Source organism: Athene noctua, chromosome 10 (assembly GCF_965140245.1).
Source record: "Athene noctua chromosome 10, bAthNoc1.hap1.1, whole genome shotgun sequence".
NCBI lineage: Eukaryota > Metazoa > Chordata > Aves > Strigiformes > Strigidae > Athene > Athene noctua.
Genome location: NC_134046.1, coordinates 23,204,021 through 23,276,109, shown reverse-complemented (window position 1 = coordinate 23,276,109; position 72,089 = coordinate 23,204,021). Strand labels below are relative to the sequence as shown.

Here is a 72,089-nt window from a genome sequence, read left to right as displayed (position 1 = left end):
ATAATCTTTGAGACCCCTGGATACCCTATAAGGCTTTTTTTGGTTGGTTAGTTGGTTGGTTTTTGTTGGGGTTTTTTGGACACTGCAGGTAACACACAGATCACAGAAGGCGCAGTAAGTTCTCCACGCAGACACAGTGCCTGTCTCGAGGAACGAGGATTCCACGTTTCCCAGTTCCATCTTCATCACGGATTTAGAGTGAGTCAGTTCAGAGTTCAGACAGTCAGCTCCTACTACACGTGTAATGAAGGGGGCTAAATAAATGGAAAACGCTGTTTTGTTACAGGCCTAACACCACAGCATTAGTTGTATTTACAGAAGGCTGCAATATAAACCCCTCTAAAACAGCATCCTGCAGCACTATCCACCCTCCTGGTTTTCCAATTGCCCTTGTACAGGCAAGGAAAGGGCTTCAGAGGAACTGCTATTGGGGCTCCTTCCTCTCCTCCCGCACCCACTGAGGGCAAGGCAGGCTCACTGCAGCGTTCGTGGCTTGTCGGTGCAGACCTTCCAGAAACCTCTTCATGCCATTGATCTAACTCATCTCCTTATTCCTTCATCACAATTGCTACTTGCTTCATTTGGTTGTCCTGAAGAAAAACATAATCTCAGCCTGAAACAACTGCCACAGTTTCCTTTTTATCTGTTTCAACCTTTTAAACTACCCATTTCACTCCAATAACCAACATTTGGGAAAATATTGGAAAAACAGTTCAATTACCTGGTACACAGCAGATAATTCTTTGCCATTTGCAAGAACAAGAAGTGACTAAGCTCAAACGCTGCTGTAGCAAACTCAGAGTGACTCTATGCCAGCACAGCAGTGCAAAGAGACAGTGCAGACCCACCAGCCTCAAAGTCCTCTGCATCATAAGCAATTTCTGCTCACATTCTGCATGTGCACATCCTACCAGTGCAGTGCACAGTCACACAGACACTAACACAGAAAAGTGGTAGGAGTGTAGAGGATTAATTATCCCTGACTGAACACCCTAATGTCAACATCCCTTCTCAAAACTCAGCCCCACACTTAAAACATGAAAACAGGTGTGTGTTCTTCAGAATCTCATCAAAGCACTTGCTGGCATCACCACCTTTCTCTAATTAGCTGTTTGCATTCACTTGGCAAATTTTTGTTTAAAAAAAAAAAAAAAAGGTAAGTTTGTTGAATTAAAAAACAGTAATAAATTATTCATTAATCTACTCAGGCAATTCCATACCTTGCCATTCTAATTAACAGTAGGAATTAGAAAATAATGAGCTGGATTTGTACAGTACTCCCATCTCAGCTAACTAATAAGTAACTTTTAAACAAAGTTTACAGGTGCTCTTTGTCTTAATATTAAAACACTAAAGAACTGAAATTGTTATACCTGAGGCCAAAATACTGCTAGTATTGTTGTCTATTTCCCACCCAGCTGCGTTACATGTCTGGTTTTCACCAGCTCATAAGATCATCAGAGAAGTAATGGAGGACAGCATTGAAGACCCATGGAGGTTTTTAAAAGCCATGTTTTGTTCATATTTCTGTTTTCTGTTCTCACCCTACAGACGTGACCTCTCTAAAAATGACCATTTGCTCTTGCCCTTCCAGCACAACCAGTTCCTTTACAGCCACCAGTCTTCCCAGGAATATCATTTCATTGCCTCAAATGCCTGAGTTTTTAATTTCTTTGGTCACATTTTTAGATAAATAAGGTGCTTGTTCCAGATGTTTCACTCTACTACACATAATACCTGTTTATGTGTAGTTTTGTGGAGTGAACAATCTGAGCAGCACAGAGACACCCTGCAGAAGTAAGTGTAGATATGTAACTGAAGCTGCTGTTTAGCTCATATTGGCATTTGGGTCAGGGTTTCTCAATCAATTATTTCAGAACATCAAGTAACTGAAAAAATATTGATATACACAGGCAGTCTTCTCACACAGTAGTGGTATGTGCAATAGAAGCCACAACATTTTTTTAAAAGGCATATTTGTTCTTTTCTAGAACAGTTTTGGAATCAAGTGTTGTAACACAAAGGCATTTTTTCATCTTTGAAGTAGAACCTCATCTTTATAGGTTCTGCAATGCAAATTGCTTGCTGAACGCCACCTATCCATGAATTAGTGATCAATTAGCCAAAACCTCTCCTTCTTGTCACCAGCCTGTCTTTATCCATGCACATTCAGAAACTATGATAATGGAAGATTTTGTCCTCTTAATAGCAATAATGCAAGATTGTAGCAGATGCTGTTTTACATTTTAATTAAAACCTGGTCTTCAGAGGTGCTCCAGAGTTACCTGACTATTCAGAGGAATACCAGATCCCTCAAACACCACTGCACCAGCCAGCCACATTTCACTTTGTGGCACATGGCAGCAGAAAACCACTGCTGCACAGCTCCAGTGCCAGTGGTCCCCACTGTAAACAGAGCAGATACCCTCTTCTCTTCCTTTGCTACTGACTTCCTTTGGCAGGAGGTGGAGTAGGAGCTCTAACTATTGAACTTACCTGATGTTGATCAATAGCAGCATGTACAAAATTGTATTTATTGTCTCTACTTCAGGGGTAAGGAGAGGAAAAACCTGAAAGCTTCTCAGGGGTCCTGTTTTGCTCTCAGGTGAAGGTGCTCCCTATGCAAAGCTCCCATCCATCTGTGCAGCAGAGCTCCTGCCTTACCCCATTTCAGTTCTTGTTGTTGTCCCTTTAGCAGGTCCCAGGAGCGCTGCCTGAGAACCCTCTGTCACGGCCGCTGCTGCAGCCACCTGGACCCCTCGCTGGAAGGGTCCCAGCCAGGTACCGCCGGCCCTGCCTGCGCTGGGGATGTCACCTCCTACATACGTGCCTCATGAAAGTGCTATAAACTGCCAGCATTACAGTGGTGTATTTGCATTACTATAAAGTTATGTCACTGACTCCATAATAAAATTATTTCAGCGGGTTGTAAGTTAGGTATAAAAACTCTCTTTGGACTGAAACTTGGCATGTGCAAGCATGCAAACACACACACACAGAGCCTGATTTCTGGGAAGGGGAGAAGTGGGGAGAGAATTTGCATTACTTCTGAATCCTGTGCAGGAGCAGAGGATTTTCTGTGGGGTATTTTCATGAGGAGAAGCTGCAGAGCTCCTGCAAGGGCAGTAAGGAAGGCAGAGACTACTCGACGTGGGATGGAGACAAAACTGCCCTGCCTACCATTTCCAGTCCCCTCCTTCCTACCTGCCAGCTCGGGAAATGAAAGGGGAAAAGCAACTTGTCCGATGTTAAAATCCCTGAGGAGAGGGATACAAGCTCAGTCTAGAACTATGAGGGTATAGGGACACTCAGACTCCCCTGCACATACTGCAGTCCCCCAGTGCAGCTGTAAAGGAGGATTTTTTGGAATACCACAGACCTAACCAATCCTTGAAACAAACTTTGCTTCAGATTACTTTGGATGCACCTAAATGTTACTGCAAACTGCAGAGGAGAAATGCCTTTAAATAACCAGGACTTTACTCAGATAGGGCTACAAAGAGTGGAAACCCCACTGCTTACAGGGTCCCTCCTGCAGGGGCCCTGCAATTTCGGCCTTGGTATTGGAAGAAGAAACCACGCAACTGGAAGCCACATTCAACAGTACTTGTACAGGATGTTTAGTGGGAACTTGGGAGGAGCTTTTAAGAAGTATAAAGGAAAAGGGAGCCTCTTGCTGTCTCCTGAAACTTCACCCAGCTCCTCATATCAGAGCTAGAGCCCTTCTACCAGAAGAGAGTAAGGCACAGATTGACTGTATCTGCAGCATCCCTCAGATCATTTGCAGATGAAGGTGTTTAGTACACTTGACCTTTGGTAATGCAACAATAAGCATATTTTCTTAACACTTACTTCACAGCCTACAAGTCTATTAAAAAAATAGATCAAACTCAAAGCAATCATTTGCTGTGACATTTTGTTCCCTGAATAACACAATGCTCCACCTTTATGTCAGTTTTCCTGTGGTTTGCTGGGTCGAAAATCCACGTCTAGCCCATGGGAGGTGAGTCATTTCCCCATGTGTTTCCAGTCCTGCTGCAGCTGCAGCCCTCCTAGAATCTAGATGATGAACATATATAAAGAATAAACATACAGAAAGAATGATAATAATATATTACCATATTATCTGGTAATAAAAAAAGGGACCGTGGTTGACAATAAGGGTATTCTTATTTAATCTCATGCAACAATATTTAATGACATTAGTGGCTTGAACATTACTATCCATCATCCCAACTAGAAATTATCTGATTTTCTGGTTACGCATATCATTTGAACTCAGGAACACATCACAGCCACATCTTCTCACAGTATAGGCAGCACCAGGATCTCAGTGATTGTTTCACAGGGCAGACTCTGAGCACAGCAGTTTGCTCCAGCTCTGAGCATAGGTTGATCCCAACCTAAAAACTTCTGAAGGATAAATTATGAAGAGTATCATTGCAGCAGGAACTCTGATGGTTATCATGAGATAATCATCACACATCTGTATTTATAAGAGACAGGGCATAGTCTGGTGCTTTCTATTCCCAAGTGACATGATCTCATAACCACACACCCCTGGAGGTGTACCGTGGCTGCTCTTAACAGAGAGCTTTATGGTGGGGGAAGTATGCATTTCTATGCTGGAAGAACATGAAATTGGCAGCTCATAGCTGTAGTTTACACAAAGCTGTTTGTTTCTTGTAAACAGATTTATTTTCCTTCAGTGGTAGGGACCCAGGAGACCCACCATACAGCAACATAACAGAGAGCATCTTCTCACAGAGCAGTAGTGGGGGAAGGATGGACCTTCCGGCACAGGCAGAGTGCTCCCATGATGATTTTTTAAATTAAGAGGTGTGCGAATATGTAAGGCTAGATAAGGTCAGAAAATCTTTTGCTGTATGAATAAACTCCCTACTATTTGTGTTGCTGAGGTTCCAGGCATCCTGCTCTGGGGCTGGACTCCTGCTGGGACGATAATTCTTCCCAAATGGAGGTGGTGCCACGTTACTCATTCCCTGGGTCTGTCTATAACTGTCTGGTCATTCCTCACAAGCGATGGCTCTAGCCTGACCCTCTGCCTTCTCATCAGTAGCAAGCAAGACTAAAATAGTCCTTACCCTCCACCCAGAGAAATCTATTGATAGAGACCCACAGTAACTATGGAAAATACCCATATCCAGAACGTCTGCCTGATACGACTCCAACGGATGCACCCTCCCCGTGTCAGCCCCCAAAGCAGAGCAGGAAGGAGGACAGTGCGTCAGCTGAGGATCAACACCAAAACTCAAAACCCTCCAGGAAATCCAGTGATCCCAGATGGACGTGAAGTGTCTCTCCCCCCAGCCTGTCCCACTGCTGCTCATCAGTGAGGAAGGACAGTCCACACTCGTGCTCATGCTGCAGCCAAGGAGGCAGCTGGAGCTTGCACGGATGTACTTCAGCTCCCTCTGATCTAATCAGTTTGGTGTCTGGGAACAGCATAACCACAACCACAGCCATGGTGCTCAATATGGGCTGCAAAACCTGCTGGAAACACACAGCAAAATTCAGGTAGTTTTCTACACTAACCTCCATTTTTCTTTACGCTGTTCCTGGTACCTGTGCAGGGTGAAACCAGGCTGAGGCTGCCCTTTGAGCAGAGATGAACCTTTGGGGCTGGCTGCCTAATGGCAAGGAGGTGCCAAACTCTTCAGAGTTACTGGTGTCCTCTGTGTGCCCTGCAGTTAGTAACTACAAAAGATTTGTCTCCACTCTTATTTCTTCTCCCTGGTCTCTCAGCCACTACATCAGCTCCTTTTTCTGTCTCTCATCTCCTGTGGAAGTCGCAGGACCTTGTATCTCCTTCCCAGGGAAAGCACCATGGGCTCCTTTCCCAGTCTTCACACCCTGTTTATGCCTTCCACATGCTGGGAGATGCATTGGAGGATAGAGGTGGAGAAAACAGAAGAGAGCAGATCAAACTATTTATACAGAAAGAAATTAGAAGGGTACTTAGTTATTGTGCTTTTTTTATTCCTATTTTTCCTCCTCTTCCTTCTCCAGCAACTGAGAGTGTGCTGTAGAGGCTGCTGACCCCTTTTCCTTTCTCCCATGCAAAGCTCCTACAAGCTCCTGAGAGAAGAAAGGTGATCTCTGACCTGGGCTCCAGCATGCCCCATCGTCCTCCTCTCACAGCAAAACTGCTCACAGTGGGACTTTTCCTCAAAGCAATGCTGCAGCCCCCGCGGTGCGAGGGCTTCCTGGAACATCTACTGCTGCTCCCAGGCCCAGCCAAACATGACCATTAACAGTGTCACTGGGAAAGGTGGCGGCTGCAGGAGCTGCCCCACAAAGCGCCTGTTGCACATGCTGCTGCGTACCTGCTGCCCTCTTCTGCTTATATTTCCACCTCAGGAGATGGCAGCCTGCCTGGTTTGTCCAGCATCTGCAGCCATATCCAGCGTTTCCTCTGCCTCATGGACTTGGCTACACATGTCAGGAGTGTTTGAGGAACAGGGCTGGGGAACATGGGGAGAGGAAGCCCCTCTGACACGAGGGAGGAATTTATGGTGATGTGTAAGCAAAAGGGAAATTTGCCTTTTAGGAAAAAAAGCTCTGCAGTGAATGTGCTAATTTTTTATCACAAGGTCCAAGTATTTCTTGTAATCAGTTATTTACTATGAACAAGAGGAGAAAGAGATAGAAACACACAAAAACATATTGGGAAATACTATGTGCCCACCTTACTCTGCTCGTGACCTGGATGGCTCAGAGGAGCCTGCCTGGATCATGGCAGGAGCCTTTGCCCCCCCCAGCAGCAAGGGCTCCAGCATCCCTGCAGCTAACACCCCCCACTGAGGATGCACCGATGCATGAATGCTGTTCAGCGGAGTGCAGTCCTGAGGGAAGAAAACCCCTCACCACCAGGGAAGGGCAGAGAGACTCAGATCAAAAACGCAGAAAACAAACTTGTGTGCTGAAGCTGAACATGAAGTTTGTTAACAGCACTCTGCTCTTCACAGCGTAAAGCTTTAAATGCTACTTACATATATTTATAAAGCGGGGTAATGTTATCACTGGGTTGTTTGATTTGATTCAGGGAAACAAACGAATCTGGTTCACACATTTTTAAAAGATTGCCTAGGATGCCCAGCACCTGGATGGCCGCTTTTACTAGTCAGTAAAAACCAGAAAACAAACATAGTATGCCCAGCAGCTCAGCATGCTGTGTCATGCTAAAAGAGGGCCTGCTCCAGACTGCAGTGGCACACACACCAGTACTGATTTTTGTCTGGAAAAGCCACTGTGAACTCATCATGCAACTTTTGAAGCTGAAATAGTATGCCAACCTGTGTAAACCAAATCTTCACAGTAGGCAAATTTTTCCTCCTACTATTTCCAAACAAAAATCAAATCAAAACTATTTCTAGTAAGAAATCAGACCATTTCTACTAATGAATGACAGCATAAGAACATGAGCAATGTTTCAGCTGAAAATCTTTCTAGAGCACAGAATTAGGCTTTTCCTGGAGCAGAGCAAGAACCTTTGTGCTTGAAAAACTCACTTTCCAGTAAACTCATGGACTATGGGGAGAAGCAGCCTATTTTCTGTTTTTAATCCTCAGCCAGTTTCTCATTTAGCCTTCCATACCTTTTAAGTACCAAGTACACTGTTAAATTAAGTAAGAACCTGGTTCGAAGCACTGAAATGAATCATTCTGTCAGCAAGATAACACGAGACTGGAGTGTCAGTTTTTTGTATGACTTACTCTATTATTGACCACAGTTGGCTCCTCTCTAGAGCGACTTGTTCCCCTCCTCTGCCTCCGCTCTTCCCACCCTGCCTGCTCCCACACCTGGCACGAGCATCCTTTGGAGCAGCAGCAGCACGACGGGGCTGCAGGAACCCTCACCCTGCTCCTTTCCTGGGCTGGACGTGCAACGGTTGCAGCAGCACTGCTACACATCTGCATGGAAGAGTGGGCTTTAAAAGGAAAACTCAGTACAAAAGCAGATGCAAAGGGGAAAGACACCACACAGAGAAGGTAAATTGCAGAGGAACATGACACTGCTAATGCCACACCACTTGCCCCCCAAATAGGGGCTCTAGCTGGGCTCCTGCTGGCCCCAAGGGTTCTGCAGGGACAGTGACCACAGGCCTTGTGCCACAGAGGAGCTACAGCACAGGACAAGAGGGACCTACGGCCCAGCCAGCCCAGCCATGCCCAGAAGGGACAGCCATCCCTGTCCGGTACTTGGAGCAAAAGCGTTCCCAGAGCTGGTATTACAGGGGGAAGCATAAAGCACAGGCTCAGGCAAAAAGGAACTGTTGCATGGACACAGAGGTTGTCTGTGTAAGGTATTCTAAGAAAAAATAACATATAATGTTCTTGAATCATAAATAAGCCAGGAAAACAGTGGTATAATTCTTTGCCAGTGCCTTTGAAATTAACCCACTTTCCAAAAATTTGCTCAAATTTTAATATTTAATAAAAACGTGTACATAATATTGCACATACAGTATTATAAACATATCTATGTAGTATATGCATGCAATACTGGGCCTCGCACTGCCCACCTCCCTGCCACGGCTGCTGCCTCTGCCAAGCCATGACCTGCTGCTTCGCATACCCCAGGAGACTGCAGGACCCCCCAGGGGCAGGGGCTGCTCTCCTGTCTGCCCCCCGCTTCGTACCCCCTGCAAGGATACCCCTGCACTCGGGTCATCCAGCGGCACAAAGCCTGGGGACTCTGGGTGCATTTAGGAACCAACTGTATCGTTGCTGAACGTTTTGGTGCAATTCAGTGAACCATCTCTCACTGGGACATGCTTCCAAATAAGGAGAAATGGGAACTCTTGGGCTCTCCAGAGAACTGGAATGGGCTTTCCATAGAAATGGGATGACCTGGACCAGCGGGACTACCAAAGAGCAGACGGAGAGTGTCCAGGCAGGTTGCCAGCAGGCCAAGGCTGGGGCAATGGAAAATCCACGGTGGGAAGGAAACAACAGAGCATCTGGTATTTTGAAATGCAGCAACAGTTTTCCTGTGTTCTCTGGCTATGAGTCACTAGTGACAGACTGAGAAATTCCTGTGTAAGCTGATGCCCATCTCGCCCCGGTGTGCTGTGTCCTTGGGGCCAAGCCCTGGGGTGCAGCTCAGGGAGGAAAGAGGCCCTGTAGCCAGCTAGGTCCCTCAGGTCAGCTGGGGTCCCCCAGGGCAGAGCAGAGCCCTGCCGCGGGATCCCAGCCCCCAAATGCAGCATCAGAAGGTTGTTCAGGAGATGGGTCCCTACTCAAGTGGATGCTGCAGAGGTGCCCTTGCCAGGGGATATTCAGCAAAGCAGCCCCCAGGGGCAAACATCACCCAGGTGATGGGTGGCCTGGTGCCCCAGGCAGATGCGTGCACTGAGCCAGCCCAGCTTTAGGCCAGGCCAGAAGGACCAGGGAAGCACAAAATGGATTTTGCCAGAAAGGAGGTCCAAAGCAGGTATTTCAGCAGCAATCACAATGCTGCCAGCCAGGCCCCTATCCCGGGAGGTCCCTCCCCTGTGAGCACTGGGAGCAGGGCAGGGGGTGGAAGGGGAATGGTTTTCAGGCAATGGCGGGGAGCAGCTGCCTGCAGAGGGGGGCTGCAGACCCTCCTGTGCCACCATGACCAGGCACCAAGAAAAGAAAGCAAACAGCAGTGGAGCAAGATATTTTCTTTCCATTAAAAGACAAACAGGATGGCAAGCTCTTGCTTGTGTACAAAAATGTCACTACAGAGACAGAGGAGTAAACTAATGGTAACATCTGCTCTGAGGAGCCCTTTGCAGAGTGACTGTGTATGCAGGGACAACAGCCAGCCTACAATTCAGGGAAGCACCAGGGTAGAAGGTCACGTTCAGCATCTTCACAGTCCTCCTGAGCAGCACCCACGAGTGAGGAGGTGTGAGAAGTGATGCGGGAGCTATCATCTGTCCCTCAGCGGCCTCTAGTAGCCCAAACGGAGAAAAAGCACAAAAACACCACTGGAAGCCTTTCATCTCCATTCCAAGGAAGGGAGCAGGGAAAATACTCACAGAGGCTTTGTGTGGCCTCTCCTCATGTGTGAAGGACAGAGGATCCAGCCTGGGATCAATACTTTGCCTGGTGACTAGTTGCAGAGCTGGACATGGGCTCCCACCACTGGCAGAGCCTCCAGCTCAGGGCTAAATTCATGCAACCAAGCAACAACCGCAGCTGCCACCAGCTCCTGCAGTGAAGCTAGACAGGTTTTGTCACCATGAACCTGAGTGTTGCATCCAACAAACATCACCCTTGGTCTCACAGACACTTCAGAAAAATCTTCACCAGAGCTGATGCCTATTTTGGCTGTTCTGCTGTATCCCTTCTCCCCACAGTGCAGAGCTGCCGGCAGATGAGCCCTCCAGGACTGGGAGGTACGGGCAGTGGGACTGCCTGCTGCAGCCTGCTGCTACCAGGCACCGAGACACCACTGGCCAGCGCCTGCAGGTTACCCAACATGTCACCCACAAATTCCACCTTGCGATGCCTGGTGAGAGATAGACAGAGGTACTGAAAAAGTAGGAGGAGGCAGAATCTCAATATTTACTCAAATCTTTGAACCATACACCATAGTTCTTAAAGTTCCTGTTATCATGCATTAGTGAAATATCTGAGAACTTGCATGTGGCTGTAGAAGACCAAATGAACAGTGACAGGCATGAGAAGGCCCTGATAAAATTGATCTCCAGGCCCACAGAACAAAACCATTTTTCCCCAAGAGGTGGAACAGGCATTTCAGAAACCCTGAGACTACATTTCTTTGAAATGCTGACTCCTGCTCCCCATTAAATTCCTAGACTAAAAAAAATTACTCTCTGACTACATAACAGTGGTGATAAACAAGACAGGATAAATTTGTATCAAAAGACACATGAGCAGGTATCGGCTGTCCAACCAATCCACATAGTGAAAACAACTGCCCATAAACAAATCTCACTACATTATAATGTGTTCTTCTACAAGGAGGAAGGTTTTTCCCCATTAATAATAAATTATATTTAGGGGTAAATCCAAACACTGAGAAATGCGCAGCCTTTCATGGGCCAGTGGGCTCTTCGTCCCGAGAATGGTGGCTTTTTCCCTCCAGTGCTTCAGCGAGGGCTTGGTCTCTGTGTGCGAGAGCTCTCCCGGTACAAAAGCCCCCAGGAGCTTTATGTTGGTTCATCTGCTCCTCGAGGGACGTTACTCCAGGGGAGCCCTTTCTGCCGGCAGCTCCACGCGTGGTTCGTTCGTCCCAGCGTGGTGCCGCCGCAGGCAGGCGGTAACTCTTTGCACCGTGCCCCTGAGGGGAAGGCAGAGGGCAGTGCCGTGGAGTAAACCCGTCCTTGACTTTCCCTCGCTGCCACTCCGCTCCGAGGAGATACCTCGAGTGGTGTCCCGGGAGCTGATCTGTTGTGCGCTGCTTTGCAGGTGTGACCGTAGGCAAAGGCGACGCAGCTTCCCGGCCGGGTCCCGGGACCGAGCCTGTGGGAGATGGCGTGGGTAAGTCCTGGATTTTTTTTCCTCCCTGTGAGAGCCACCAGCTCAAAGCCCAGAGGTCACCCAGCCGGGCGCCTCTGCGGGTGTGCGGAGGGAGACCTGCCCGTGGGCGCCCTCTCCTTGCGTGGTCCCCTCGCCGCTTCGGCCATTGGGTTCTGGCCATGGAGATCAGAGGAGATGACGGGAGCTTCTCTGGGTGTTTGGTTGCAGATGTGCCCGCAGGGAGGGCTTTCCCAGCCCCTCGGCTGCATCCGGAACCAGAGTCCGGCTGGCGTTGCAGGGGTGAGTAGTCTGTCTGTGCTGCCCTCACGGGCTGTGCGCTGCTGTTCACCAGCACGCCAGGTAATTGCTGCCCCGCGGTCAGCCGGCGTCGCCCATCGGGACGGCTGTGTGTCAGCCGGAGCGGCTCAGAGCGGGAGCCCTCCCGCGAGGCGAAGTCCAGAGCAATGCCCTGACTGCCAGACCGGGCAGGGGCTTCAAGGGAACCTCCCCGTCCCCCTGCATCCTCTGTGCCTCAGCCCCGCACAGGATTTACCTGTTGTCTCTCCTTTTTGGCAGTGATCTTCAGGCTCGCATGAGACAACCACAGCAGAGCAGACTCAGGTACTGCAGCATTCCTGCTGGGGTCCCTAAGTGGGAGACACGTCCTGAAACCTGGCAGCGGCTGTGGGTGGTGCCCGTGCTGGGGCAAAGGCCGAAGGGGAGAGCAAGGCTCGAGTGTCTCTTGAGAAGGCCTGACCCCGTCCCCTCGGGGGGTGGGAGCTGGCCCGGGGGCAGGGAGAGTTGGGGGTGGACGGCTGTGCCTGCTGCAGGGATGGTTTTTGTCCGTGTCCCTCAAAGCAGCGACTGGCCAAGCAGCTGCGTTCCCTCCCGTGCTCTCCTCCTGGCCGCTGGAGTTTTGTTTGGAGGGACAACCTGTGCCAAAGGGCGGGAGGGTGCTGCAAGGTTAGTAGTGGTGTGCCGGAAGGACTAACGTCCCAAATTGCTCCTCTAGATGTGGTCGGAGAGAGAGTGGCAATTGTTTCCCCTCTCCAGAGCAGCACGAGGGTTTTCTGTCCCCAGGACGTGTGGATGTACTCTGTGCTCAGCAAAGCAGCACTAGTGTTTCTCTGGCAGTTGCACTGCTGCTGTGCGGTATTGGGGTGCACCAGTGCTGGAGGAGAAAAGAGTTGGTGATTCCACACGCCCCACCCCACCCCCAGTTTCCTGGATGGCTGCTCATGAGCCGCGCTGGGGAAGAGAGTTCCCCTGTGCCACCTGCAGACAAGGGTCTCAACAGCTTCTTCTCTCCGCAGGCGTGCCCCAGCAGTCTCTGGACAGCGGCTGAAAAAGAGCGTCTGCTTCTTGGCCTGGAACAGCTGGACCAGCCACACCAGCACCAATGAGCTGCCAGAAAGCCCAGTGTACTCCTTGTCCTCAGTGTCCCTACCACCCACACCCCCCCCCGCCTGCTGCCGGCTGTGATGCCACACAACTCACCCAGCACTTCACCATCCCCACCACCCCTCTTGCCCTCTAGGCCATTCTCCCCCTCACTGTACAAGCCACCCAGCTCCTCAACGTCCCCAGAGTCCTCACGCCCTCCCAGTCCGATCACGGTTGTGGCAATGGTGCACAACCCACCCAGCAACCTCCATATCCTGTGGCCCCAACAGCCCCCGAGCCCGCTGGTCCAGCCCTCTTGACAGTGACTGAAGGTGGCCCCACTAGGGCAGGGCTTGGGCTGTGGTGACAGGTCATCAGGATTAGAGAAGCTTTACACTCTTGTTCACATTACCTTGCTGGATTCTCTGAACAAGCATTTAGCTTTTGGTGAATGACCCGTTCCACCTGACAGAAGAACCAATGCTGCCTTTCTTTGGGAGGCTGAACTCCCACTGACTTTCATAGCTGCATGGCCAGCACAAGACCTGGAAGACCATTTAATGGAGCCATTTAGTACTGAAAATGGCCCGATACATGTATGAAAAGAAGCTTCTTTAAATGGTGGAGCTGATTAGAGCATCAAATTAGAAAACAGCAAATCTTTCTCCCTCCTTCCCCCTCTCTCTCCCTCCCCTCCATGAATATTGTATGTTATCATCAGACGGAGCTGCTTAATAAAAACATTTCCTTGGACTGAAATACTGTATCTAAAGGATTTCTGTAAACAGTTATAAAACTGTAGGCTACATCGTCCCTTGGAAGAGTGCAACAGTTTGATGCAACACTACAACCTGCAAACATAACTCTGGAGGCAACCACAGCAATCTGAAAGCCTTAGTGATGAGGCCTAAACCAATATCTATGTCTGTCTCACACCTGGAGCGGACTGCACCAAACCGTTTCATACCTGAACAGAAAAGCAACGTATGGAGAAGCGCAGCCTGAGGCGGGGCTCTCACAGCAGGTAGCCCCTCGTGCTCAGCACTAACACAATCATCCTGCATGAGCACTGTGCTTGGATGGAGACCCGAAATGATATCTAGCAAAATGAAAACAGGCAATAGAGTTCCCTGGAGTCCCCCAGCAGGCTGAAGGAGGAGGTCAGGACACAGCCCAAACAGTCCACCTGGAGGGGCTGCCCAGACTGGAGTTCCTCTGAGCCCACCGCACTCAGAGCCGCTGTGGGCTTGAGCGAGCCCGGAGCTCAAGCTTTCTTCTGAAACTGCGTTGGCAACACAATAAAATAAAGCAAATACTGTTCAACTACCAGGAGCACATCAAACCAAGGTAGCTTGTAGCCTTGCTGCTCTGGTGACTGTCCTGCTTAATCCCAGCTCTACCCTGCTGTGCTCTAAATTTAAACTGCTCTTCTGTCAGATGTGTTAGGGTCACAACACTGAAACCCTCAGAAAGTGAGTTAGTGTGAGCAGACAGCGGTAGCTCTGTGTTGCTCCACGGAGCAAACACAGAACCCTCTGATGCTCCACAGAGCAAACACAGAACCCTCTGATGCTCCACAGAGCAAACACAGAACCCTCTGATGCTCCACAGAGCAAACACAGAACCCTCTGATGCTCCACAGAGCAAACACAGAACCCTGTGCCTGAAAGATGGCCTTCAGATATTTTGAGAGTACAGACCTGCAGTCCTGAGGGGGGAAAAAGAAGTCCATGGACAAACTGTCTCTCATTTTATCAAAATACTTCAGATGGGGAAGAGGAAGCCACATTCTATATAGCTAAAGCTTTGCCCTAGGAGGATAGGAGCTTTCTCTTTGTTCTTCTGACATTTGTTTTACACTGGAAAAGAGGGATCAAATTCGTCAGATATCTTCAGTAACTGAGCTATGACACAGCTACTACACCTCTAATTAACAAGCTGTGTTGGTTTAAGCCCTGCCGGGGCCGGAGAGCACATTGCCGTGGCCCCTCCCCCACCCTCAGCTGGTCAGGCTGGCAGCGAGGCACAAACCCCGGGTTAAAATAAGAAATTTAATACAACAGTGTGATAAACAATCTGAACAACAACAGTAGCAATGATAGCAACAATTAACAGCAATAACAGTGAACAAGGCAAAAGATATACAGAGAAATACCGCAATGGTTACAGACAGCCCTGTGCTCCCCGTCACCAAAGCCACAAAGGAAAAAAGTTCCCATGCGTGGACCTGACGTCAGCATGGTATGAATAACCCGGCTGGAGATCCCTTCCCCCTCTCTCTCTGCAGGGGAAACTTAACCCTATCCTAGCTAAATCAGGACACAATAGCTTTTAGAAAACTCACCTTGGTTGTTTTCCTGTATCACAGAATATCAACTGTTGGCAGCACGTCCCAGCCCCAGCTCCAACACTTCACCTGGCTGCTATCCAGAATGAGAAACAGAACAAGCACGTTATGGATACAAATGTGCAATTTCTGCTCTCAGGTCAAGAACACAGAATAAGGCTGGTGCAGCGCAAACATAAGAGACACACTGCCATTCTGGTTTTTGAAGCTTGCAGGGTGTTGTTTAGTTACAGATTGCTCTCCATATATTTTTACAGATGACCCTGGGTCTTTTTGTTCTTACTAGTTCCTTTGATTTATTCTTCCAAAAAAACAGGGCAATACAGGTTGAAGCCCTGGGGATCACACTTGCAGGAGTTGCTGGGGGTACAGACAAATCTGTGTTACTTTCTCACCACCAACTTGCCACAACGCACAGCTCCAGGTTAGCTTACCTGATCAAAAGAGGTTGTGTGTTTTAGGAAACTACATTATTGCCAATAAATAGAGCTTTTTTCTTTTTTTTTTTTTTCTTAATAAGCTTTTAGTACTGCTAAAAGGAGAATTAATATTTTAAAAGTTAAAACCTTCCCTGACTGTCCCAGAGACTGGAAAATCTCCCCCTACATGTACAAAACCAAAAGTGGAGAATTGTAAGTATCAAGAAACAAATGAAATGCCAAGATGGCAAGTATTTTCTGTAGAAAATACTTCCCCTTTCTTGTTTACTAAAAGCTTAATGATTTCCTAACAAACACCAAACCAACCCAAAACACCCCCCCCCCCCCCCCCCCTTCTCTCACAGAAGCGTGGCCTGTTGAGTTCAGAGACCCTTCAGAGCATCCCCCAGCCTATGATCTCTCCCTGCTTTGCAGGGACTGCAACCCCCAACAGACTCGGGGCTGCTGTGCAAGTCACAAAACCCAAGAAAAAGTGCCTGCAACACTGCCTGGCATGAAAACGCTGGTAGCGTAGTGATAATTACTGAAGACACTAGTCTAGGTATCATTGTGCTCTCAGCCTTACAGTCACTGCACCTTGGCTTCTCCTTCAACGCACCCTCACTTTCTGAAAACGGCCCAAGTCCTACCCTCAACTCTGGTGTTTCAGAGACAGAAATACAGTGAATGCCAGGTGGTATAAACGGGGAAACAGAGGTCAGGTTTTTGGTATGGCATACCTCTGTCTTAAAATTCTTAGATATTATTTTTGCTTAAAAACCCTTCAAAGTTTACATATTTTTCCACTTGGGTGTGAAAGAGGAAAACTACGTGTGATTCCTTTGATGGGAGAGGAAATGCCCCAACACGACCATGTTGTCCCTACAAAGAACAAAACAAAACACTTTTGTCAATGAACTCAGTACATAAAGTATCACAAGGTTTAGATTTCCTGACAGAGTTTCATATCACCTATCCAGATGAAGTAAAAAAAATTCTTTAATAAAAATCAAACCCAGGAACTCTGTTAAAAACCTGGTTTTAGTTGTGACAAGAATAAATGTAGACGTGGAACAGAAAACGGTATTATAGTTCGACTCGGCTGCACAGCCAAATCACCTGAAAGCAAATCCCTTGCAGTTATTGTGGGTACTTTAAAATGTGTTTGTTAACTTTGAAAGGAATAATGAAAAATGTCTCTTTTCCTAAAAAGACAGCTATATTGTTGTGTAATGAAGAACAGATGTCAAAAAGTATTTCAAACACTTGAAAAAAAGACTTAGAAAAACAGCACAAAGGCTACTCTTGTTAAACTTGCCTGAGCGGCTCTAGTCTCCCTTACAAACATTGATGCTCCACGTGTTGTCACTTCACTTTAATTTGAGAGCAGGTCCCTGGGAGCTCTGGCACATGCAGTCTGTGCTCATCCAACCCTCCTGCTGCACAGGCACAGCACAAGCGGTGAATCTCTTCCCAGCAGCAGGAAATTTCCTTTGGTGAACTGGCAGCAAACAGCCTGTCCTTCTGAGGGCAAATTGCAAGCCAGATGTGAAGAGGAACTCATCTCAGAGACTAAGGGGTGAGGCAGCCCTCAGCGCAGGAGGGGCAGCAGGTGGCACACGGTGCCTGGGACAGGTGCCCTCCCAGCCGTGCACACCAGCTTGGGGCGGCCTCCCCAGCAGCGCTCGGCCTCATCCTCCCTCCTCCGCAAGCACTGCGGGGGCCAGGGCAGAAGCCAGGACTCTCCCACCAGAAGAAAAGGGCTGGATTCTCATCAGATGGATCTCAGAGGGCTTGCTTTGGCTTCGGGCAGCATCACAGGTTTACACTGCTGAGTAACCAGCTCATTTTAAAAATGAGTGTTTAAACCGCAAAACTGAGTTCAAGTTTCATGTACAATTTTATTAGAGGGCAGAATTGCAGCCAACTGTTTATCGGGTGTCTGGCCCAAGTGCTGATAAAGACTTGGCTGAAATTTATATAATCTGCCATTAATAAATGCAATTTATGACAGTCTCAGGGAAAGACATGACCACTGCTGGCTCCGTTAATATGTTCAGCCAAGGCCAGGGATTTAGTCTGTACAGAGACAAGACTTAATTAATTTCTTGTCCCTAAATGCTTGTGATTTAGGTCCGGCCCAAGACAAAAGACTATGTAAATCTAAAGGTTCCACATCAGAACTGCCAGGCTTTGCTAATATGAACTCATTTGCTTTAATACAACCCAATACCCTACTTTATAATTCCAGCAACCCATCCAAAGCAAAGATTGGCTTCAATAACCACTCTCCAGTTAAAGTGATAAGCCCTGAACCTGACATGATAGATGTATGTGCTTAACTTTACACACGACAAGTAGTCCTGTTGAAGTGCAGCAGGACAGAGCACAGCTCATAAACACCTTTTCAGAACTAGAGGCATCAAGATCAGAGACAATCCATTACAAGGGGTAGTCCAGGACCCCTCTCTGCTCTTCCCTGCCCCACTTTTTTTTTTTTTTCTGCACTTTGGTAATTTGTGAGCTGGCACAGACTGTCTTTGTCCTTTACCTTTGCCCAACACTCTGCCCCAGTGCCAGGATCCCAGCTCCAGATGGGATCTGTTCAGTGCTCTCTGCAGGGCAGCTGTTGAATACACCCATGCAAAACACTGTAAGGAGCAGTATCACATGCAAGCTGACAAAAAAACCCCAGAATATACAGGAACAACTTCAGTTTCCATTCATGATACCTGATCAAAACATAATTAATTCAATGAAACAGATTTATTTGGCAAGTGCTGTCATATTTAAACCCAGCTTAATATAAGGGTGCATATTCCACTGCTTGTAATACATTTTAAATTTACACTTACCATTAACAAAATGTATAAAAACCTGATATTTACATAAGCTCTACATATTTAAAGGAACCTATATTTAAATGTACATACACTCTATAGTTCAAATTCATCCTCTGAAAAAGTCCACAGCCATATCTGAAAGCCAAGAGACTTATTTTCAAGATCTGTGATGAATGAGATCCAGGCACAGGATTGTTTCACAAAGTATCATCCATGCCAAAATCTTCATCCAAAGAAAAATTCCAAGAACAATTATGAGGATCTAAATATCAAAGACCTAGTTCTGCTGTATTCCAAGCAAAAGAGAAATTTATAAATGCATGGATAAATCACTTAAAAAGTACATGTTAGAAGACATTAAAAGGCAGGCACCTAAAATAATTTCTAAAATATTACTGAGTACTTTTTGGATTATCTTTTCAGTGTCTAATATAACATCACTGTGATCTGGTGCTAAAAGATCCCAACGCATTTACTTATTTTAATATGGAATTTAAACATCAGAATTTAATTCCTCTAGACAAAAAGGGTGCAATTCAAAGGAGACAATGCAAATACCAGCGAACACTGCAGAATGTCACTGAAAAACTTTTTAACTCATCCAGGCTCTTTTCTCTCTCTCTCCCCACCTACTTTGAACAACTCCAATAATCCCAACCAGACAAGACAAAAATACTTGGCATCAAGGGTTATGCCACTGCTAAAATTTGGCTCTAGGTATGAAGTTGTCCAGAACAAGTTTTCTGCCAGCTCTTGCCAGGAGACACAGTTCACAAGTCCTCTTCCTGGTCTGTCCACCTTCTTTTCCTAAATACCTTCACGTGGTGGGATCCCTACACCTGCTGCCTGTAGGCTGTGATTCAAGTTCCAACAGGCAGTCCTACCACTGCTGGTCTCCAGAGGAACGGGACCTGAGGGCTGGTGGAAAGTTGAGCTCCATCAGACAACGTCTGGAAACACCAACAGCTGAACTGCTGAACATTTAGGAACTTGGGTGACCTTCTCCCATCAATGGCATCTAATCCACAGTGGAGCAAATGAAGCAATGACGGAGATAAACCCTGTTTACAGCCACTAATGAGAGAAGACTTTGGGCTTTTAGAACCCAAGACAAAACCTGACCGTGCAGGGGGTGAATGAGCACATGTGGTGTATCAGCTGCTTTCCAAGGAACAGAGCTGCTGCCGTGGGGTTTTCTGCCAGACACCTCAAACCCAACGCTGATCAGCTGTCCCTCACTACAGCAAAGCAAGCAAAACATCCAGTGGAAAAATCAGAAAGCCCAGAGCCCTGGAGACCCTCCTCAAGTTGGCTCCCATACACAGGGGTCCCCTGAGGTATTGATGTATAACTGAAACAACTCTCCCAAGCAGAATGGTCCAGCTAGTGGGTATTTCTGTGCTAAAAATACACAACTGAACTTTGACATGCCTATAACCATTTTTGTTAACACTGATGAAAACAGATCTTGATTAAAAGACAGCAAAAATTACAATGCTGAGGCCATTAGCCAGTGACTCCACAATGGTGTCTGTTTCAAGAACAGAAACATATGATAAGACTTAGGTGAACCATAATACTCATATATCAAATCATTAAAGTGCTTTATAATAGTACTACGCTTGAAAAAACATTCTACAACTTCAGGAGTGAATACATTTATAAAAAACACTGCTTGTAAACAACAAGATTATTAAATTGCTTTGTAAGTTTTTGTCACACGTGGCACAGGTGGTTTTCATTCCCATGCTGCACCCACCCAGGCTGTTCACCAGCAGCAGGTGGGCATCCCCTGGTAGACGCATGAGATGTAAGCCAGGACCGTGGTCAAGAGAATTACACATTTCCTTAACTCAAAGAGGGACCAAGAACATACTTGGTTACACAGAAAATAGATCACCAAAAAGAAAGGCAAGCCGCTTTGATGAGAGCATGAAGGGAAAGAGCCTCTTAAATGAGAGGGACAGCCCTCACCAAGAGCCCCTGGGGCTGCACTGCTGGCCTCTACCCAGGGATCTCCCCTCAGGCTCAGGGCCGGCCGGTGGCAGGTCCCGTCCAGCACCGCAGCACAGACAAGGGGTCCCTTGGGCCATCTGCTCTGCTTCAGGGGTGGCATGTTGGCCTTTTACAGCTTGACCATTAAATTGTGCTGATCTGGGTGACTTGCCCATCTGTGTTTATGGGGTGATTTTATTGTTTGGTTGGGTTTTTTTAAGTTTTGTGAACATATACAGAACCTATTGAACATACCCATTTAAGGTTTTTTTCATCACAGATTTAACTTGAGTTTGCAGCACTCAAGTTAACCTCCCTTGCATTAGCTGCACTTAAATGAGAGCAGATACAGCACTAAATATTATTTAGACTGCACAGGTTGTATTAGCAGCTGGGAAGCTCACTAGCTCAGGCTGTAAGCAACATCCCCAGAGAAAGAAGCCAGCTCAAGTTCCAAAACACAAATAACTGTCTGCATGTGCAGACAGGTCTGAGAGGTATAACTAGAGGTAAACCCGCAATGAAATCAGCAAATACCACCTACTGCCTGGTCCGACATAGGAAAGAGTTTGATGCAGTCCTCTAGCAAGTTTTAAAGACAAACCCAAATGTTCTCCTAATAAAATGAACACAAACTGATTTACATTTATCATTACTTATGTAATTAGGGCTTCCAGCTGTATAAAAGTGATCAAGCTCTCTATATTTCCATACATAGACAATTATTAGCTACACATTCTTGACATTCCCTTTTTCCAACTGTCAATGTGTTCTGAGCTCCCTCTGTTTTTACCAGAAGCTTTAAGGCTACAAATCTCAGGCATCTGTCAGTCAAAAATATGTTTCCCATCTGGCTGTCATTCAGTCAAACTCAGGCCTCAAAAGACCTTTGCACTAAAACGATTCTCAAAACAACAGAAAAGCTGTTCAGCATACAAGGAAAGAATTCACTGCAATTATCAAAACAGAAATTAATAAAGCTATCGTTATTTGTAAGTGAAATAGTGTTTGCTGGCAGCATTCAGTAAGGAGATCTGCATAGATACTTTCTGACTAGAGCACAGAAATGCTTCTTAGGAAGTGAAAAATGTGCCAGTTTACCTTCCAGATACAGATCCCACCAGTGGTGTTTACAATATTCATTCACCTTTAGACAACTCTTCTAAGTTCTGTGAAGTTCTTTGCATCTCCATTATTAATATAACAATACCAGATTTTCCACATAGAAGGGGTATTTGGGATAGCTTGTATTTAAGGGGAGCAGAAACTAGTATGAATATTCATCATGGAGGGGGCCGCTGAAAACCAGTGAGATGTGTTGCAGATAAAAGCAGTTTTTATACAACACACATGGGTACACTGGTATTGACACTGCATGAATACTTCCAGACTATCCTATATCCTCATGGTTATAACACCACTTTATCAAGGCTGAATTCACTCTTAGACACCTCAGCGATTCACAGCCACTTGTTCCGATACTTAACCCAGCAAATTGCCTCTTTCCAATCTGCAGGGTATGTGATGCACAAGGTACCAGAAAAAAAAAAAAAAAAAAAAAAAAGCAGCTCTTGGAGGAGATGCATTTATCTGATTCATGAGGAACAACTTCCCAACTCAGTAAGTTCATGACGCAATGGAAATGAGTTGTGGGATTTAACACAAGGATACCTCCTCATGGTTATAGCAGCTCTGTGAATGTAATCATGATACTTCAAAATCTAGATACATTCCTGCTACCACCATGGGACTAGGTTCCAACTAAATACTCTGACTGTTGAACACTGCAGCAAATTCTATCAGTTTACCCTGAAACATCTCTATATTATCCTGTTTGGGTCCAACTACAGAAAAAATTGCTTTTTGATAGACAGCCTACTTTTGAAGTTGTTCTGAGATGAAGACAGAAAAAGAATTGTACCTTCTTCCTTCCCTTCCTGGTGAAGAGAAGCTCTGCCCTTGATGCCTTCACACGCCAGATCTGCACATGTGTTTGGAGTAGCATTCACTTGGTGGCCACCAGCTTCTGCCACAGCCAGAGCACAAGAGCATCGTGGGCTGGTAAAGCATGAGATCTTCACACCAACTCTGCCTTCAACAGTCTGCCCTTTCAGGAGAATCCCAAATGGGGAGAAAGGCACATGTCTCATGCTCTCTCTCAGCCACCTGCCCTCTGCCTCCTTGGGAAGCTGCCCACAGGGTAGGTGTGGGATCTACCTCCTTGGAGAGTCCTTCTTAGGGTGCTTCAGAGCTCACCAAGCCCCAAAGAGACTGTAACACTAAGCATGAGCCTGACTGATTGCTCACAGATGAGCTCACCCAACTGATGCACAGCTCTTAATATTGCAGGGTCTTCCAGTGTTGGTCTGTGTTCTTCAAGGCACTGAGCAGCAAGATCAGGTATTTGCTTTCACCTGGAGAAGGGCAGTATAGCCGTCTGTCTTTGGGCAATGATTCAGCTCAAAGTATCATCTGAGCATATGGCAACACTGTGGATAGTTATGGTGCAAAATAAAAAAAAAAAAATCTTACTTGAGATTAAGCTAAACCAACAGAAAGACAGTCCCTTTAATTTGGCATTTTAAATGTGTAATAATTAATTTCCCTAATAATAATGAGGCAGTGTCCTCTAGTGGTTAAAGCACCAGACACAGACTTCGAGCCCAGCAGTCCACTCTGCTCTGCAGGTAACTTCTATATAGTCTTTGGCAACTCACATCGGTTGAGTTCCATAAAGCCATTGAGGTGTTTAACACGCCTTTGATTCAACAGGAATTAGGAACTAAATGAGCCCAGGGTGCCCAAATACTTTCAGAAACTTGGGTTCCAGACAACACATACAGATGCCCTACTTGTAGTTTCAGGACTTTTTAGGGCCCTTTATTTATTTAAGAAGTCATGAAGACACAGAGATACTTCCCAGTGCTAGCATAGCACTTCTGTGAGGACAGTATAGGCAGGATATTGAAAAGGGCATGGACAACCCTTCACCACACAGGGCTACATGGAGAAGCTGCTGGGAGGCCCACAACACAGCATATTCTATGTCCACTTCCCAAATTTCTTGTTAAAAAAATGGACATCAAGCAACTCACAGTGTGAAGACTCATGAAATCAGTTTGAATTGTGCACATCCTAGAACAAGGGTTGGGGCAGGGGTGTGTGTCTGGGGGATCCAGCACATCATAGGATCAAAAATACTGCATACACTGAGAATCCATGGAACATTAGTGCCCCATTTTACTATTAAAAAGTTACTGCATTATCAATATCTTTAGACTGGAATGGTAACAAAGGAAGAGTTTTTTGGTTTCTTATGCAAATCACAGTTCTTTCAGTTGAAAATGAGTCATTAAATAATTTGCTGGACTACCTCTTAACAACTTGCTCAAAAACACTGTGCCAAGCCAAGAAAGGTCTGCTGTGTGATTTCAGTCATGCTGTCAGACAGCTTTAGACCACAGAACAGGTGCACTGCAAATCTTAACTTTGGTTAAGTGAAGCTTTCTGTGTTTTCACACAGAAAAGTGATATTCCATTAAAAGACCAGCTAGATACAGTCCTTACAAAGATTCAAAGATTAGATTATACTGAAGCGAGCCATTATCACAGAGTTCCCAATTAATTTCTTTATAACAAAATGACTAGAGCACAGGGATTTTTAAGATCTCCTGTATATTATGTTTTGAATTATGCCAAGTACACTTCTGAAAGTCTAGTTAATTTCTGCTTTAGCCCAGATTTAAGTGACTGGATCCTGAACATATTATACCAGGTTAGGTTGACTAGAAAAATACTCATGTAACTAATTCAATTTCATCCAAAGCACGTAACATACAGTAAAACAACAGCATGTAACACAAATGCAGTTCGAAACCAGAAGGGACGGAAATTATTTTAATCAGACCCCTCTACTAAGAGAATGTCATCCAGCACATATAATACTCTCAGCTCATTGAAAAGTTGGTGAATTTCCAAGCAATAATGATTGTGACACATGGAGACATGTTACTAGGGAACTTGATGAAATGCTATAGTTGAGAAAAAATTTTCTGACCTAGTGGGAGTCCTGGAATTTCTCAGAGCATTGCATATTTCTATCTACATTTCAGCCAAAACCAGCAGGCCAACCTTCAACATTAAATGTTTCTCCAGAGCACTTACAGCCTCTACAATGGAGACAGAAAGCCTAATCACATTTTAATTGAGCCAAATCAAACTTCCAAATTCAACACACATTCAGGAGAGATTTCCTCCAGTTAAAATATAAAACCACTAGACCCTTCTGCAATAAGCAAGTAACTCAGAAAAGACAGATCGGAGGGCTTAAATATGACCACGCGCACAGATGAAAACATATCATCTAATAGTGTTACCATAAAGAGCATAATTGGTATTGCCTTCTCTTCAATGCACCGGATTTTCCTCTCCAAGATTCTGCAACCTATCAAAACAGCTGGGTTTGCCATTAGCTTATTGTAAACACTGGTCATCATCCCCATTACCATGTTTTTTCAGACTCTTCCCTGTGGAGAGAGGCTGACTAAGGGATGGTGGCGAGATTGCCACGGGGACAGAGATGCGATTTACTGGAAGCAAGTCAGGCCATACAATTACGTTACATAATGAGATGGACCAAGAAATGGCTCCTAAGAAGATTTACACAGTAGCTCAACTTTTGTTAAGCTAAGCACTTTTGGGGTTTGGAGTTTTTTAAAATTTCGGGTTTTGGTTTTGTTGGTTTTTTTTTTTTTAAATTTTGGAGGTTTTTTTTTTTTAAATTTGTTATAAATGCAATAAAAGCTTAAATAACTCAGTTTTAATAATACACCTTTTATGTTATTCTTCCTGTTCAAGAAACTTGCATCTGTTATGAGGTGATGCTAATCCAAGACTGCACAATCCAAGGCTCCATCCAATAAACTTCTGGCTGCTCCTGTCAGACACAAAGACATTTGTGACTCTCAATACACTACGTCATCCCACTGAGCTGAGGAACAAGGAACACTTTTGTGGGAGTGGGTTTTCAATGGGTCACTGGAAATAGTACATTTGCTTCAACATGATGTAACTAAGTGTCCCAAATTCAAAATCAAAAACTGGACTGAACCATTCATTGTACGATGCCAGGAGGAAACCTGCATAAAACCAGTCATATTAACTCCTAGCAGAATCACTCTAAGCATCAATCTTGCTTGTACACTCAAAGAACTACCTGTTTCCATCTTAAGAGGACGCTGGTGCTGTAGATGCTGTTCCTGAGCAGTACACTAAGACGTGGCATCTCCAACGCTGAGCAGCTCAGTGGCCTACAAATTCACTTAGCACACACAGCCCCCCACCCCTAATTTTTAACACCCCAACAGAGCACCGAAAGATCTTTTTTTCCCCTCAGGCTTAAATAGCAAAAATGACAAAAAATATAAAGGCAATGTTCATTACTGATGTTTAGCTGTATATATTCTAAACTCCTATTGCACCTAGTTATGATTCTGCACTATTCTCCATGACATATCAAAAGCTCTTCCCGGTTATATCAATTTTTAATGTTACACAGAGAACTCAGGATGCATTTTATGGTAATGGAAGTGCCAAGATGTAGTGTAGAGTTTTTCCTGTCATGCTTCTGTACAAGATGCAGTTGGAGAGGTGTATTACATGCTGAAGAACATACATTTCAAAAAATCACACGCTGTCAAAAAGCTCAAACGCAGGAACACTGATGATACAGCACTGCCCCACAATTATCTGTTCTCGAAGGAACAAGTCTGGTTTTGTCCAAGAATAAGTACTGTTTACAATTGGTCTGACAGTGCAGTGACCACAAACCCAATTCAGAATCTGATAAATACTTCTATTTATTTTTCTAAGGCTGTTATAAGACATCTTTAAAAAGAGGAAAAATGCAGTTCTCTGCTCGTTGACTAACATAACCACATCCTTGTGGATAGCAGGTTACTTTAAGAAACCTAACTTCTCCCTCAGCTGCTTTGACAAAAGTTTAGAGGGAATTTATTTCCCTGATCATCATATGACTAAGTTTAAAGGAAACGTATCATTTGGTTCAAGCAAAGCATTGCTATTTCCTCTATGGAAATGGAAACACTAAATCATACATTTTTCTCACATACCATATTTTAAAAGGGCTACATTCTTTCACGTTTCAGGCTCAAATGTTCCCACAACTAAAGCTTATTATAAAAGCATTCAACATTTAGAGCACTCCCACCTCCAGTAACCAGTCAACCCAAAACACACCCCAGTTTTACATGTAGCCTTGTTCATCCAAAATAAATAACTTTGTCTGTTCACTGGAGATTTATTATCTTAATGTGCTCACTTCATTGTTGGCCTTGGCAGAGACATCCAGGTTTCGAGTGAAAGACAGCAAAAATTGACAAACCTTAAATCCCAGTGTTACAAAATTATATTAGGTAACAGATGGAAAAGATAATTAGCCCACAACTCAACCATCACATACTTAATTAGGAGCCTATCAGACACATTCTCAGAGATTTTATCTTCATGACAATAATGACTATTGTTTTCCACCATAGGTCCTTGAACTGGAAAAAAAAAGTAAGCTCTTGAAATCTGGAGAATAAAAAAAGCCTGCGTTCTTCTCTAAATTCAGTGGTTTGCTTACACATTAGTAATTTACAGCCAGGTTATCTTGGTGACAAGAAGGCCAGTCCAGGAGTTTCCTAGCCAGTCTCTCTTTGCAAGGGAGGAGTTACACAGTCCCTGGTGGCAGCAGGAACTTGTTAAACAGTCATCACGCAGCGCAAAATAAATATATGTAAGCATACATAGACCAGCAGCAATGGTAGCTTCCTCTAACTTCCATGCAGTCAAAATTTAACCGGAGTCTTGCTAGCTCTGCATATGTTCATAAAGAAATAACTGAGACTTGTGAATCTTGTTAAATCTGCTACACAGCTCTACACTTAATAAGAAAATATTCAAAATAAGTGTAAATAGATTAAATACCTTCTAACACTAAACTAGTTTGTTGAAATTTGCATATTATTTATATAGGTCAGACCAGTTTTCCTCTGGAAAGAATTGTTGCAAAAAAACTATAAAATTAATTTCTAGGATTTGTGGCCTCACTATCCCTCCAAAAGTTCGTTGACAGGACAAAACCTCGCCAGCTGTCAGACTCAAACTTCTCAGCCCCTGCAAAGTCTGTATCTTTTCTATCATTTTTGTGATACTCTATATTACTAGCCATATTTTCACTCCATTTATAAAAGTTAAAGATCATAATTACACCTTTGAAAGAATCGTGTGCTGATTCATTCATATAACATACAAATTATGTGCAGCAGAGAAACCCCATTAAAGCAGAGCAGAATACCACATATTTGGTAACACACAGGAACTTTCAAAGAGAAACTTCCACACACAGTTTTCTTCCATTTACGTATTAAGTCACTAAAATGACTTGACTTCTAGCTGATGACACAGAAGTTGCATCCTCCCCTCTTCCACTGAGGAACAGCTTGAAAACCACCCATACAGAGTACAAAAGAGAAGCAAATCATTTCCATAGAAGCAGGAGAAGTATTATTATGAAAGCAGCATATTTTTTTTCAGATCTACAATTTTATTCTCAATGGAATTCTTCCAAACAGTCAAAAGAAAGAACAACTGAGCCAGCCCTTTGATTTGCAAAAATCTTATCTACCTCCTTTTAAGTAGATGAACTGCAAAACAGCTACAGCAGAGGAAGAAAGAGATGAAACAAAACCAGGGCCCTAAGTATTAGATACACCTGGAGTCCAGTTCGGTAAACCCAAGCTGCTGCCAACAATGGAAGGGTAGTATAAAAAAAAACCAAACAAAAAATAAAGCATTTCTAAGCATCTGAACAATCAACTTCAACTCTAAAATGAGTTTCACTAGCTGACAGCCTCCAACAGTCCCCTCTGTGGAGTGCTGTTGGCTTTCCACCTCTGTTCAGCCCTGATTAGTAGTCGCAGGTCAAGGGGGAGCAACAGTGTTTTCTTCTCCCTGCAGTGAACTACCATCAAAATGTATCTGCCTGGGTATTACCCCTGCTTCAAAATTTGGTCTAAAACGACCCCATGACTCCCTGTATACTCACTTTAAAACACTGCTGAACATTATATAAAAAAGTCCATTTCCATATTTCCAAATGTCCCCCAAAGAGCCATCCTGCATGTCCCCAGCCCCGAACGCCGTAGGCTACTCTCCTCACAGGCTGCGAGCACAGTGCAAGGAGAATGTGTAGGTGTGTTTCGTGGGAATGGTAACATCCCCAGCATGGAAGCAGTGTGCATCTCAAAGACAGCATTTTACTGAGATGTGCTAAAAGACTAACTTTCCCACACTCTGTAAAATTTCAAGGTCTTTGAGCATGCCTCAAAAAAAGAAACAAGAAGTGTATCTCTGTTGTGTGATCACTATTGATTTCATCACATCCACAGCATGGTAATTTGTTGAGTTGTGGGTTTTTTTCCTTAGCAATACCTCAGTAGTGAAAACTAAACCAAATCCAACCCTCTAAACTCTGTCCTTTTTGGAGAAATGCACAATAAATCAGGCCCAACTTCATTAGCACTGACCTTGACAGTTCTTTATAGGTTTATATTGTCCACATCTAATCTGAAATACTCCTTGTCCATAGCTGAGAAAGGACTTTCATGTGAATTAAAACTTACAAACTGGACTTCTTAACAACAATTATCATTTTTGTCATTGTTAAAAAAATAAAATTAACGATAATAACAAATCATTCAGATAGCAGTGCATCACATGTAGTTTTTTGGTTTAGACTACAATAGGTGGGGCCTAAGTAAGGATTGATCATCACTGGAAAAGTAAAAGTTTAGGTCTTCGGTTTTACCTGTACCCTGAAAACATTTCTTTTAAATTTCCTCAAATTAATTTGCTGAAGAGGAAAGAGAGACAGCATGTGTAATTCTCCAGTTGTGAGCAACATGAAAATGGCCATACTACAACACAGGAATGTCCAATTTTCATTACAGCATTTGGGAAAAGCCAGCCTCCTAGTTTTAATGAGGATGAATATAAAAAAACAGATGGCAATTGTTTTGAATGCAGTTTATTGCATTCTTCATTTGGTGACTCAGCTTTATTTCTCAAGCTGTGTAGACTCATTACATCAAGAGCCTCAGGTATTTAAAAATGAGATAAAATTACTGCAACTACATCGTGAAGAACTCTATTATAGCTTGTTAACTTTCAGACATACATATTTACTTTTCTGAGGTCAATATAAGACAAACTTTTTGAATGCTTAATATTGTTCTGAAGCATATGCAGTCAGCTCTAAAAAACCACATCTGCAGTACATCAGCACCGGTGCTGCCACACTTCATGAAACCCTTTAATTCAGTCATTGTGCTGGCATGGAAGGCTACACATTTATACTGCAACTCGCACCTTTCACATTCCTCCTTTGCATATGGCGTTGGTCTGTACAAACATTTTCATGAGCAGACAGAATGAACAAGAATTTGCACATATGAAACAAGCAGCACTGAAATGAAAAGGCTACCAGTGATTATTTGTGCTACCTCTTCCTCTATAAACCAAGAACTTCTATAAAATAAGGCTACCTAGCCTTTCTTTTTGCAAATCCAAGAAAATATCTTAATTGCTAGTTCAGACAGTTCACTATTTCTTAAATTACTGTTAGTGTTTGAACAGTTGTTAATAACCATCATTATTTTCATAGCGCGGTGTACTAAATTTTCAAATTACACCAACATAAGAGATTACAACCTTAATGTATGTTTGCTACACTCAACATTATTCAATGAGCTGTAGCATTCAGAGTGATTGCTACACTGTTTGCTGGCCTGTAAGAGAACAGCTCTCTAGAAATACTCTATACAAACAGATTAATTCACAAAATATCCAGTGAGGTGATCTGATGTATCAGTACAGTAGGAGACTCATCCTGCGGCCCTTCCATTCTGACCATTCTTTAAGATACCACAGAACCCCAATTCCATGAGTGGCATAACATGCACAAATGGATAGAGGAAAAATGATCTATATATACTAGCCTGCTTTTGTGACTAAGTCACAAAGATCCTTTGCATATGGAGTGGAGCAGTGAGACTTACACTGTCTGCCATGTAAAATTTAGCAGAACTTATCTCCTGGTGTAGCACTTCAAGAAATGTGCTGTAACTTCATTAATGATCAAGTCCTTTTTGTATAGCCATGCAGGGATCCTCAAGACCTACATCCAGCATGCTATAATTGCTACTGACACACAGCTTCTGTGAGAAAGCAAGAATTCTGGAGTTTTTAAGTAGCATTAAATCAAGCTTCGCTTTTCATCCTTGTCTTACAGCCTAGCAAACTATACATTCAGGAAAATGTCATCTTTCTTTAGACGGCTTTTTCCACAGCATATCTTTCTTTGAACTAGTTTTTCTAGTCAACCAGCATAGAAATACACTTTAAAATTAACCAAATGAAACTAGACTATAGAACATTTAGTAACTTTCTGGATTTTTATGACAGTTTAGGGAAAATTGTCCCTAGCAACAGATACAGCTGATGAAGCATCAGGAGTTATATAGGGTTGTATTCATAGTCACAGATAAAGGACTTAGCAGTTTTCAAATTAATTTATCAGCATATAGTCTTTTATCTAATCACAATAAACAGTGGGAAACCTTGATGGACCACAGGACCTCTACAGCTCTATCACTCCCGTTTTGCTTCAATATCCGACTCCCTAAAGAGTAAATGAATGCAGGCTAGAGAAAACACAAAAGACTTCTCTTGCCTTTTAATCTAGCCACAGCACACTGTACTTATTTTGCTGTCACTATAATAGAGTTTTTACTGCTTTGTTTGTAAAAACACTGTTTAATTCTGGATTGGGTAACACATGCATCTATTCTACAGATCAGTGAAAGAGCTAACACTCCAGGTGTTTCCAACTTGCTGATAGCATTAAAAACATAACTCTTAACTGGGAATTCTTAAAGCTTTCTAACACTACCAGCAGTAAATAGAAGAAATCACATGGAAAGTTGGCCTGAGATACACACTGGTTTGTTTATCTTTGTCTATAATTTGAGTTACAGTGAAGAGTTACTTTGCTGTCTTACTAATTGATGTGTTTAAAAGTCAGTAAACATAAAAGGAGAAATAGGAGGGAATCACCTGGGAAGCAAATCCTGTATGATTTTTCCCTCCAGAAATCACAATACAGCTGTGTTTTACTATGGCTTCCATTTTAAAACTGCATCTTTGTGACACCACGCTCACATCTAGAAACAGTAACAGAAAAGAAAGACAGAAGAGTAGCATCATATACAGAGCTAATGATACTGCATACTAGAAAGAAGGAAAGCTCAAGTTTGGCTTTTCTCTTAAAAAAAAAAAAAAAAAAAAGGCCAAGACTTCTTTGCCTTTATACAGTCTCATTTCTATCATTTAAAATAATTCTTTGATTTTCAATACTTATTGGTTGCCAGTTCTGTTAGGTAGCATGATACCAAGCTCTAGACCAGCTTTATGATCTCATCACAGGATATTTCTTTGAGCTAGTTTGTGTTCGTAGAATTTTGTTCTCTGATCCTAACATGGTATCAATATCTTTAAGTGTATTGTTTAATTGCATGCCCAAGTAAAAATACTTAAAGCATTTTCTCGTAGTTCCTGTGATACATTTAGCACTGCTCATAGAAAGTTTCCCAAAAGTTTGGGGTTTTGGTTTCTTGTTGTCATTGTTGTTGGTTTTTGTTTGTTTAGTTTTTTTTTTAATTAACAACCCTGAGAAACAGTGGCCAAGATAAAGCACATTAACCTCAGAGTTAATTTCAGACACAGCATACCATGAAGCTGAAACAATTCATCCAGAAAAGGTTAATTTCATCAATATTTCTGTTTGCAACTTCCAGTAGACTAAGCGCTTCTAATAGTCTTTTAAGAAATTCTATTAAACTCAATTAAAATATATGGATGACAATAAGCAGTGTACTGTGCGATCTCACAGGACTACCTGAAAACTGACACAAGATATTACCGAGATCAGAACTGGATGCCTGGTGTTCAGAGGTGTTATCAACCAGCCTATCTATCTCATGGGCTGCAGCTGGAGCTGCCTCTGACAGCCAGGCAGTTTACAGCGCTCTTTAGCACACCCAAGCCGCAGCCTGTGCTCAAGATCTCTGCTGGGTGGTAGCTGAGCTGTGGCTATTGTTTCTGATGCCATTTAAATCTCTTCTTATAGGATCTGTAAGAATCAACTTTTTTTTTAAAGAGCACCTGAATCTCACAGTTAAATAACTACACTTTAACTGTTATGAAAGAAGAAAATAAATAGGAATTAGAATCTTTAGAACCCCTTACCTGTTTCAGAACTTCATCCTCTTGCTTATGACCACAAAGCAACAAGCAGGGCTGCATCTTCCATTACTTCCTCTACCAAACTAGAACAGTGCTATCACAAAACTGAGAATTATTATAACAGTTGCACCACGTCACCTGCAGCTACACCTTTCCCCCTCTGCTTTCCATTAATCCGCACTTCTGTGATTATCACAGGATGTAGTCTTGGCAAAGACTAACTCATCAAATTTACAATAATATGCCAAGAAAATCAGTATCTTGAGCTTAAGAACCATCAGACACACTAGTTTTGGCGGTCAATGCTAGTGGACGTCTCACAAAACACACCCATCTACTTCTGATATTTGACAGCTTGCTTTTGACTTTTAAAGGAATCATATTAAAATCTGTTTCCATTCTTGAACAAGCTATTATGAACTTCTCAGGCTGAAATCAAACATCTCTTTCTGATCTGGGACCCTATTGAGCTGCTTGTCACAAAACACAAACAATTGTCAACACAAGTTGCTGTGTATACCTGCCACTTACTCAGATCCTCAGATGCACATGCAGAGCCCGTCTTGATACATCCATTTCTGAAAATATCATAGTCTAAACAAGATTGAAACTCCAATGCAGCTGCAGACCAAAATGAGTAAGCCCAAATTCCACTAAGCCCTTATGCTGAGAATTTTTGAGCAGCTGGAGGCCTCTATAAAGTAAAAATCAGTCAGCAGGAAGCTGTGCCACAGCTGGAGAACAGTGTCCACACAGAACTCCTGGTCACTACCACAAAAAAGCAGAATGCTCTTGGTGACACTTTCGGTGGATGGTTGTCACAGGAAATATTAGCAAAGAATTAAGAGACAGAAGCTACAGTGTATGGAAGAAGCAAGTAAATATGCTGATACTTACATATACCAGGAAAGATTCTACTTGACTTGTACAAAAAAACCCAAAGAGGCTCTTGCTGGCTGTGGCTTCAGTGCAAGGAAAGTAGAGAAAAGGCTGCAGCTTTTTGTTTAGGAATTTTCAGTTTCATTGTTTCATCTCTGCTATAGACCTAAATAGACCCTAAGTCTGCACTCTTCTGCACCTGTAGCAAATACAAGGGCAAAAATAACACCAAACAAATGACAAGCTTTTGGCAAACAGGATTAACTGCAATCTTTCTTAGGTATAAAAAGTGAAAGGAAGGAGACATCTCTTTGATCTTGCAAAGCATTGCAATCTCTTATAAGTCTACTAAGGACTAAATTTAGGACACTATAAAGATAAGGCGCATTATTTTAGGTTGCCCTTGATTTTATTTTCCCCCTTTTTTTTAAAAACACAAATCAAACATGCATTTCCAGAATAAAGATAATCAGTTCCAGTCAAGCTCAAAGGATGCCTACTCTCAACTGCAAAACAAGAGTTTGGATCTTAGTAGTGAAATACATAACTAGCCTTATATCTGACAACAAATGATTTAACTGATTATCCACGCTGTTAGTTATGAAGGAAGAAATGATTTACACAAGTCTGCCATGGCTCCACAGACCACTGCACGGGAAAAATAGAATACCGCAGGACTGGTAACACAAGATGTGCCTAACATTACTGGCAGTCTTCTCACAATTTTTTTAATGAATTCATCTACAACCAGAAGTTTAATCTCAGGTTAAACTGTTGGGAAGGAGGTCAGAACTGCATCAGGCTGGTAATTCAGAACCACAACCCCACCTCAATAATTTCCTATGCCTCATTCAATCTTTTCTATCAAAACAGCATTACCACAATATTCTGAATTTTGTTTCAGGAAGTCAGTACTATGTGCAGAACACAGCATTTTTGCACATTCAGACAGCCCTAGGAAAGTAAGGCAGGAGTTATTTGCTTTGTTTTAAGGATCATCTACAGGTCGATATCGTACTGAGGTACTGAGCAAAACAAACCTCCTGTTCTCACTGCCATGGTAAGCCTAGGAGAGAATCAGGCCTAGTACTAGGAAACAGTCCCTCATACACAGCTTACCAAAACATCATCTCTTTTAAGAAGGAATTAATTCTACTGATCTTTGGTAAAAAGTGACTAGCCGTGCAAAGCGGCCTTCATAATAGATAAGATAAAGAAGGAAAAATTAGATGAGCAGTAGACTGGAAATCCAAGGGATTACCAGAAGTGTCAGGATCAAGGAAAGAGCAAAAACCTGAAAAACCACACCTATTTAAACTCTAAGATAAAGGCTGACACATACTGAACAATTTGCAAGCTTGCCTCTAGAATCGCTGTGGAATACACAACCCATGCTAAATTCAAGGCAAGTTTGGGACACAGCACCACTTGAGATGATGCCCTTTATTATTGCTTCTGATATGCTCTGCATTTCAGAATCAACCAGGGAGTATAAGGAAGATCATCTTCCACTAGGCAAAGACAGCAAGTGAACTTTCTTCTTCACCAAGGGATTGCAGTTTCCTTGAAGAATGTTTTCAATTATTCAAAACCAGCATAGCACACAGCACCAAGATCCTAGACCCTGAAGCTTCCTGAACTCGGCAAGCTCCTTCAGCTCCTGGCAGTATAGTGTGAGCAAAGTCTAGATCCAAGATTACTAACTTCATAACTTCTGGATCTGTCAGAGTGTTCTTCCCAAAGTGCGTATGTCGCATGCAGGACACAATTATACAGTACAATTTGTAAAAGTACAAGAAATTCCTAAGTGTCACTCCACAGTCCACAAAAACCATACACAGCCAGCACTGAAAAATAATTGTGTGCCTTGCTGTATGTGTAGAAGGAAGCAGAAACACTGCTGAACAACTTACTCCAGTGGCAGGACCAGAAGGTATCAGGGAACAGTTTCAGGATCATTAGGTTCCTCAAGCTGCAAGGAGCAGCAAGGAGTAAGGAACCCGGCAGCATGGACATTTATTAATCACCAATCATAAAAACTACCTGTCCCCAGTCCGTTCCCCGTCCCCCCCCCCCAGTAAGCTGTCTACCAATTTGTTGTTTGTTTTTTTTTTTTAAATCATACCTGTAACTCAAATTCTTCCTTGTATTCATGATACAAGTCTGGGACTTCACAATGAAAACAAAGTCAAACAAACAAACAAATCATACCTTCAGCATGGAAGAGACTGATATTACCATCTAAAGCTAAGATTTAGTCAGCGTAAGCACAACACCCAGTGTTTTCAGTGCCAAGCTCTATACTGTGTGTCAACTGTCAGAGACACAAATGGGGCTGGAGCTTGATGTATCAACTGTCAAATCAAATAGATGAAGACACCAACTTTTCAGTTTCTTTTTTAAATAAATTTCACACATGGATGACTAGCAAGAAATGCAGGTTCATACATTAACTATAAGCTATTGAACAATCCTCTCTATTTCTTAAGTAATTTGAGTCAAAACTAATGCCTTATTATGAAAGACAAGACCTACGAGATCTTTCTTCAAGATAATTTTTTGATTCTAAGTTAGGGCATCAGTTCTGAAACACTCCTTCTTATTATGGGAGGATTTTATAGATACCACTGCAATTAAAAAAAACAAACCCCTTTTTTCCCCATAAAATTTGTGACTATATGGCATTCTCCTAGGAGATTTTCATAGGTCTTTGTGTTCCACAAAAGTTTTTGTTAAAGCTAAAAATTTTGATGGTGGTAGGTCAAGGCAAGGTTCCCATGATTAAATTTTCAGTGAACTTTGCCTAATTATCACTGATTTATTCCATCTTAAGAAAGATTAACTGGGATTTTTTTCCCCCTTAAACATAAGTGGATCCAAGTACGTGTTACATCAATTTCCTTCCTTTTACAGCCACACAATCCTAATAAAGCTGAACTGTGAATCATACAGTATCTGTGGTCTAAATTCAACTTAGAAATGATTTCACCACTTCTTTTTGAAAAACAGTACACATTTATCTTGGACCAGTTTGTTAATGTGTAGAAATTAATACTTTGGTTTTAATAACCAAGTCAAACATTACACTAAATTAAAATTTTTGAAAAGTATGAAGGAGGAGTTACCTGTTTACCAATTCTAACTTTACAATGAACACTGAAAATGCAGTCAGTATGCCTGTTGCTTAACAATCATGAATTTTACAGAGGAGTCTGAAAGCTAGCAGGCTCTTCTGCAAGCATTTGGTTCTCTGAGAAGATACTGATTTATAAAAGGCCTCTAACAAACTACCACAGTCTTAACAGACACTTAGTTTACAGTTTAACACCTGTAACAATAATACTTAAAACAGGACTTACAACATAGGTAATGGAACATAACTTGGAGTTATAAAGTGACTTTAATCCCTTATGATGACATCTTAAAAAGTATTTGGATACAAAACTTTCAAGCTCACCTTAAGAGGTCAACACCTTAACTCTTAGAGAAGTCATTTGCCACTGACAAACCTTGTACTATTCACCCTTAAGACTCACTGCAGTATCAGATGCATTAAGTATGAAAAACACATCTTCCTGTCTATTCAATAATCTGTTCCATTTGAAGAAGTTTTTGACAGCCAAGACACACGTGAAGTGAAAAGAAAGTTAAAGTCAGTCAGCATTGTTCAACATCATTTTAATCTCCACCAATGGAAAATAATATAAACATGTTAACACAAACAGAAAATGTTCTGGAAAAGACCATATGGTACTATGACAGGATTTTAATTTATAGAAATGTAATTATAATTTTATAAAAATTATATGAAAGAATAACAACATCTTTCAGTAACATCAGACAGTATAGAAAAAATAAATCTCAACATTAGTTGTACTCTGATGGTTCTAGTAAGAAATTTAAAAGTGCTTTTTAATAACAGTGTTACAACTCAAGATTAGTGCAATATGTCAAATCTGTTTTAAAGCAGATATTTATACCAATTATGCAAGTTCTTACAATTAACAAAGCCCAATCTAAAAATTAACACTAAGTGAGGTAAGTATTCTAATTAGAATTAAACATTCCTTAAATAGCTTACACATCAATTCTACTGCCAGGAAAATACTGATGTTCCTCCATAGAAAGGCTCAAACCTAAATATGACATGAAACTTGTACTACAAATCAGTGAATACTTGGAATTTAAAAAACTCTTGCAAAATATACAGTTTAGTACGTTTACAACCCAATGCTACAAACAGTACCTAATGCAAAATATACCAGCTTAAATAAACTTAAACTTTACAGTTAGTGTACTGAATTTGCTTTTGAATACACTATTTTGTTCCCAAGTCCTCCCAGAAGCTCCCATATAAAGTTAGCACATCAATTTAATGTAGAAATTTCACTGTATTTTTAGCTGTAAATATGAACAATTTGGTCACAAACTATGACTGCAACTATGAGTACCGTTACTCTTCAAGCATGTGAAAAACACAGCACTAGTTGGAGAAAAAAAGATCAAAATTTACTCTTCACTGTTTTATACATGACAAGCTGGCAATAATAAAAAATACCCTATAGTTCTACATAACGTTTTCTGCAGGAATTTGCAGAACTCTAAAATTAGTTTTCGTTTTATTGTAGTTTCTTTACTCTGTGATTTACGATGCATAGTAACTATTGCCTTTTATATGCAGGCCTCATTTTAAGAGAGGCAAAAACTAGACTGTTAATGCTGAGCCCTTATGGCTCATTTACATACAGAGCCAAAGGCAGTTCATATTTTATTTCTCAAGGTGTTTATAAGTAGGATTTAAGTCACTATCAACAACAGGAATAGAATATAAATTAATGAACTTTCCTTCTAATAGGCTATGGCTTAAAAAGCCTACCAACTGAACTGTTTTTTATAGTATTGCACTTAACTTTAGTATTAAACTAACAGTTGAAGTCCACACAGAACTCATTTTATAACAATATTTCAATTTAAAAAAGCAATAAATAAAATGTAGTATCTAAAAAAAATGCCAGTAGTTTAGTCCTTTCTCCCACCACAGTCTGAACTGCATCATCTGAAATAGGTCTGGGACAGTCTTTGGATGCCAACTACATAGTTCTTTCAACATAATAGACTAACCATAACAATAAGAAAAGCAATTAAAGCTTTCTACAGTAATATTATAAACTGAAAGACAGTACCCTTGAGTATATGTCTCAAATACCTTAAAAGGACTTGTTGCCTTTGCTCAAGATAGCTTCAGAAATTAGACACAATTATTCTGTGACTGCATATTCTCTCTACTGTTATTTCACAAGCAAGTTGAGTCCTTTTTAAATATGTTATATTAACCCTGACAATGATGTGGAGACTTCCTGCTCCTAAACCAGGAAGTTGCTTCCTAAAATTTAGTTAAGTTATCATTGCAGTGACAAGTTGGTTAAGTCTTTAGCAGAGTCTCTAATCATCTGCTCTACCTTGGGATTTCCAGCTCCACCGGTTGCCAGCTCCTTGTCAATAAGCCCCAGGTTATGCAAGTTGAGGATGGAATCCGCAATAATCCGTGCTGTCCTCTTCTGGTAACCTCCAGATGTTACCATCAGGATTGGGATTCTGCGACTTCTGGCAGCCTTGAACACAACTTCATCTCTCTTCACAATTCCCTGTGAATTTACACCAGTTAAAAGTAGTGATACAAACGCAGTATTTTAGTTCTTGCCTGTGGTTTATGGATATGTACTGAATGCTGATAAATGATTAAGCCCTACATTTTACAAGACGACTAAAAAATTCATTTAAAAGTCCTGTTAGCAGATTTACATGCATAATCATTTTAAAAAAAGGAAAAACATCAAATAAAAAAATCACTGAATTGGTTTTAGATGACACAACAGATGTATAAATTCAGTATAAATTCCTAGAAGAATTTCTGCTTAAAAACCATAAAGTCTAAACTGACTACAAAGTTTAGAAATATTCACCCTATTTCAAAGGTGAAGAATTGAGACTCAGAAAGATTGTCTGAATTCAAAGTGCTTTAGTTTGTGCTCAAGTAGCATAGCACCCTCTGACAAAAGTTTAGCAATTTGATCCAAGAGTTCACAAACCTACAGAACAACCAAAAATTCTAATCAGAATTTACACGTTCACAATCACTAGCTGAATTTTTAGCTTTCAGCTTCTTTAATAAAAGGCTAATACTGAAAGAATCTATGGCTGAAGGGGGAGTTGCAGAATGTAAGTAATGGTAAATCCATAAAAAGGAAAATAAATTCTAAATAACCTCTTACTAATAGAGAAAGGTATGGAACTAAAAAAAATAACCAAGCTTGCTGACCAAGAGATACTGTACTGTCATTGAATCCATACAACTGAAGACCGAGCCTCCTGGATACATACTGGGGGCAGGTGACGTGGGGAAAATAATTCAGAAATAAGTGAGAACAGAATTAAAATCTACTTCTGTAGAAAAAGTAAAAGCAGAGAGTCCCAGAGATACATAGGAGACAAATAATCCATTACAACTCCTCCTCAAAAAAAAAAATACTAACAACATAAGAGACAACTGTTTATAATGGACAGCTCAAAATTTAAGTAACTGGAAAAGTTGGAGAAGGGGAAAGGGATTAAAATGCCATCAAATACAAAAAAAAATAAGGAAGCAGCAGCAAAAGTGTCACAACGAAATGAATATGCACTACTCTGACTGGTTAGAGGAGGACTGTAAATACATCAAGAAATATTACCCCACCATTAAAAAAAAATAGACCACAAACAAATGGTAAAAGGAAAGAATAAAATTCAAATGTAGCTGAAAAAATATTTTGTAAAACCATACAACAGTAATGGGTTTTGTATAGTTTGACACAGCCCTGTAAAAGAACAATGGGAATAAGGAATAACTGAAAAACAAAGGGAACTGAAGAATTTTATTAGGAACAGATTCTTAAAGGAAGTAACAGAATTACAGAATGAACTGTACATCCCCTGGGAACCATGGTGGGATGCAGCAGACATTTTACCACACAAGAACTGGAAGCAGTCACTATTCACAGGAGCCTAACCACCTTGTCCCTACTCCAGCATCTTTAGTGGCTGAGCCTGGAAGAGCTGAGGGGAAAACATGTGGGCTTATTCCAGCATTTGCATGTTACCAAGAAGAAAATACATCTAGTGAAAAAGACAGCCCAATACAGTTCCCTCTTACAAACAAAGAGAGACTTACCTGCTACACCTCAAGTTTTCCAGCTATAGCCTCAAGCACCAAGAAACTATCACTCATAGCACTCTGAGGAGGCATAATTTTCATTAGAATTAACCCTGTAGCAAGATTTTAACATATGAATGACATCTACAACTGTAGGACTGAAGACTGGACTAATGAACCTTGAAGAGAGGAATTATCCAGGCTCAGTGCCTTCACTTTTGGCATTTCCAATAGCCTGGGATTTCAAACTTGGTCAAGCATGCCATTCATACCTAAGCCAACAAGATCACAGAGACAAGAAACCCTGCCCTCAGTTCAGAAAACAAAGGCTTGAGCTACAGAAACCTTTTCTCCATCAGGCACCTGAGCCACTGGTTGTGCAGAAAAATCGCACTCCACCTTTCGTCTCTACTTGTGACCAGAAGAATCATTTCACCCTTTTTTCCCCATCCCTACATTTTGTTTCTCTCCCTATCTAGCACCCAACAAGCTACAGCAACTCATTTTTCTCAGCAATTAACACTGCTCCTTCTCAAATGGCAGAAAAAAATTTGAGAAGGCATATCTTAAAAGTATTCTTGTCATCACTAGCTTCCATTTCTCTTGGGGGGGTCTCTGCTTTCCAAAAAATCTCTGCTCCACCAAATGAGATCTTACATATCAGGTCATACCTTCTCTAAGGTCAAAATCCAAACAAGTCCAAGCCCCTCAGCTCTTCCTTTCTCCCTGGAGACTTTTACACAGCCATGGAAACAAAACCTGGAGATTCAGGGTGGCTCACATGCCATTCCACCCACGGTCCACCAAGGACTCTGCAGGCAGTCAGAAAGCAACAAAGTGCCTGCTCAGTGACAGAAGGTATGCAAGAGGAAATATTGGGCTGTTCAGAAATTAATTGCCGATTTCAACCTGTATGTTTGAAGTGGCATATCTCAGCTCAGAATAAAATTTATTAATCGAAATAAAAACCATTAGAATCAACACATTTTTGCCAACGAGAAACAAGCATATTTATTCTGGTTGCATAAAACTCTGGAATTCTGGAGGCGATGAAGTCATCGAAGGCAGTTTTGGCCTCCCCTTGGTTTCTGAAGCGTTTCCCGCATAGGAAGCTGTCGAGATGCTTGAAGAAGTGACAGTTGGTGGGTGAGAGGTCTGGTGAGTATGGTGGATGAGGCAGAGTTTCGTAGCCCAGCTCGTTCAACCGTTGCAGCATCGAAAGTGCAACGTGTGGCCGCGTGTTATCGTGGAGAAGGATTGGACCCTTTTTGTTGACCAGTGGTGGCTCAGCCGCTGAAGTTTCTGGTGCATTTCATTGATTTGCTAGATGTACTTCTCTGCCGTGATTGTTTCACCTGGATTCAGGAAGCTGTAATGGATTAAACCAGCAGCAGACCACCCGACAGTCAGCATGACCTTCTTTTGTTGCAGATTCGGCTTTGGGAAGTGCTGCGGAGCTTCATCGCTGTCCAACCACTGAACCGATCGTCGCCAGTTATCGTAGAGCATCCATTTCTCGTCGCACGTCACAATACGGTCAAGAAACAGGTTGTTCTGGTTGCGAAAAAGAAGTGTCAATGACACTTCAAAACGGCGATTTCTGTGATTCTCATTCAATTCGTGCGGTACCCATTTGTCGAGCTTCTTCGACTTTCCAATCTTATTCAGATGCTCAGAAACAGTTGATATGCTTACCTCGAGTTCTTTTCCAAGTTCTCAAACAGTTGTGCATGTATCTGATTCCACCAGAGCCTTCAATTCATCATCGTCAATAGCAGAAGAACATCCGCGACCATCTTGATCTTCAAGGTCAAAATCACCACGTTGAAATTTTTGGAACCAAAGTCGCACTGTCCATTTGTTAACACTTCCCTGGCCATATACCTCAATCGATGTTTCGAGCAGCTTGTGCTGCATTACGTCCAAGTTTGAACTCTTAGATCTGTCAAAATTGCTGTTTTGACATCTGAACTTCAAACCTCCAAAATTTGTCAAAAAAACAGTTTATAATATAATTTAATTATACAGGGTGAAAGTTCATAACATGAGCTTTTCAAAAATATGTAACAGTATGCCAGTCGAGAAGGTACTATTCCTGAAACATATACAATGAAAATCACATTACAAAACGGAAATAAATTTCTGAACAGCCAATACATAAGGAAACCAATAAAACTCAGCAAGGAACTAGAGCTATGTGCAAAAGGAAGCATTTAGGTACTACAAAACAGAATGAAAACTGAACAGATCAAGTGATGGCTCGATTAGAAGGGGATCTAAGAGCTCCTAAATGAGAAAGCACTTTTCTGTATTGAACTGGTAGACACTGAAAGAGGACCAATGTGAAAACAAGAGAGAGGCAGAAGCAAAAGAGAAGGAAAAAATGAAAGCAATACGAGATCTGTAAATTTTTCTTTATTTTGAGAACAACAGACTTCTTATATCCGCAAGGTGAAGACATCTATGAAGCTATACAGAATAAATTAAAATTTAAATCTGTTACCAAACTGGGGAGAGAGAAGGTAAACTGAATTGAGAAAGGGTAATGATATTTGTATAGAAAAGAATGAGAAAAGGGAAAAAAGAGTACACAGACGGGCTGCACAAAATTGCTACAAATGATAGAAGCCAGAAGAGCATTAAAACAGCTGGGAGGGCTACGGAGGAAATCAAGTGTAAGATACATACTGGGGGCAGGTGATGAAATACATCACAAAATAGGTTATGTGAGGGTAAAGGAAACAAAGAAAGATAGAACCAAACAGGAAAAATAGGATTCAGGAGAAGTGTGAAAATACATGCATCTCTGGTTACCGTCTGGATCAAAGTCAGTATATTTTAGAAAGAAGACAAGTGATACTGAAACAGGCACCTGAAGAACAAAAATATCTAGTCAATTGTTTTTAGACAACAAAAAACATATGGTAAAAGAGCAAGGAGATGCACCTATAACAAGAAAATGCTCTGGTTTAGCATAAAGTATGCACCTTATCTTCATCTAACAAAGAGCCACGAGTCACTCTCAGGACTGCCTTCAGTATTTAGTGAGGAGTAAAAGTCTGTAGGTATTTTAGTATTATACAAACCTGAGGCGAAATAGCAAGTCCTCCCAATGGATCACCATCCAGAATATCAGTCCCAGCATTATAAACAATGATGTCGGGTTTTAATTCATTTAACGCTCCTTCCACGTGAGTATGTACCTTCTGAAGATATTCTGCGTCCTCTGTACCCCACTCTAATTCCACTTTGCGTTTTATGGCACCTAAAAAAAAAGTTTTGCTACGACTCAATAAACAAAGAATTGCTTTGAAATAAAAAAATCAAGATTTAGGTAGACAAGAGAGAGATAACATTTCTGGAAATTTTGTAGATACATTTTTCTTGCCACAGAACCTTGAATGAAAGAAAATTATTCAACTACTTGTTTTCCCAGCAAATGTAAGCACAATGACCTTGAAAAAATTCCACTGAAGAGAGAAAATCAGATGCAGGGAAAAAGAAAACTATCTTGTAGACAAGTGGAAAATGTTATTGAAAAGTAGTTGATCTACATGTCCATTTACCAATCAGCGAAGAAATCATAAAGGAAATTATTAAGTTAAGAGTAATCTAACTAAAGCATAAGAAAACACTTAACTGCTATTGCAGAGGAAACAGTTGGGGGAAAACAGAAGATAAATATCGCTGAGAAATTAAGACATTTTATTTTTATCATAACACTCAAAACTTAATAGTAAGGGATCATGAATTTATGTGAACTGCTTTATGAATGTATAACAAGATTCAGCTTTGCCCCAAGCATTTTCAATTTTATGTTCTTACCCTGTAATCCTACCAGGAGAGCAAGTATCTATCCTTAATTTAAATCAAATTATTTCTAACACTTCTAATAAAGCATTAGAAGCAAGAGGATTGAGAATGTAGAGGAAGGAAATCCAAGGTTATGCAGCTTAGCTTTGTGTGCTTTTAGAGTTATGTGTAACTCTAAACCTGAATTAATCAAACCTATGACAGAGGTGTTTTAAGGTATAACCTCCACCTCACCATACCCTATGCCTTGAATTAAGGCATGGAGTCTTAAAGACTTGGAGTCTTAAATCTTAAGTGTGGATTCAGCACCCACCAAGTGTGCATGAATGCATTCAACACAGAATGACATTTATTGTTGTGACTGCTGGGTAGGGGGTTTTTTCTGCTTTCCATCCTTGTTCAACATCAGTGAAGAATTCTTTTTCTTTATTTTATTGCCTCAACATTAGTTTCAGAGATTTTTTGCTTTCTTTATGATATCTTTCCTGAATTATTTTCTTATTGTTGTATAAATGTTCATGTAAGTCTGCACAGCTGTGCTCTTCTGAACAGCACTTAGAGCTTCTTCAGGGTAAAGGATCTGCTAGCTGGATGGAGCTTTGGAGGAGGAGGTGGTAAACACATTAGCATGGGGAACAAATAAGTATTGTTCTGATGAAACTATTAAGAAACTGAGATGACTGACTCAGATTCAATGCTTCTGCAGGTCTCTTGTATTCATCTCCACCACAAAACACAGAATTACAGCGATTACTTATTACCCAGATCAAGGACTACTGATGGACACCATGATGGATCTGTAGGTTAGAATGAACACAGCTTTTGCATTTGTCAGCCTTTTGTTCATCTCCTGCTAATTAGTGAATGTTCTTCTACAGCTTTGAAAACTGTAAAATGACACTCAGATCAACAGCAACGCTTTTTTAAGGCCTGAGCTTTTGAGTTTCAGCTGCCACTTTTTTTATGCTCACCCTTCAGTGAACTAGTCCTTTTCCCCATCCATCTCCTTTCTCTTCCTAAACTTTTGTGCAATTCCATAGTATTTCCCCTTAGGGACTCAATATGCTTATGGCTAAGCATTAGGCTATGTTAGCTAGTTTGTTTGTTTGGGGTTTTGTTTGGGTTTTTTTTCCTTTTTTTTCCCCCTAATTAAGTACATATGGGAAAAAAAATGTACAGAATAGACTCCTATAATAAAACATGGAGAAAATTAGGAAGCCCAGGGAGACAGAGGCAAAGTTTACCCTAAGGATTCAAATTCTCCAGTTTAAGCCTCTACCTCCCTTCAAAAAGATTCCCTCTCTGATCTCACCTTCGTCTGGTCACCTAGCAGGAGCGCATTTAAAGGATCTGGCCACTGAACTCCTACTTGGACAACTTTATGCAAACTACAATGAACTATATATTCACATGCCTTTGGCCGTGGCCTTCTGCACCTCATGCTTCATCTGTAGAAAGGCAATCCTAGTATTCCCAGCTTCACAGGAGAGGGGAGAGGTCAGTATTTCATATTTCCTAACAAGGGCTTATTTTGTTCTGGTGTTAATCCATCTGTTCAAAATGTTGCCATTTGATATATGAATAAAGGGATGCTTTTCTTAGGAAAAATATAATCTTCATTTGCTTGCAATTTGTCTGCTTATAGACTTTTCTTAGTAGTCATTTTTTAGTTTAATACCTTGAAATTCATATATTACGGTTTTCAAAATCTTTACTAGTTAAAAAAGTACAATGCACTGCACCTAATTCTTGCCAAGAATCCAAATTAAGTAGGCTTTTCAGAATGACAGCATCATTGAAGAAATTCAGCAGCAGAACATATCCCTCAGTAAACCACGATTCAGCTAACAAAATAAGCCTGTAATGAATGACAGTGTTACAAAATCAAAGATCAAAAACTTGGGGCTTTTGCATTCCAATTTAACCATTATCAAAACCCCACTAATTAATTGTGACAGGTCATCAGACACAATAGTCACATCACAGTAAGGATAAGCAAACAACAGCAAAAAGAATGAAGCAGCAGCTCTTAACATTTGTATGACTGTCTTCTGCATCCCAACTTGTCTCACATTCAGATGCATCTTGTTTCCTAGATGCTTATAAAACAAATTCTACTGGAAAGACAACACCTAAGTATGTTGTAACTTTAAAAACAGTATTAGCTAATCCTTAGTGAACCCTTTTATAAATTTAGTGTAAGGGAAAGATTAAGTTCTAACAATTATCTTCAAATCAAAAGGATTATTTAACTCTTAAGTGTGACATGAGCTTTTGAATGCACTGCTAACAAAGTCCACATAACACCCACACCCTGCATTCCAGAAATTCATTATGTGAGGGAAAACACTACATCATTAACAACACTGTGATATATCACAGTGATCACTGAAAATTTTATGTTCAATGTGAAATTAAAAAAAATAATTTAAAGATCTAGTTAACATCATTACAAGGAAGCTTTAATAAGTAAACGAAGAAGTTACATAACAACACAGTAGGTCTTTTACATCTTGGAATATGAATTTCAATTATACTTACGTTTAGCAAATCCATCCCCTGGATAAATATATCTATTGTACGCATCCATAATATATACCCGATGATCATCCATAAAGTCCCGCTCATGGCCATTTCCCTGAAGGAAATTTACAGTTAGCTGTTCCTAGTACACTAACACAGAATTAAATGACCTGTAAATTCTAGAGTAATCAAGACTACAAAGATCTAATATTTAAAACTCCTGTGTCTATCTCTTATATATAGTCTCAAAGGTTATTTTGAGGTGTAGAGTTTTGGGAGCTTTGACACTATCAGTCTGAAGACTGCAGGTATCAAAATCAACATCCTTATATCTCTGTGAAGGTAATTATCATAGATCTCATTGCACATACAAGAAAAATAAATGAAAACTAGAAGTTAATTGTCTTCAGCAATATCACAAAAGAAACTGTGATCACCAAATAAATCTCTCATCTTCCAACTGTGCAAGAAAAAAAGTCACTTTCAACTGCTCCAGAACCCATGTTCTTATACAGGGATTAAAAAAAAAATAAATAAATAAGACTAAGCTCTTCTGATAATTCAAGCCTTGGTGAAGTAAAATGGAAAAATTACAAACGCCAGAGACCCAACAGTTTAACATATTGTGTAACACCAGGAATTCCCAACAAAAATACTGTAGTCGGTGTAAAGATGGAAAGAGAAAGCTCAGATTCTGAATGTTCCCCTTCCCCCATTTCTGAATTTAAATAGCATTCTTTTGGCTCTCATTTAGACTTTTTTTCCACTAGTATAAAAATCATCTTTTCACAGAAATCACTAAGGTAATTTTGTTGAAATCAGTGTATCATACAAGACCACAACCCCTGCCCCCAACAGAATTTCATTTAAAGCACAGAAACAGACATTTCCACAGATATACCTTATGTAATTCAGTTACAGAATTTATATCCCTTGACAGTTAAGCTCTATTCTTGCTACAGCTTTCCCTCCTGGAAACAAACAATCAAACAAACAAACAAACAAAATCACTAAACTAAAGCTAGTCAGTGTGTATGAAAAAGGGAATGGGAAGCACCAGAACTGTATTTCTTTCTGCTAAAAAATGGCAACTCCAACTTATTTCTTCAGCATCCACAAATAAACAGAAATCTATGAATATGAGAGCCTCCAGGTGAACCATTTTCTTATGGAAGGTGAAACTCACCAATGACCAAGAACTGGAACACCTACAAGATGCATACTTAAAAAGAATCTTCTGAACTACTACTTCACACTCCTCTCATTCCCCAGAGAAATGAAATAAAGGGGTCATTTAGTGTGCAGACTGAGATTACTAGCATGATACCTGAAAATCAAAATACATTCCAAGACGTTTTTAAAAAACAAAACACACCCCAAAAAAGCACAAAAAAATCCACACCCTGATGGAAATGGCTAAAAAGAATCATGAACACAAACCATCTTTCTATTGTATAATCCATGTCTGTATTTCATGGTAATTTTAGGATGCCTGAACTTGCAGGTAAGAGAAATGACAGAAGATTAAAAACTTGCAGCCTCACTGCCATAGAGCCACTTAAAAATGGTTTATTTACACATAATAAATTATCTTCACTGCTTCAGATTTGACATAATTTTGGTGCATTAACTGCTTTTCTAAAAATCCTATTTCCCTCCTTTCAGGATTTATTTTGGAAATCCTACCGAAGATGAGATTTGTTCTCAGTACCCACAGTAAATCTCTTTACCAGGTGAAGAGTGATGTATTCTTTACTTCGTCAGCCTGAAATCAAGCTTTCCATTAAAACACTGAAGGTCAAATTCATCCCCTGCTAAGACTGCTGCAATCAATGCATGCTGAACTAACTGTAATTCTGGTTTAAGAGATTCCTTGTTTCTTCAGGGACACTGATTTACTGTGGAGACTGCTGTGCTTCAGATCAGTATGCAACTTAAAAATATTTTTACATCTAGCCACATGATGGAGCTACAACTCAGTTTAATTTTATTAAATTGGCTTAACATTGGACCATAAAATAATTAAACAACTAAACTGTTCACAGTCTCCATCACGCATGGTTAACTTTGTATGCTGTGAGTTGACAGTTTATACTACTATTAGAAAAGAAGGTATTAATCACACACTTGTATTTTGAGCAAAACATCTGCAGCACTGAATACAGCTAAGCTACTCACCTGATGAGCATCCAGATCAATAATTGTGGCTTTAGACACCCCTTGTACTCTTTCAAATAAGAACTGGATATATAAGCAAAGAAAAAGATAGATAAAGTTATGAAGTTAGGTGACAGATTACACTGGAGGCTTGAAGCTTGCAGAGTATATTACTGTTCTGATTTGAATGTAGTGTGTGTCTGTTCATGGCATTCACCAACTAAACAGCTAAGTGATTGTAATATATTTAAAGCTCTAGTTATTTCACATAAAAATTGTTGTCATTATACAACAAAACCCCGATACATTTCCACAGTCATCTGTACAGGTATCTGCCTACTTGCAGAGAAAGTCAGTGGAGAGAGGGAAGAGAAAGATTTCTACTCATTTCCTCTTTCTCCCACAAAGTGCCAGACACAACATAGGATCAAGGATGTGTCTTTCTACAGCATCCCACACTAAATTGTAAAGCAGAGTCCGCAAAGGAGGCATAAGCCCAATGGCACTGAATAAGACAAATGGAGCCAGGGTAATAAACCCTGCTGTAGTAATACCGGCGCTGCAGAGGTGTGGCTGGTTCAGCTCTGCATCCTGTACCAGCCAGACAGAAAAGGACAGCTCCAACTAGGGATTCTAAAGCTATGGCATTGGTGCTGTCAGAGGCTGGAGCAGAACCAGGCAAAAGCATCAAGAAAGCAACAGCAACAACTGTGGGTTAGGACAGTGTGAAGCAAGAGCTGCACAGGCCCCAAAACATCAAGGAGCTAACTTCATGAGACACAAACAATAGCACAAGAAAGGCTTATCAGCAGGAAGGGAGAAACAGTCCACTGTGATGGCATACAACTGTGTAAGCATAAAATCCACCATTTAGGAAAAGCTGCTGTAGGGACTGTACATATTAAAACCACTTTTAACAACAGAATTAATTTCTTATTCTACATCTGCGAAGAAAAAAAGTATTTTTAATTCTTTAAGTCTTGACTTTGACGAGTTACTATCTGTAATATAGACATGGTAAAACCCAAAGATTTTGTACAAACTGTCACCCGCTATAATTTCTCAATCTGTATTTTAATGATAGGGAAAACAGAACACTGTGGATTACTTCTTTGCAAATTACCATGTACAGAAATTAGGATGTTATGTCATATAATGTGCTGCAATCATTAAGAGGTTTTTTGTGTTTATTATTACTGATACTTTATAAATATTCTAGTATACAAATATACCATAGTACATTCGATAAAAATAAGCCCTAATTGCAGAAGGCTCTTGCTTCAGCTTTTCAACAGCTAAATACCAAATGTATTCATTCACATTCAATGATTATTTTGGAGACATTCACATTTTTATTCATGAATTTGAACCATGCTGAGCACTGTATAGTGCAGCTTGATTCAGAGAAAGGATTTCTGTCTGCATTCGTCTTGATTGTAACCACTGAAACTAACGTGGAATTTCCAGGTTCAACTGCAAGCCTAGAATAATTATCACTGAGAATATTAAAAGTCAATCTGGTTTGATTTTGAGTGTTTTTTTGCAAGATGACATTTTTAAAGAACATAATCCTGACCGTTACAACTCCTCCCTTCCATTTTAACAATTCTGCATATGCATTATGTTCTGCAGCATCAAGTACCACACCATTTTCCTATTCCTACCCATCTACAGATGGCTTTATTTTATGCTATTAAGATGTAAATTTTCTATTTGTACAAAAAGTAGAAAATACTCACTTAAGAGTACTTCTTACCTTTATAGCCAGCGTGATATCAGCATATGCACAAAATCCTCCACCTTTGTCACTTGAACAGTGATGAAAACCACCCCCTAAACATAAAAATGTTGAAAAGGTGAAAAGCTAGATACTAAGGAACGTAGATGGTCTTGGCAAAGAGACAGAGATGACTTACATGTCGGGCAGATGCAACACCTAGAGATGTTAAACTCTTACTTAGCAACACAACAGTTTCTGTACACACTCTTAGAATGGTTTGGTTTGGAAGGGATCTTGGAAACCACTGAGTTTCAACCCCCCTGCCATGGGCAGGGACACCTTCCACTAGCCCAGTTTGTCCAAAGCCCTGTCTAACCTGGCCTTGAACCCTTCCAGGGAGGGGGCAGCCACAGCTGCTCTGGGCAACCTCTGCCAGGGCCTCACCACCCTCACAGGGAAGAATTTCTGCCTTACATCTGATCTAAATCTGCCCTCTGTCAGCTTAAAACCATTACCGCTCATCCTATCCCTACACCCCTGATCAAGAGTCCCTCCCACCCTTCCTGTAGACCCCTTTAAGTATTCGAAGGCCTCTATACAATCTCCCTGGAGCCTTCTCTTCTCCAGCTGAATCCCCCCAACTCTCTCAGCCTGTCCTCACAGGGGGTTGCCCCTTCCCCCCGAGCATCTTTGTGGCCTCCTCTGGCCCCACTCAAGCAGGTCCGTGTCCTTCTGATGTTGGTGCCCCCAGAGCTGGACACAGCCCTGCAGGGGGGTCTCATGAAAGCAGAGTAGAGAGGAAGAATCCCCTCCGTGACCTGCTGCCCACACTGCTCTTGATGCAGTCCAGGATACGGTTGGCTTTCTGGGCTGAAAATACACATTGTGAAGTCATGTTGAGCTTCTTGTCAACCAACACCCCCAAGTCCTTCTCCACTGAGCGGCTCTCAATCCACTCCTCGCCCAGCCTGTGTTTGTGCTTGGGATTGCCTTGACCCATGGGCAGGACCTTGCACTTGGCCTTGTTGAACTCCATGAGGTTCACAGGGTCCCACCTCTCCAGCCTGTCAGGTCCCTCTGGATGGAACACCCCTTCAACGTGTCGACCGCACCACACAGCTCAGTGTTGTCAGTGAACTGTCCATGTTGCCAACAAAGATACTAAACAGCCACTCATCACATATCTTGTGGCCTACCAGACCACAGGCCTACCAGGCTATCAGGCAAAGGATGTGCAGATGCCCAGATTAAAATGAATTGTCCCTTTCATCTAGCAACCACCCTAAGAATAAAGAAATGTACATATGCAACACATGGTGCCTCCATGACAAAGCATACTGCTTTAAAAGTTCAGCTCCCCCAGGCAAGTTGGAATTACATAATTAACATTATAGGCAGGTGGGAAAGACTTGTGGAAAGTTCTTTTTTATGCTAAACACCAGGTCAAAAAGAAAACCCCAACCACAAGCTAAGTGAGGATACCTTATTTGCACATACCATTGTCTTTTGTAAACACTCAGACCAGAAGAAATGCTAAGAACTCCTCTTTAAAAAACAAACACATTCTTTACATGAAAAAAGTACTTAGACTTCCCTCTCTCAAAACATATTTTTTTATCTAATAAGTCAGAACTTTTTACCAAGAAACCCACTACAAATATCTAAGCAAAAAACTTAACAAGCTCACTTAACATATCAGGAAATGACAGGCTTTGGGGTTTGCTTTTAATTTTTAATACTGGATATTCCCTTTGTAGAAGATGCGTATAAGACAGAATGGAAAAATCCCAGAATTGATGAGCTCTATGAAAATGGCAAGCTATGTCTTACATGACAGAAAATATTGCTTCAATAGTTTACTGGTTTTGCATTGCTATTTGCTGTGAGCAGGAGAGTGTATTTATATTCACTATATTCTTCATAATTTGTTCAAGTTTTTTTTTCAGGAAAAACTGCACAGCCAAAAATAAGACACTAACTGGTACAGCCCTGCTCTTCAGCATATCAACCAATCCCTTGATCTGGTATAATATACAAATTAGCTGATGAAATCTATGAAAATTACTTTACAATTTAATGAAAACAAAAGGTTTTATTGAAATATTTACATTTACTACAAATATTTTGCCTTAATTTTTTTTGCACTACTTCAATCCAAACACTTTTCCTTATATATGATATCATATATTTATCCAGTTATCTTTTTTCCTTCCAAAAAATATTTAATTATAATGCTGCAATACGGATGATAGTGGATGAGAAAACAAATCCAGTACTTTTTTCATAGTTTTTTTCCTTTAGAGTTGAGTTTAGTTAAACACAATCCATCACTTTTTGTTATTGCAAACAGAATGCATATCATGATAAATGAAAATAATATGATTTTAAACACACTATTTCAAGTATCATTTAATGCACTACAGTTGTACTTACCCACATTGATCGCCCAGCCTCTATCAACAGCAAGTTTTCCTGCCTTAAGAAAATTACGGTGAGAACTTAATGAATGAACGAGGCAACCATTTAATACTGTCTGCTTCCACCCCAAATGCAACTCTTGGCATTCAGACATGTCCACTGAATTTTCGGATGTTTTACCACTGCAGGTCATTCTGAATCAGAATCTCTGAATACGAGCCATGCAAGACTACCCTCAGCATACTTAGCTGAAAAAATACTCAGTATCTCATCTGTATTTCATTCTCTGGAAGTTGAGCAGGTCTAAAACTAACAGCACTTTGCAGAGATGAGCACCAACCCATAGCAGACAAATGAGAAAGGGAAAGAATAACTGTTGGCAAGAGTAAAAAATGAGCAAGAATCTCCTAATATCCTTCCTGTTCATGTAAAATAGGATAGACATAAGCTCAAACCCCTGAAAATACAGATTAATAGTTTCAGCTGCAGGTGGGGACAGAAAAATGCTACGGTATGAAGCATCTCATGACTTAGTTTATTATTTTAAAGATATAACATGCATAGGACAGAATATTGCCAATCTTCTTCCCTCCATACAGAAAAACTGTGCCTGTATCTCTCCTTTGAACTCAAATGACATTCAGGGAAGGGAAAGTACTGACAGACAAGAGATACACAAGGCTTAAATTATGAAATTTTAATTGAAAAACCTGACTTATTTTGGCCAGGAGGAGTCAAGCAAGTGCTTAACTGCATTATTCCTCAAGTGTCATGTTAAAAAAAGAAGATATTACTAGCTGTAATTTAAAAAAAAAAAGCGAGAGAGAAAAGGTGAACAAAAAGGTATTACTCTTTTCCTTAGTCATGGAAAGAACATATTATACATTGTGTATGCAAAAGTAAGTTTGGACAGTTGAGAATTCTTCATCACCAATATATTTATATTTGAGCACTTCTAATTTAGTGTTAAGAAAACTACCGGGAAGGTAAACATCATCCTGTTATGAACATCTTAACTTACACAAATTAGTTCTTGAGAAAAGACTGTAGTTCCTGAACTATAAAACCCCTTATGTCACAGGGAAATCACATTATCTGTGATTTAGATTACTTCCTGGGGATTCCTCATCAAAAAACAATCTTCCCAAATCACTAAAAAAAAAAAAATCATTAAAAAGTAGAGAAACTCAGCAGGAATTTTCATGATAAACAGGATCATCGGGAATAGCAGAAGATCGTACTTATGACTTGCACTGTATGAATTTTATTGTCTGATGATTCGAAACTGCTTTTAAAGTACATACTTATTTCACTATAACAAAAACCAAAAAAAGGTAAAAACAGCATATGGCATCAAGATCAATCCAAAAGTGACCAGTGATGTCATCCGTATTTCAGGAGGCATGATACAGAGACATAATAGACAATTAGTGGCTATCTCGTCTACATGACCACATTTATAACTAGTGAACATGCATTTATGAATTAAAGATAAGCACAAGCACAATGAAAAACGTTACAAAACTATGCAAGAGTATTGACTAGTTTGAACCAAGTTGAAACAGATTTCACATACAAATACTGTCAAGACCCTCAAGAAATATCAAAGGCAGAATATTAGGAAACTTTAGACTCTTCCCAGTTATTTTTCTTTTCTACCATTTCCTTTGTTCCTCATAGCTACCATACAGGAAAGACAGTGTGGGTATAGTAAGAGAAGACTCTGTGTATTCCTACGCAGACAGGACTTTACACACCAAAAACCCCTATCTCAATAACCACTACTGACTGCAGTCAGAAATACAGCACAGAAGAGAGAACTGAGCAGGAGTCTGAAGTGATGCTGAAGGACTAAATGGAGACAGAATGGATCTACTTCTTTGTGAATGACCACCAGGAAGTTTTAAGCACCTTGAACTATATGAAACACATGAAACCAGAATTCTTTCTCTCTATTACTACCCAGTCTATAACATAATGTTTAAAAAAAATAAAAAGAGTAAAGTCAAACTACCTCCAAACTACCCTGTAGTCCATTGAAAGCAAGATGACTACACAGATACCACCAAAAGCAGTTTGGTGCCATCTCCAGCTCCTGCTGGTAAACTGCCAGGAGAAAGCATTCCAGGTGGTTTATGCAGGTTTGCATTAAGGAGATGCACTGTGTTCCACCTCCAGCATCTCCAACTTTGCTAGTTAACACCTACTAAAAGAAGTTGCACTTTTGTTATCTAGCCTATTACCATAACTCAGTGAGTCTAAAGATTTATCCAGAACATAGCATGTTCTTTCTAAACTCATATATTTAAATTGTTCTTAAAGGTTGGTTTAACATTTTCAATAGTTCATCTGGTTTTCTCATGCTTATGCAGACTTTTAGGCTTCAATAAAAGCATCAGACATAGCTACACTGTACAAACACTGTCACATATTTCCTTACCTCACTATTCTTTGACTTTAAATAACATGTACATCCAAGAAGACAGAGCAACATAATTAAAGTAGAATTAGGAAATAGGATTTAAGAGGCAAGAACAAGAATAGTTGGAGAAACGGAGTCCAACTTTTATTTTATAAAAGAGTCATAAGCCTGAATTAAAACCAGACTCGGCAACCCGCAAGGATACTTAAACATGGTAAATGTCACAGGACTTGTTATTGTACCAGTGATTTCGGATGCAACCACTGGCCATTTCTATTTAACAGCTTAGAACAAGAAGCAGCAGTTAACTCACTTTAAACAGACAATTTCAGCACCGAGGAGGTGACTTTTCAATCTTTCCCTCTACTACCCCCATGTTCAAAAACTTTCTGAAAGTTTTTCTTTGCTACTTTTCTGCTAACATTACAACACTCACCTTCTCCTCCAACTATAAACAAGATTTTTCCTAAACACATGCATATCGATACATTCTTCAACTCCCTTGAGTACTTCATAGTATCATGAAGAGCTACATTACATAAATAGTACATTCCCCATTACAAATAATAAAATGCATCAGTTTGCAACACAGTTGAAACATGATGATATACTCAAACTTTAAGAGCTCCAGATTCTTAAATATCTATGGCCAGTGTTTGATTACAACTTTTGATATTACAAAGATAGTTAAGATGACATGCTTAAAACAATTAACTGCACTGTTAGAAGATGTTTCTGAAACTTAACAGTATATATTATAGCCCAGTCACAAGTTGTCCAGTCCATTCCATCTCTACTACCTTTTGGTAACAAAAAACAACTAGCAGAGAGTTACTTTTACATACACATTTGCAAATTCAGCAGCTGGATGGGATACAGATTTAACAGAGTACTAATATACTGAAAAAAATTGCCATTTTTCTCTGCTAAAGAATCAGGCTACTATCAGAATAGTTCTATCAAAAAAAAAAAAAAAAGCAGGATATTTCATCTTGCCTTAAAAATCTGATAACAACTGGCTCTCTACTTTCATTTCACACAGTATAACCCAAGAGGGCTGAAACTTAATAATGCCTAGATCCACTTACACACACAAATGGTAGTAGCAACAGTTAATCTCATGTCAGACCCACAATATTAAAGAAAACTTGGAGAACTGCTTCACCCAGCTTTTGGGCTCACTCACATCATTCTAACAGGTCAGACTCACAAACAGTCCAACCTTCTTCATTGTTTCTGAAAACTGTACTAAGAACCATACTGCCCTGCCTTTTATGCACAAGTCGTAGAAGAGTTCTTTGTATCATTTATGTCTAATGAATTTTCGATACATTCACAAATATTTAAGGAACCTTTATTCCAGGGCAGATTACTAAGTATCTACATTTCTGTTGACAAAAATGAGAAGCTACCTATTAAGCCTATTTCTGAAAATAATGCCATTACCTTATCATTCATTTATGGCTTCCCAGTCTCACTCATGTTTAATGTCAGACATATTCTTGAAAGGTTTGCCAACCCACAGAATATTATTCTTCAATAACTGGCTTCAAATAGATACAGAGAAAGCAATATGGGCTTCTATCTATTTCACATGCACCCACTGTAACAACTTCTGGAAGAGTAGCTAAAATGCAGCAAAAATCTATTTGTGTCATAATAGTAATGATTTCAGATAGGATTATTTGATTTGTCTTCCATTTATGTAACTGCTACAGCTCAGTGTCTGCAAAGAGAGATCAGGACTGTTACCATCTTCTTCTAGCACCATGCTGCACAGTTTCTGAACTCTAGCTCTACTCTAACAAGGAATGACAAAAAGGGCAGAAAAGGTTCCATTAGTTACTGGTTTACAATTATGAAGAAGGCATCTTTTCCTCAATACATGGTTTAAATAACTCATTCTTGGCTCCAGCTATTAACCGTTTTCTGTCCTCCTTCTTCCTCTAATACAGATTCTCAGGCAAAATCTGGTGATGCTGACACAGTTCTTCTGATCAGAGCACTCATTTAACTGATCCAAAACCAGTTCTGTTAAGGTGAAGCAGGCTGCATTTCACCCGAGTTCAGCTGAGCTGCTTATGTAGTATTTACAACAGAAAAAGTAGATGAACTAACCTTAATCATTAAAACAAGCAAGGTGATATGATTTTTAAGCTTAAACACTTACCTAGTCTCAAGAGCAACCAAACCATGCATCTCTTCCCACACAGTGCCAAGGCCATTTGGTAAACATGTGCTTTAAAAACAGCTTCCGTATTCTCAATTTTGAAACCTCCCATTCCTAGAAGTCGCCTGTATTTGAACACTGTTTAAAACTAATACCGTTTCTGTATTTGCCATAAGTCTTGCCATATCTCTCACTGCTTGCCCAGGCTGCCTCTTACTGTTTCTTCTGCAAATTACAGACCATAAAACCTTGGCAGCTGCTAACAACTGGCAAACTTTGCCCATGTTTAAGACACTAACTCTCTTCCCTCGACAGGCCTCCAGGGCTCAAGCCTTTCAGTTATACAAAATATTACAACTCACAGCTTTGTACTATTTTGATCAATGAGTTTAAATACAATAAAAGTGAATGAAGAGCACCTTACCATTATTGTTCCTCCTGTCTGCGTTCGCAGAGGTTTCAAAACTTTTCTCTGAACCACGAAATTGGGAAGAAAGGCAACTGGTGGAATTTCTGTGATTGTAGCCACAACAAATGACCACTACAAGGGGGAAGAAAAAAGTTCCAATTACCATAGCCTGTCTTAATGATGACATTTAGATTTCTCATCAGTTGCTATGTACTGAAAAAACCTCACAGCTCCTTAGTGAGATTTTTACTTTTTAATGGAGGTGACCACAACAGCTTTTATTAGTAAGAATGAACCTATCTGGAGGTTAAGTTGTTAACTATGAGAATCATCACTTGCAATTACTATCACTAGGTTTTTCAGATTTTAGTATCAAATGGTAATAAAACAGCATTTTTTTCAGCAAGCTAGTATCCCTGCAATTGGGAGGGCTGCACAATGTCCTTCAGCAGTATTAATAGCAAGTTATGCTTGATATATTGTTCAAACCTAAAATATCTTTTCCTGTGTCAACTCAAAAGGATGTACCAAGGAGAAAAGAAAAACAAACAGACAACTCAACTGAAAAGTTCAAATACTTAAGTGAACACACAGTGCAAATTTTAGTATGGAGAACTGATTAAAATTTATTTAGCATATTAAACACTTTTGGCAAATGTTTCAAGTAAACATTTTGTTAAAAAGTCATATTGTCAAGAACATGATTTGAAGGTTAGAACACAAAATATTTGCAATATATAAATGGCGGTTTTTGCAATCACGTATAGATTACTTCAACAAACTTCTACTAACATTGCTACCAGCAATAACACTTATAAATATGTTTCAAAGCCTAAGTCACAGGCAAAAATATACCTCAGTATGAAAATCATGAATTTGACACCCTAGACAAAAATACTGAATAGATCCTATTTTCTTCAGCATTCGGAAATTTAGCTAGATTCAGTACATTCCTTGCCTGATTACTGTTAGCTGTCTGTTTCCAAATGATAGGATGTAGAGGTGGTCAGTTTTAACCAAAGACAATCACATCCCCATTTCAGGGTCCTCTGATACTCAAAAAACCCTAAAGCTACTTTGGCTTCCCAGTTATCAATGTCTTAGCTACTAAGTACTGTTAGGTGGGGTGGAGCGTAGAGGTGACATTATTCATAAAGTTAAGTACTAACTATATTTCGTCAACAGTTCATTTTAAGCTCTTACTATTTTTCTATTTGTAAAACATTATTCTGTCACCATACTATCAACTCTCCATCATTAACAAAGTGCTTTAAATATTTTGTAATACAGTCAGCCTTGATAAAATCCTTTTGCAAGAAGTTCTAGCTTTTAAATAAATATAATGTAAAAAACTAGATTCAATCCTGTTCTAAAATGGAATTGAAAAGGCCACATTTGAATAAAGTAAATTTTGATCCCACATGTGAACGATGATCACAAAATTTCAGAAAGTTTTAACACAGTTTTAAAAATTTTAGTCTCAAGGCAAGAAGTGGGAGCAATAAAGACTCAAATCAACACATATGCTGCTGCAGGTTTTTAAATGACTCCAAGAACTCCATACATGGTATAAGTAAAGAGTAAGCAAAGCTTTCTATTCACAGCTGAAGACATTTACAGAATAGTGCCAAGCCCAAAGACATTCACTGCTTCAGATGTAGTCCTTTACTGTTTTTATGTAATACCTAACATATGGGGGAAAGTCATCTGTCTGTGAGGAAAGTCTTGGGGTTCAAGAATGCAGGTACAGACTAATGAAAATGCTTCTCAGAAAAAAACATGACAATAATTGAGAAAATATATTGCCTCAAACTGTGGACAGTTTTGCATTTTTGTTTTTGGGGGTTTTTTCTTCAATATGCTAATTTTGTTTTCCCACATTTCCTGCAATAATTCTCAGAACAGCTATGTATATACCAGAAAAAAATGCAAAGGAATTGGGTTTATATAATTGTATACTTTTTCATGTTATAAAAACAAAAAATTATTTTGAATAGATGAGGACTACATTAAGTTTTCCAGGCTGTCAGTTGGCTTCCATGACACATATTAGTTTCCTTTGATAGAGAACAAACCCTTCAAATTTTTGGTGGAGGTTTTGGGTTTTTTTCAGTTTTGAGTTTTTCTTTGTTTGTTTGGTTTTGTTTTTTTTTTTAAATCGCTATTTTTTGCATTGAGATTGCATATATCTGAATATCAGTTCCATTTTCTTTTGTTAGATATTTGCTCTCAGCCATCAAATTACCGATTCTGTAGCAGAGTTTTGTAGACATGTAATTATGTAACTTAACAGAAATTAAGACTTGGTCTGGATTCAAGGAAGAGTAATAATCATATATAAACACTATTCAATAACACGCCTTCACTTATTCTTTCTAGTTATCAACTCCATTTAACTCTATTTGTATTGCTAATATAAGATTTTTAAAATTATTTACCTTCCTGTGTTTTGGATAAATAATTCAATGTATGAATTCAAGTTTCAATTTTTAAAAAATTTTGCTGTTTACTTAAAATAAGTCAAGCTAACCCTTATAGGTTATTAACCAGGTATATTTTCCTTTAACACATGCCTCCTACCCAATTAACTACTATCATTAAACATGGCTAAGTGTAACACTATACCAAGATGTTACATACAAAAAAACCCCTAAAGCAAAACAAAAAAGCCAACTTTAAGAGTTCATAAATCTTCCTTGGTTAAATTCCAAACTCTATAATAACATATTTAATAAGGATATTCTTGCAGGACTTTACTTACAAAGTATTACTATTAACATTAATTCCCCAACTGTAAAAACTCTTCTTAGTATTTCAAATTATTAGTGTTTAAGGACTAAAAGTTAAACTGAAAAACTAATATTAGGAAGATAAAGCTGAAGTAGTTACTTTTATGCTGATACATCCTGGATTAATAAACAGCACAGTAATGATCAAAACCAACCTCTGATGTACTGCCTTTTATGTTATGCATTCATTGCATTCCCTCATTTTAAAATAGACCACATCAAATTTTTTAAAAATAGGCAATTTTGTTCTTTAATATCTAAATTTAAACTGTGCTTAAATTTTTGATAACTTCCTGGAGCTAGTCCCAGCTTCAAGGGAAGATTCACAGACTTACAAATCCAACACCAAGCAACTAATTTGATTTTATTTTAGAAGTTTGCCTGGGACAAAACTATTGGGCCCATCTTCAATAAAGTATATCTTTAGCTTGAATTAATGTAAGATAAAATCATAAAGGAGAGTAGGAAACTTGTCATTTCCACACAAGTTTCCAGGTCAATGTATGAAAGCACTATTAGCATTTGGAATGAGATACTGCACAGCTAGAAACCAGTGACAGCCCAAGTGATAAACCCAAGAAAACCAACCTGTCAAAAAACAATTTTGTTGCATCAGTCTCCTAGCCAATGAGTCAGAAATATTAAAATAAACAAATCCCTGTTAACTAAATGCTACCTTATTCTTAAGGGGGTTACTAGTTGTTTTAGATGTAAAGAATGCCCTACAGCATTTGCCCAGCAGTGTAAATACTGAAACCTGTCAGACTGTGTTCCCCATGACCAAGTACTCTTGTTCAGTGCTTTCTCCAAACATACTCAAGTATCATTACCTTTAAAATAACATTTTTGTATATTCCTACAGACCTTTACCTGACATGTTAACATTAACATGAAAATTTAGGTAAAACGGATCAAATTCATCTATCTGCTCTCATGACCTTTTAGATTAACATTTCACAGGAAACCACGACTTGCCTTCATACATTTTTTTACCAATGAAGTTTGAAAAAAATGGAGCAAGGAAAAAGCTCAATGTAGGGAGCAAACAGTGACAAGGGATGACAGCACAAGAACTGCGTGAACTGAGGAACTGGACAGGGGAATTCTCGGGACTTCTGAAGGTGCCCGTTTCATCCAAACCAAACCCACACGTTTTCAGCTGCAGTCACCTATGGTCACTAATGCCACACACAGCCCAAGATGCATTCCATGCTGCTTTACCTGAACAGCTAGAACAGCCACAAGTATCACAGGCTGAACCAATTATTTTATGAGCCTGTTTCTACTGCCTTCATTCCCAAGAGCCCTACCACCTTCCCCAGGCACACTGCCAACACCACCACACAGCAGAGGCAGGTACCCCTGGGCTCTCGGCAGATGAATTCACACGATCCGACAAGAATCAAAGTACACGAGCACCAGACAACACTCCCTAGAATCACATCAATCCACTTTTCCCTAGGCATAAAAATCTACATTTCTAATAAAGTGATTAACTTTTTATTTTTAAACCAACAAAACTTGCAAATATATAAAATGGATTAAAATTTGTAAGTTCAGCTGCTCGATCACCTCTTGCAGATCACTTTCAGAAAAGCACATCTTGCATTCCACTGATGCACAAGCATTATCCCTGTTTGCATTTCAGTATTCACTCACATATGTTATCACAGAACTTCTCATATATAAAAATGGTTGAAGTGAAAAAGTTATATGGTCTGAAACTAGCTTTAACCTCATTGCCTAGCTCCTTCCAAAATTTCAGAATGACGACACGCAGGAAATTAATTATTTTACATAACACCAGAAAAAGGCAGTAAGTGGAAAAGTACTGAAAGCAAGTTATCCAAAGTTCAGTCATTACCTTAGAGATTTAAATTCTTCAAACGAATAACTGAGGGGGAATCACCTCAATTCAAAAGACCACATTTTGTTGTAAGGACTAGCCATGTTACCTAAAGCAGGGAAAGAGGGAGACACTTTCTTCCAGTATGGAACTAATTTCCAGTACTGCTTGATCTACTTTGTGCATACCATTTTGTTTCTCTTCAACAAACCCCCAGCCAGCTTCTTCAGCTGCTGCTAAGATACCAAACACCTCCTCTTCTTGTAAGTGTACGGAATTTCCTACCAAATTCATGCTAAAATTTTAAATGAAGAATACTGAAGCCATCCATTATTTTAAGAGACCTAAGCATTTCCAGTAACGCAAGCACGTTTGTCGTCTTCAGAGCTGATCTAACATAAAACTATGCCATTTATTGGTAGATCTGCATTTGTCTAGATTTAAAAAAGAATAGCACAGCAGACTTTGGATAAGGCAATACAGAGGATACCCAGGGCTTTTTCATGTCTAGCCACATTATTCTTTGTTTGCAACTAAGCACTTTTATCTTCACCACTTGGCAGGAATTTGCTGGCATGACCAATACAACATCTTCCAGTTTCTACAGTTACAGGGAATATTCTCTCAAGAAAAGGGAAACAAGAGATACACAGTTAGTAACATCTTAATGCAAATGACAGTACTGGTTTTAAACACCAAGACACAAGTTATGCAGACAATTCCCTGTGAAGCCATCCTGTAGGTACTAAAAATATTATGGTATTCCAAACCGAGCTATACACATTACACCCTGCTTCAAAGACGTGATTCAGAGGTGCGTGGTTCTCTGGCATTAAAAGCTCAGTATCAACAATAGCTCAAATAATATCAAATCTAATGATGTATGAAATTGCATGTAACTTTATAGCATAGAATGAAGAGAACTCAGAAAAAGAGTGAGAGTGAAAAAAGTTCACACAAATAACAGATCCTGTACACAGAAAAATAAAACGTTCCAGAAGTAGCAATACAAAGACTCTCTCACTGTAGAAGGGCAAAGATTACTCAATCTTTTATTTTATAATTCAAAAGTTATTTTATTTCTCACACAAATCCCTTCTCATCCAGAAGTACTCAATTTTAGTCCTCTTCAATGTATTTTCAATTTCAGAAACGTATTTTACAAGAGTAAATCAAAACTTACATTTTTGAAGACTGAAACCCTGGTCTAAAGGTGAATATTATTTACATTGAAGTTTTCCCTGTGTTCACTTAACTTTCCTGAAATAACGTTTCAGGTCATCTATATAACATGGTAGACCCTCTTTCCCCTCCACTCCTCCATAGCGTGAATTTTTCTTTCAGTAATCTCAATGACAATGTTATCAAAATATACCATTTTATAATCTGTAAAAGTTGATTCTATAAAAAAATCTAGTAGGATATATTTTGTCTTCAACAGTAATGCTAGACAGTTTGCTTGAAAAATACATTAATAAGTACAGCACCTTTAGTTTATTAAGGTAGCGCCTTGTGTGAGCAACCAAGAGATCTTCATCAGTAGCCTCCCGTGCCTGTACAATCAAGTCATCTGCAATTAGTTTTTCTTCTGAAACAGGAGAGAAATAACAATTGGCATTGTATACCATCGCTTAACTTCCCATATTCCACCCTGCCAAAGAAGCTACTTTGACCTTGGTAATGTAAATCACTGAAAGAACTTTTGTTTACTCCGTGTTTACAAATTTTCCAAATGCATACCCTCTATGCATGTAAGCCACTAAGGTAGTGTGTATCTGGTAACTGTTGATTACAGAAAGTTTTCGGAGTGTAATAATGTAATCATCATTAAAACTTCTTGTTTAAACTGAACGAAGAGACAGGTAGTGACAAAGGATGAACAGACACAAGAGAATCACAAGACTCCTTAAAGTCTAGGGCTTGACACACTGGAAAATCTTGGTGCTCATACCATCAAATATTCACCATTCTTTAACATACTTTAAGAAACTCGACAGTTGATACTAGTATTTAATTCCCTAAATCAGAGGAGAATGAAAAAAATCAAAATTCAAAACAATTGCTTACATGTTCATGAAAGCAAACGCTTACACAGGATATTTGTGTCACACCCCTACTTCCATTTAATTTCAAGAAATACCAATACTATCAATTCTTTCCCTTAGAGACCAAAAGACAGTTTATTTTAAAACCTAGTTTTATTAAGAGCCAGTTACAAAATATCACTCCAAGATTTCAGAATGTGATCAAAGATAATACATTTGAATGCATACATCTGGATATACTTGCCAGGAAGTTCATGTTAGGGTCAACTAAAAAAGTGAAGCAGTGCAGAGTTGCTTTGCATATGACCAACACAAACGCCAAATACAATGCATTGTGTTGATCTTCCCACACAAATTTGGATATTTAATTGCTGCATCCATCTAAGACTGTACCTTTCTCCAATTTGATACTTGGAAGAAAACAACTCACAAATGTGAGAGATTTTGTTCTGAAGTGTTATACAAGAACAGCACCTGCAACAATATTTGTTTTGGCAAGCTTATGTTTCTCCTGAGGCCTGAGAAACATTTCCTTCATTCATTGGTGTCCGACAGAAAACCAAACTGTTAACAGCTTCATTCTTGAGGAAAGAGAAGTGTAGAAAGATTTTCACTGGTGATTTTCTAGAATATGATAGGGAACAGTGTGGGTCACCTGTTGCCAGGAGTTGCTACAGAGCTAGAGAAAACCAAGAGTGCCCCGGTGATATCCTGTGGCTTCTTTCTCCTTTACAAAGCAAGGAGAGTAAAACAATTGGGAAAACCAATTTTCTGTGAAAGACAAAGAATGGACACTTCACACAGAAAAGACCTAGAGGAAAAGACTTTACACAGAGAAGAGGCAGAAAGGCAAAGGTTTTGATTAATTAAGAAAATGGTCATAGAGCCCAAGAGTTAATTATTTAAGGTTGTTAGAAGGAAGATCCAAAACTTGGCTACTAAACTGAACATTAGAATTTGTTTCACCTCAGTTAAGCGAATATAAGGCAGCCTAAAGTAGGAAGGGCAATACTTAACTGCAAAAGATCATAAGTTGAAGGAGTCATTAGAACCACATAAATGGAAGAGGCCAGGCTCTTGGACAACCTTTGTCTTGGCAAGCAAAAAAGCTTTTTTTTTTTTTTCCAATCTGATGAGCAAGCTTAAACTTTAGATGAAAAGATGCCAAGATTTTATAGGTCCTGATTCTAACCTCGGTTCTTACATTTGTATTTCCACCTACACCTTCCCATTTGTTCAAGCAGCAATAATGAACACCACCACAAAAAGTTCTGCCTGTCACCAGGGTCATCTCAAAACTCTTCCCAAATATTATCAGAATACTATAATGAGGTTGATAAAGAATGGATTTATACAAGCTACACTTATCTTTCAGCCCAAAACCTGCCATTTGCCAGTGGACTGTCTGCTGTCTAAGCTGAATAACTACATTACACCCCACAGCAAGCCAGCCATTAACACCTGTAGTTTTCCCAAGCCCAGTCCTTGCTACACCAGGTGTAAAGCAAAGTAAGCACAAGGCTATAGGGAACTACTCCCAAACTGCAATTCAGGTCTTGCAACCCAAACCATTTGTAAATTTGCAGCTAACATAGGAAGGACTTTCCATTCATTGCTCCAAAACTGAAGTCTGTGTTCTGTTTTACATCCAGGCTTTGTCCTCAAAAGAAAAAACTGAACATCAGCTATCCTCAAGAGGAAACTTAAGAGAAATACTGTTCTCATACATCAATCTAGAACTGAAAGAAAGTGTTTGAATCATTAAAAATCTGTTCAGTATCAAAACATAGCATGCTGAGCTATGTCCACAAGGCCGTAGCACTCTGCACCTAACTTGATCTAGGCTGAAAGTCAAGATTCTGGTGCTGGCTTCAGAGGTGGAAACAGTTCTCAAATATCCCACATAACCGTTTCTTGTAAAGGCCAAGCAATGAAAGCCTGCTCACTTCACGCTTTCATTCAAATCACAAAGACCAGAAATATTTTAAGATGGTCTAAGACATTGCTATGCTCACATCTCTCCTTCCTCCTTTTTCCTCACAGTCTTGTAAGCTCTGGACCAGACTGAAATGAACCAAACTAGTTACTCTGATTAGTATTAACCACACCTCTGGGGATTGAATTTTCCATCACATTTCATGAGTTTCACTCTGCACAGACACCATTACTAAGCTGAAACCAAAACTGTGGGTTTATTTAGCAGCGTGGGCTAGAAAATACATTTTCAAAGGACTGTGAAACAAACCCTTGTATTAAAAATTCCTGGTGTAGGATGTCTGCTCTAACATTACAATTTCATCTTTTAAATACTTCATAGAAAAGAGCTTCAACAACGTGTAACATGCGATATCCGACCCACCTCAGAAATCCTACAGTCAATTTATCATGCTAAGTCTGCAAATATATAATAATAAACCACTCCAAATATGATTAAAGAGCATAGCTTAAACCTACACAATGAGCAATGAAAACGTACAGTCACTATTATATTGGCAATTATGAACATAAGTCTGCACTAACGACATAATTTCTATTAGCTTTTGTGCAAATGTTGGTCTAAGAGGTACCTTCCATTATTTTACCTTTCAAGAAATTGATTACTTTTCCCCATTTCCCTGCATCGAATGGATGCAGTTTCTCAAGTCCCATGAACGTGATGTTGTAGTCTGGAGAATATACGATAGGCCAGCATGCTGATGGAGGATCCTCATACAATTCAGTTCTGTGAGGCCTTGAAAAGCAAAAAATAAACTAGTCACTGCTTTTAGCAACTACTTACAAAGTCAAATGTTTTTCACTAAAATCCGAAGTTACAAATTACGAGTCCTTATTAATACCAACTTTACATTAAGAATGATTCCTGAAGATGCTATTTCCAACAGTTACTGAAGGAAACACTTGGGTTGTTTAACTTCTCTTCAGCAGTAGGGTCACGGAGAGTAACATCCCTCACTTCCAACCAGTACAGTTAAACTCTTGAACTAACCGGTAGTGGGGAAAAAAGAATGACTGAAGAATGTTCATTAATGAATTTAGCATATGAAGTTCACTGCAGCCATTACTTAATAGGAACATTTGCTTCTCTCCCCTCCTCTTTCCAAGTTCATCAAGCGGCACCTCTACCTTAGAAGGGGCATCCAGTTTTACAGACAACATAACCCTTCAACAAATACATTACTAGACTCATATTTTAAAAGTCTGTATCAAAAAACAATTGAAAAAAACCAAAACACACTGCTCCTACACATGATGCTTCTCACATCACAAGGCTGGAAAGGTTTCTAGACTCCTTTCCTAGGAGCAAGAGATTAACAAATGTCTCTTGTGACCAGCTCAGCAAAAATAAAGAGGCTTGGTTTTGTGTCTGCATAGCATACAACCACAGGACATACTCTCAGCTCTGGATGTTCATGCCTGTAAGTCTTAACCAATACTTTTCTCTACCTCCCCTCCAAAAACTAGTATTCTCCCAATGAGGAGAGATGGCAGAGCGGCTCAGAGCCCTCCTTCACAGCCTTTACAAACACTCACACCGAGTATTCTGCGGACACCTGTGTGCAAACAGCCCAACAGGCAGCCAAACCTGAGGGGCCATTCTGTGTTCATACCCAGCCTGTTCCACTGGCTGTGGCGTCCCTTCGGGGCCCCGTGCGACTGAGCTAGGCTGAGACCTCTCTTGCACCCCAAAATTTAGCTGCAGTTTGCAAAACATTTTGCGACTTACCGAGCAAGACAGAAGGGTCTTTTGTCAGGTGAACAATACAAACAGAACCCCCCTTATTTCCAGCCTAAATATGCTCGAATATAGCCTTTTAAAATCCAGTTAAAAACAAAACAAAAAAAACCAAACACGAGGACAATGGAGGTTTTTCACCAGTCTGCAGTCCCGATACCCACACGCCGCCCACAAACAGAGCCAGGGTTCCCTGGATCCTTCCCTCGTCCCACCCCGCAATAAAAGGCAGCTTTTGTGCAACGCGCTGTGCCGCCCCCGGCCCCTGCTCCTCTCCCGGCCTGTCAGCAGGGCCCCGGTGCCGCGGCGGCTCAGGGAAGAGCCCGTTCCCCGAGCGCTCCCTCCCGGCGGCCCGCGCCCTGCTGACAGCGGGACACCTCACGCTCCAGGCCGGGGCCAGGGCCAGGGCCGGCCCCGCCGGGACCGGAGCAGGTGGCCCCAGCGCCCGCCCGGGGCTGGCTCCGACGCCGGTTCCAGGCGGCCGAAACGGCCCAGCAGCCGGCAGCGGGGCGGCCGGGCTGAGGGAGGGGAAGCGGCGAGCTGCAGCCCCAGGCCGCCGCCGCTCCCCAGGCGCACCTCGCGGCTCTGCCGCCGGGCCGGGCCGGGCCGGACCAGGGCCGGGGGGGCCGCAGGCCCCGGAGCCGAGCAGGCCTCCGCCGGGCCCGGGCACCGGCCGGGCCCTCCCGCCGCCCCGAGAGCCGCCTCCCGCCGGCGGAGCCTCCGCCCGCCGCGACAGGGCCGCGCCTGCCCGTGTTCCTGTCCCTGCGGCCGCCCCAGTGCCAGCCCGGCGCGGCGCGGTACTCACATCCCCCCGCCTTCCGCGGGCGCGCTGGCCAGGCCGCGCAGGGTGCGCGGCGTCCCGTGACCCGGCAACAACAGCCCCAACGGCCCCGCCCCGCCGCGGGGCGGAGACACGGGGGGGCGGGGCCGGGCGGCGGCCGCAGCCTCAGCCCCAGCGCGGAGCCCCGCGGGCGTGAGCGGCTGCTAGCGCGGCCGCGCAGGGAGCGCGGGGCAGGGGCGCGCCGGGCCGTGGTGCTCCCGAGCAGGGGCCGCGGAAAGGTCGCGGGGCGGCGCTGCCGGGGCCCGGGGAGTGTTTTTAACGGCGTCTTCCGCGTCGTGACCGACAGGATGACCCCGGGTCCGACGCAGAAGGCGCTCGGTAAAGGGAGCAGGGAGGGCACAGGCAGAGCAGCCGGTCTGACGTTGTGGGAGTTAGCAAAACTTGACCCCAGTGTTCAGATCTTTACACCAGCTGCTGCCATCACTTTACATCGAGAGCCTCAAAGCGATTCCCACAAACAGTATCTTTGAACAGGAAAATAGGACTCTCACTATAGAACAAAATTAACCAGACACCAGTGAGTGCAGAGACAAGAGCAGGTCAGCAGCAGAATGAGGAAAGCAAGGGTGAAGTAGTGGTATTACCTAACCCAGCAGCAGAACTCCCACTGATTTTGGCAAGATTCACACCAGCAACACCATCCCTAAATTCAAGCACACAAGAAAAATAAACTAGTTGCAAGTTACAAGCCAATTTCTAAATGTACTTTGCTAATCCTGCTCAGATATATAGAAAAAGCATTTCTTACGCAGTTGTACAGCTAAATCAATAATAACATCATGAAAAATGGTCCATCAATACCAGTGATATCTATCAGACCAAGGATAAATGGTCAGAAGCACTCTTTTCTCATGAGGAGTAATGTCTCTTTATGAGAGTTTCAGATAAATGTCTTCTTAAAATATGCTGTCTTTGTCTTGGCATTCAGTTTTGATGGATGCCTGGACTTCACCTCGGTATTTATTTAGCAGCAGCAGACTGTTATCCCAAGAAAACATTCTATCCCTTTGACATTATCTTTTAATTAACATTTCTTTTTGTTCTGGCCCTTTGTGCACTTGCCTCAATATTATTAGTTCAGCATATCTACCTTTTATTCCTTGTTACTGACTACTTAATGCCTGGTGCTTAATTAGATTTTGAGTGTTGTTTGATTAACTAGATACAAATACAACATGTTATTTCATTTTCATTTAAATTAACTTTTAAAAATAAACTTGCAGACTAGTTTCCATATTTGATGGATGTTGTAAATAGTTTTTTGTGTGCCCTTTCCCATTATTCATTCACATCTGAACTATGACACCCACACTTCTCCAAATGGAAAGTTTGCTTACTCACTCCTTTTTTCACCAACAAAAATCAAATGTGAATACATACTCTCCTGTTCTGGCAAGCCATGACATTTGTTGCTTTTATTTTCTTCTTGTGCCACAGTAAGTTGAATTCTTATCTGGAGGCTGATTCCCACCAGGCCCCACAATAACACCTTTTCCTTTCTGGGTTTGTGGCAGAGACGTGCTCTCTTGGAGGCAATAAAGTGCCAAGCATATTTAGACTAATGCCCATTCACTCTTGCTGGGATATGATTCTTTTTGTCTCCAGCAGAAAAAGAAATACAATCAATCCTACACTATTTCTGCGTAGGACGCACTTGTTAAGATACTATAAATTAGAAAATATTGTTTATAGTATGTATTTACCATTGGGTCATTCTGTGATTCTTATTCTTGATGTTGCCACTATTCCAGGCTGTCTGCACCTGGGCGATCCTCACCCCAGAGGAGGCACAGCCCTGCTGCAGAAACATTTAGTTAGTTTCATTAATGCAATGAGTTTCTAACAGTTTTTGAACAAACCACATGGGGCATAACGTTGTTCAGTCTTATCTTTTTGTGCAGGAAGGTAATGACTTCCTCATAAACTAGGCCCAAGATACCCAAGAGACTGACCTGTGCTGGATTTTGGACATTCTCTGAGCTCTGGTTTTCTGCCAGTGGACTTTTCAAGGCAAATGGATTAGGAAACCTTACAGCATGGTAGAAAAAACAGCTGAGCAAATAATGGCATTTTTGGTTCATTAGTCACTCTGAAAAAAACTTTTCTGAAGAAAATGTGGGGCTCACATTACCTTTTTTACAACATTGCAATATTTAAAACAAAGTGACATTTCCATAAAAAGCAGTCTGTCCTGAAATTGTATTTTAAATACGTAAGTGAAATATTTTGATTTAAAACAATAAAAAACAGACTCAAACACATAATAAGCTTTTAAATTTATATACATTTACAAAATGTACTGGAA

The 72,089-nt window shown here is 40.8% G+C and overlaps 1 protein-coding gene across 2 annotated transcripts; it reads right to left on the bottom strand.

The window, feature by feature from the left end:
• Nucleotides 1–37,366: 37,366 nt before the first annotated feature.
• HDAC11 (histone deacetylase 11) lies at nucleotides 37,367–69,848 on the bottom strand. 2 transcript variants are annotated; one of them, XM_074914028.1, is made up of 10 exons: nucleotides 69,749–69,848; nucleotides 67,793–67,941; nucleotides 64,653–64,753; nucleotides 58,546–58,662; nucleotides 53,545–53,587; nucleotides 51,148–51,224; nucleotides 49,413–49,475; nucleotides 47,253–47,349; nucleotides 43,985–44,163; nucleotides 37,367–39,354 (listed from the first exon to the last, which is right to left on the bottom strand). In XM_074914028.1, coding segments are annotated over exons 1-10 (1,071 nt in total). In that variant the 5' UTR covers nucleotides 69,751–69,848; the 3' UTR covers nucleotides 37,367–39,111. The 2 variants fall into 2 exon arrangements, with proteins under 2 accessions (XP_074770129.1, XP_074770131.1); XM_074914030.1 differs by lacking the exons at nucleotides 53,545–53,587; nucleotides 64,653–64,753.
• Between the last annotated feature and the right edge of the window lie 2,241 nt (nucleotides 69,849–72,089).

Coding starts and splice junctions, on each gene's coding strand:
- HDAC11 (XM_074914028.1), bottom strand. Junction 51,225..53,544: donor AGGCTGGGCGATCAATGTGG/GTAAGTACAACT, acceptor TTTTATGTTTAG/GGGGTGGTTTTCATCACTGT. Junction 39,355..43,984: donor GACTTGCTATTTCGCCTCAG/GTTTGTATAATA, acceptor GTAAATTCACAG/GGAATTGTGAAGAGAGATGA.